Consider the following 72,089-nt stretch of genomic DNA (forward strand, 5'->3'; position numbering starts at 1 on the left):
AAGCAAAGGTGAATTCAAAAGAAAAAAAAGTCATACTACATGCAAAACCCTAGCAGAGTGATCTCCAATCTTTCTCTATTTCAAAAAAAGGTGTTCAAAAATTTTCTAACTCACCTTTTAATTAAATAAACTCTTTTATTTTATTTTCCCACTTTATTATTTAATGCATACACATTAAAATTAATTATTTATTATTTTAATCAATAAAGATAATTAGAGTTCATTATTTGAATGCAACTCTAATTTTAATCAATATTAATTAAATATTCACACTAAGCAATATCTAATATTTTAATATTTTAATTTGATTTTCTAAATTAAGACCTCAAATTAAATATTTTAATTTAGCCAAATATTCCAACAATTCTAACAAATGAAATATCCTCTTATTTTAATATTTTCCCTTTTTAATTAAATAACATTTTAGTAATTCAAATATCAATGATTGATCCAAAAATCATAAATAAGTGTTCTACCAAGCAAATCACAAAATCAAACCACATGAAATGCATAAGGAAAACCAACAAAAGCAAAAGTCAAACAACATATGCACATAAAGACTCATGTGTTTAAAAGGGGTAGAGAGTCATATACAATTCCTCCTTGTAGGATGAGTATTTAGGCTATGGCTAGGATTGCATCTGATCATTAACTTTTCATTCTTACCATTGAGTTATTGTGATACAGTACACTCATCCTAGCAATTAAGGGAAGTTAATGTTTGACACCTGCAACCTACATAAAATATGAGCATGTGCATATGCATATATACATCTAAGCTAAACAAATAATAGAAGTGAGTGGTACATTTTGAAGATCCCAACTAAGAGGTGACTACAACTCCCTCCCTTAACCACATTAGACACATTAGATAGAAAAGTAAAACAAACATGCACACCATACACATGCAAGTATGGGGCAAGTACTATAATAAATCTTGAGTACCAATAATCACATATTCAAACATAACAACTCATCATCATAAATATAAAATAATCATCATTTAAAGACATATCATATGGTATCATCAAGAAAATAATTACATTTACATATTAAGTATTTGCATTCAAATATCACTTAAGGGCTAACACATTCACATGAGATTCAAATAGAGCTTGAAAGAGAATACACAATGATAGTGAAAAGGGATGGGTATTACATATTATAGGACAATATTGAGCATCTACATATATCACATTTTATTTTCAGAGGACATGGAGGGATTTTGGGCTTAACATTATGTCGTTGAAAGAAACATGAAGTTTATAATGACCATCTTAGAGATTATCATCCTTACTAATGTGAATTTTTTAGAGAACTAATTTGAAAAAGAAGGTGTTGCTTAGAATGCAGCCAATGCTAGTGCTATATTAGACCTAAGGGAGGCAACTTGCATCTTTGGTGAGCTAGGTAAAATCACCTTCGTTGTTGGAAACATCTTTGGTATGGTAGAGTAATTGCTTGCACATTTGTTAATATGGGTGAGCTTCCTATATCTTAGGAATAATATCCTAAGCATAGAAGCCTTGTTAATATCGACTCTTAAAATTTTTTAAGGTGCTTTATGCTTTCTATTTTTGATAACTCTCAGCATCTTATGACTTATGGTTTCATATTAAAATTTAACATAATTCATGGTATTAAGAGACTTTTATACTCAATATATGGTCTTATTGTTGTTTAGTGTGGAACCTAATCAGTCCCCAAGTGGGAGATTGTTAGATTATGGTGACTAATCAGCTAGGGCCATTAGGCTACAACTATCTAGTAGTTTCGGGGTAGAGCCCCCAAAAAAAAAAAATTGGGCCCTATTTTATCAAGAGTTTGGGCTGACATGTAATTATTAATTATAACCCTAAAATGGTAAAATTACTTATTTAAAAGAGCTTAAGATTAGGGATTATTTCATACTGGTGATGCAAAAATTGGTTCTTGTGGCGGTATTGAGCTGTAAGGGATTACAAATTGTAATCAAGTAGTAATCACTGAATCATAATGTATTTTTAAGAAAACGGGTACTCATTCTTTACTTTTAAAAACTGGGTACCGATTTTTTATTTTTAAAAATGGGTGCCTGTTTCTTAAAAATTTAAATTTAAATTTTTTTGAGAAAAGGGTACCCATTTTTTTAAAATAAAAAATGGGTACCTGATTTTTAAAAATAACGGGTGCCCATTTTTTAAATTTAGAGTCGGGCACCCGAACTAAAAATGAGTGCCTATTTTTTAAATTCGGGTACCCGTTTCTAAGAAGTTTCATTTTGTGAATTTGACTTCCGCGAAATTGCGACCCAACTTTGTGTATTCACCCAACAAAAGGTGTGAAAGTAGGTACCTTATATCTTTGTACAAGTCATATTGTTCCTTCTACTTTGATTTTTTTAGAGAAAAATGAATGTTCAGGAACAATTGTTGCAATTGAGTAGGGAAAACAAATAGCTACTATAGATTTGGATACAATGTTGTGGCACAACATACTTGGGCACATGAGTGAGAAAGGTACAAAATTACTTCATTCAAAGAAAGTTTTACTAAGTCATAAATGTGTTAATATGAATTTTTGTGAAAGTTGTGTCTATGGAAAGCAAAAGAGTGTGAGTTTTGTGAAGATTGGGAAGGAAAATAAAAGTAAGAAATTAGAGCTTGTGCATACAGATGTATGGGTACTAGCTCAGGTATCTTCCCTTAGTGGCTCTCATTATTATGTTACATTTATTTCTTTAGACATAAATCTAATGTATTTCAAACTTTTAAGAAATGAAAATGCTTGGTTGAAAACAAGACTGAAAAGAAATTAAAATATCTCAGATTTGATAATGGTAGTGAGTATTGCAGTCATGAATTTGAAGATTTTTGTTTTGCTAATGATATTTGTAGATAGAAAACTATTCCAAGGACTCTATAGGAAAATGGAGTGGCTAAATGCATGAACAAGACTCTAATGGAGCATGCAAGAAACACGAGGTTACATGCAGGGTTGCCCTTAAACATGTGGGTAGAGGCTATTAATACTACTATATATTTGATTAATAGTGGTCCCTCTACTCCTTTGGGTTGTGGTATTTTAGAGGAAATATGGACTAGTAGGAAGGTGAGTTATTCTTTTTTCAGAACCTTTGGTTGTGAAGCATTTGCTCAGATAGATTCTGAAAATAGAACCAAGCTAGAAGCTAAGTCAAATAAATGTGTATTTTTTGGATATGACATTAATGAATTTGGTTGTAGGCTTTTGAAAATTATAAAATTATAAGAAGCAACGATGTCATATTAAATGAGAAAGTGTTGTACAAAGATCTACTGTAGCAACATGAAAATAAAGAAAATGATTATGTAGTGTTGGATGATACTCCAAAAGCTATTGTTCCAACAATTCCTCATGATGTGCAACAACCACAACAACAAATACCACACATCCTAGTAAATGTTAGATGGTCAAAAAGGATAAGTAGACCTTCAGAAATATTGTATTCTTCCTCGTATTCTATTTTACTTACTGATTTTGGTGAACCTAAATGATATGATGAAGTTATGCAAGTGGATACAAAGATTCAGTGGGAGTCTACACTAAAAGAAGAAATGGACTCTTTGCTAAAAAATAAGACATGGGATTTATGCAAGTTGCCTATGGGTAAAAAGGATTTACAAAATAAGTGGGTTTGTAGGTTGAAAGAAGAGGATGGAGGTAAGAAAAGATTTAAAGCTAGGTTAGTTGTAAAATGATTTGCATAGAAAAAAGACATCGATTTTGATGAGATATTCTCTCCTATTGTTAAGATGACTTCTATTTGCACTGTTTTAAGTATTGTGGCTACTAAAGATTTTTATTTGGAGTGGTTTAATGTTAAAATAGCCTTCCTTTATGGTGATTTAGATGAAGAGATATATATGGCTCAACCACAAGGATTTGAGGTCAAAGGTAAGGTGAACTTTGTGTGTAGATTGAAGAAAAGTTTATATGGCTTGAAGCAAGCACCTCGGAAATGGTATCTAAAATTTGAAAGTTTTATGCATGAGCATGGATATAGTAGGTGTCATTCAGATCATTATGTTTATTTTAAGAGGTTGGATGATGGTAGCTATATTATTTTATGTTTATATGTTGATGATATGCTTGTGGTTGGGTCTAACATGGATCATATTGAGGGGCTAAAATGCTAGTTAGCACATGCATTTGCTATTAAGGATTTGGGAGAAGAAAAAAAAATCCTTAGTATGAGGATTTGTAGAGATAGGAAGAACAACAAATTGACATTATCTCAAGCTGATTATATTGAGAAGGTGTCACAACGTGTCTCTATGGAGAATGCTAAAGCTGTCAACACACCTTACCTGGTCATTTGAAGTTGACTAAGGAGATGTGTCCCAAGACACAAGAAGAGGAGGATAAGATATCTAAGGTACATTATTCTTTAGCAAAAGGAAGCTTGATGTATGCTATAATATGTACTGGGCTAGATATTGTACATGCAGTGGGAGTTGTTAGTAGATATATGAGCTATCTAGGAATTGAGCATTATAATGCACTTAAATGGATTCTTAGATATTTGAGAGGAACATCTAAAAAGTGTATACACTTTGGGGGCTCTACTACTAATTTATAAGGCTTTGTTGACTCAAATTTGGAAGAGGATATTGATATGAGGCAAAGTACTATAGGTTATGTATTTGCTCTTAGTGGGTAATCCACTATAGAGCTAGCAAAGGAGATGATATGGCTTTAGTTCTTCTTGGAAGAATTGGGACACTCTTAGAAGGATAATTATTTGTTTATAGATAGTCAAAGCACCATTCATCATGCAAAGAATTCAGCTCTACAGTCAAAGACAAAACACATACAGTTATGGTACCATTTCATTTGGTCAATTTTGGATGATGGACAATTAAAGGTAGATAAGATACATACAAATGACAATCTAGTGGATATGTTTTAAAAGGTTGTGACAAGGGAGAAGCTGAATTCCTCTTCAACTTTGGTTTCTCTTCTCAGCTAAACAAAATAAAAGAACAACAACGTCTAGGATGGTTTGATATTCCAATGGGAGTTGCAAGTTTAGTAGTACTATGATCAGTCTCCATGTTAGAGGTTATTATTATGGAGTTTGATCAGTCTCCAAGTGGGAGATTGTTGTGTTGTGGAGCCTAATTAGACTTAGAGGTTTATTTGACATAGTTCTCCTCCAAATTATTTCTATGGGGGTTTGGTGTAGCGCCTGTATAGGTACACTCCCTATTGCAATATAGGGTGGGGTCAAGGGGCAACACCCCCACGTGGGATTTTAGGCACAATGCTCCTAAAGCCAAAAATGATCTTATATTGTAAAAGGCATCGACTACTATTTTTCTATTATTCTAGCCCTAATTTTATAAGTGACAAAAGCTTGTATAAAAGGGCTTAGGGTTAGGGATTTTCATATGGTGTGATGTGAAAATTGGTTCTTTCGGTGGTATTGAGTTATAAGGGATTATGGATTGTAATTAGGTTATAATCACTAGATCATAATAATATTGGACTTGTTGTTGGTGGATGTAGCCCAAGGATTGGGTGAACCACATTAAACCTTGGTGTCTTGTGTTCTCTTTTATGTGATCTACTATTTTCTTGTATTGGTTATATTTTCATGTAACTTTTATTTCTGTATGGGGTTAATCCTAACAAATTTCATGTAGTACCTATTTATGGTAATGTTCTCTTCTCATCTCTTCTTTCTTAGCCTTTATTGCTAAAAAATCATTGAGTATTTTTATATGATCATAAGTTAAATTATTTTTGTCCCAATTAGGAATCAAAATCCTCTCTTCAAGTGTAGCTAGTTTACCTTTCATGCCCTTTGGTGAATGCCTCACCTTCTTCTTCATTCTTTTTTCCCTAGAGTCTAGTGTGTTGGAGCTTGACACAGTTTGATGTTCTTACATACTTGAACCTCTAGAATCAGCCTTTGTATCTCCATTATAGTTTCCTTAGCCTTCTTAGGCTCCCTATCTCTCTTTTCTTCCCTTAGCTCCTATTACATGTACAAATTCATTTTGATTATCCTTTTCATCATCAATTTTGAGTTTTCTAGTGGAACTCAGTTATCTAGCCTCCTTAATCCCCTCAATCTAAAGTCCCAAGGTACTCATTATATCACTCGTAGTGTAATTATCTACTCTATCATTTAGGATATTTTCATTATTCTCTTTCTCTAAATTTTCAATGGAATTTCCCTCACTGACATCATTTTTTTGTTTAGGCACTTGTGTATTTTTCTCTTCATTAGGCGATAAACTCTATTACATGAAATAACCTTCATTTACTTCACCTAGTTCTTAATTTGGACTAATTGTAATAGCATGGATAGTAGAGGTAACATGTAGATTTTATCTATTGTGTGGACTCCCATGCATGAATCTTTGAATAGTCTTTAACTTTCATGGTCATAGGATTAGGGTCAATCAATGTCTCATGAGCTAGCATTGGTATCAACTTGGACTATATATGACCTTCATTTTGTTTCTTTGGCTTAGTTGTAATAGTCTCCTCACTCAACACATTATTTCTTGGGCTCAAGTGTGGTTCATTATCTATTACCACTATTTTTGTCTTCCCTTCACTCTATTTTACCATATTGTGAATTGTGTCAACAAGATTTCCTATATCATTGTAAATATCTTCTTTTTTGTCCAATTGAACTTATTTGTGCTCATAATTTTTGTCTCATATTTATTCTCATCATCAAGAATCAATCCATGTATTTTCTTCCATATTTTTTTACTTTTCTCAACAACATTTTCTACTTTACTCTTCAAAATCATGAAAGCTCTCCTCTTAGGAACAAATCTAACATTGTAGTCTTTCATGGCTTTGGAGATTTATTTCTTACTCAATTCTTGCATCACTTGGGCAAGTGTTCCTTCTCTTATCTTCCTTTCAGTCATTGATGGAAACCTACATTTCTCATCTACTCTTCCATATACCTCGTTAGGTATCATGTTTTTTTTGTTGTTTTCACAATGCATGCCCCATTTCTCCTTAGAAAGTGGGACCCCCTAGCAATTTTCTTTTCTTTTCCATACCTCTAGTCTAGGGTTTGATTCATTTTTAGGGTTCTACCTAGTGTCCAAACCTAGTTGTCAAAAACTAGAGATTTTGAGGAAAAAAGTGAGTTTTAAGTTAAAAGGTGTGCACTAGCACACGTAGTGCACCCTTCAAGGTGCACTGGTGCACTAAGTGCATTAGTATGGGAATGATTCCCTTTGGAAGTGTGCACCTACACACATGCACAAGTGTGTACCTCCAAAGATGTGCTCCATCTTGGGCCTATGAAAGCCTGAGACCCCTCCCCTTCTTTACCTCATTTTCATTTCTTGATCTCTAGCTAGCATGCCTCTACACCCTAGAGGTGCACAAATATTTGTAATCTACACTTGCACACATAAAAAATCTAAGCGAAAAGGTGCTCACCTTGCACACCTATCGAAGTTCCACACCTTTTTTAACAAAATTTAATGAAACTAAAAAAAAAGAAAAAAGAAAAAAAGGAATGCATTTAGCTAAGTGAAATGTGCACGCATGTGCACTTTTCAAAGACAACTTTCTCTTAAGTATTGAAAGGGTGCACATCCTTTTTTTAAACTTAAAGGCATTCTTTACACCATAAGGGTGTGCACATAGCACACCCTATAAGGTGTACTAGGTGCACACATTTAATGATTGAAGTTTTTCCTCGCAGAAAGATGCACCTCCAAGGTGCACAAGGTGCATCAAGTTTTGTCTATCAGAGGCAAATAATGTTTTTCTGTATAAAAATGATGGATCATAGAGTATGATCTGAAACATTGATGCTAAAAAATCTTACACAATCTTACCCAGAAGCTTGAATACATAATATCATGGATTGTGGAAATCTATTGCAATAAATAATGTTTTTCTTTAGCTATTTTGCTGTAGTTTTAGGTTCTGGGTTTGATTTTTTCTTAAATGGGGTTTGTTTAAATTAATTGTTTCCACCTTTTGGACTAATGTATTTTTTTTTTTGTGTAAATAAAGTGGCTTTGTCCTCATCCTTCCTCACTATAATGATTGCTCCAAAATTGGTGGTCTTTAAATCTTAAAGTGTTCCATCAAAATCACACTTTTAGGATGCACATTCAGAGATTCGAGACACTGAGATGAGTCATGTTGACTAGAATGCATTGTTGGGTCTATACAAAAAACCAAATTAGAGACCCCCAATGGTGTCTACACTTACAAGATTGACATTAGTAAATGTAGCTTCACACCCAATTTCAGTACAATCTTTTTAGTTAATCACAGCCCTGGTTGAGAATTATGTTTCAAAAGAGAGGGTGGTCAAAAGCATAACTAGAGAGATCATTCTTGATCTAAGACCCAAGAATATAGAGAAATTATTTCATCTTATAATGGCATATCAATATATAAGACTGGCATACCATCAAGTAGAAAGGTGGTATAGACATCATGAACAAGAAGTCACAATTATTATTCAATCTTCATATCTCATTGATAGAATACCTTTGGGAAGAAAAGATGGAAAAGTAGAGATGACGAGAGGTTACATGAAGGATGATATCAGACATTCCAAAGTGCTCCTAAGAAGAATCATGTGATTACCAACAACTGGACACTTTAAAATATGGATGGTACACTTCATTTAAACCATCAAAATGACAAAGATGCTAATTGACTAGGCCACAATTCTCAATGAGAATTTTGATGAAAAACTAATGGTAGTAAAAAATGATCTAAGGTGTTATATGACATCTTATTTGGTCTATATGTTAGCAGCAAGTACTATAGATTACCCAAGATTGTTTAAGAGGGGTAACTTGCAAGATGCTAATGCATGACCTTATGTGGTATACCCCCAGCTAGTGAAGAAAAAGTTCTTCGATCACAGTAAAGAATAAAAAATAGTGAATGATGTCTTCATTTTTGCAATTATCCAATTCATTGAGGGAGACTATGCAAAAGGATGTCAAAAGAGGCAACAACAAAAATTATAGAAATAGGTGCCTACTACATCCAATTCAAGACCTTCACCTACTTAAGGGTAGTGGGTACAACTGTAAATTCTAAGAAGCTCCCTAGGTATCCATGTGATAGAATCATATTTCTAGATATTTCATGACAACTCTCATCTACATATGATAGAGTAAGGAAGCAACATAAGAAGACTTGCATCTAGCCCATCACCATAGGTCTATTTGGTGTCAATTAGAAGCATGATATTGCAAATTTTGAGGCAGAATGGGATCAACATCTCTTGGAGAATTACAACTCCCCTCATCCATGTTTTGACAATATTGGTAGAGTTTAGTACTTTGTAGGAAAATAGATCAAACATGAAGATGCCATAGAGGATCATTGGATGAATGCAGTACATGACTACAAGATCTGGATAAGGGTTAACTCTTTATTTGGTAGACAATGCCTTGAAAATATAGGTCCTATTGAAGGTTTTTTAGTAAGACACTTTAGATGTTTTGGATCCCCTATATAATTGAGATAAGATATGTGATCAACCAATCATGAATTTTGAAATTGATAGAGAAGAAGATGTAGATATCAATCATAAGGCAAGGCATATCATCCAGTTGACCAAGGAATGGATTAAGTTCCATAAATAGTAGTTTTCCAAGCTACAACCCACCTAGTGGAAGGTAGAGGAGAAAAGGTTATAGTACCAACATTCATAGCTCAATCTCCAATTAGGCTAGAGATAATGTATCAACATGATCGGGAAGTTGAGTACTTTGAGGCACAAAAGGGAAAGAATAAAAGGAAAAGAGTTTCTCCATAGTGAGATCAGCCTGAGGTTGAAGGGACTCAAGCCCAAGAAGCCACCCCAACTCAAGATAATCCACAAGTTCCACCACTAGAATAGGGATAGGTTTAATAATTTGGTATAGCTCTGATACCATGTAAAAACTTTCCTTAGGGAAAAATCACCCAAAATTAAGAAGCTCAAGAACTAGCACATAATAGACCAATAGAGTATGATCAGAATAACAATATGAAATTCAATTAATGTACAAGTATACTAGGAGTGCCTAAATATAAAGGCTTCTAGAATGCTTCTAGAATGTCTAGGAGTTAGAAATATGATAAGGCTCACAACTAAGCATATGTCCACCTAGAGTGGATTATTCTCCGTTGAGCATAGGAGTTAATGTGATGATGAGAGGATAAGCCTACATATGTGTGTCACATAAAATTATGTTGTAGACACCATGTGCTTAATTAGAGTGTGAACAACTATGTTTTCTACATGATGACTTAGTTGATTATGCAAACTCTATTGTTGTCGACACCATATGCTAAAATAGATTTCCTAACTCTTGTGTTGTCAACATGACAAATCATATGAGTATGCATACTCCTAGGTGTCTAACCTAATTAAACTTAAGTAAAGTGTAAATAATAATTATTTACACTAACAATAGGGATCTGAAGATCAAGCAAAGAGGTGTCTCCACAGGTTCAAGAAGAAGAAGCCTCTCCATCAGCTCCCAACAAGAAAAGGGCTAAGACTCCAATTAAAATGACAAGGAGACACAATTTGATAAGAAAGGTTATTCCTTTTCCATTAGTCCTAGAAGTTATTCTTAAATGAGCTAAAGAGGATGAAGAAGATGAAGAGGATAACCTTCCCTTAAGTCAAAGCACTTGTCTAGCTAGGGCTACTGAGGAAGAATGAAGAAGGAGTTCCACTATAATGCCACCATCTATTCCTACACAACTAATTCAAGATACACTTTTAGAGGATGAGTTACAATAGTGGATTGATGAGCAAGAGGACCAAGGGGCTAATGTCTTTAAGATGTTAGATTTTGATTTCATGCATGTAGGCACTAAACTAGTAGGTGACAAGATAAGGGATACATTGACAAATGAACCTCCACAAGATGATTGGATTCAATTGCCATCTTCTCCACAAGGACCTCTAGGTGCCCCACTATCACTAGCTCAAGATGTATCTTTAGTGGATAAAGGTTCAACCACTCCTCTCCCTTTGGTCAATGAAGAATAGGTGCAACTAGTGTGAGAAGAAGAGCCACAAAAAAGACACACTAATGAAGTATCTAAGGAGGGAAAAATATATGAAGAACCCCAAAAAAATTCCCAAGATATACAGGTAAGGAATGTGGACTCAACAGATATAGGGATGCTTGATGTAGATCCCTCACATAAAGAAAGGATTCTGGAGAGGAGTGATAAGGGAAAGGGTCTAGCAGAACAAACCCCCTCTTCATCTAAGTATAAGTCTTAGATAGAAACTACTCCAAGGTGGTTGAGAAAAGAGGTGATGATTAGACATAAAAGGCAACTATATTATACTAAGAAAGAGGGAATAACATAATTAGTTGAAGCTCTCTATAAGCCTAAATTACCTAAGGGTGATGCACATACATTGGCCTTCATTATGAAGGACCAAAACTAGACTTGTTCCCTCACATTGCTTTCCTCCTCTACATATAGATACTGAAGATCTAATGACAAATGATTATTAGATCAAAGAAGTATTGCTTGGAAAGCCAATTGTGGAAATGGCTAAATTAATGGTCACCACAGGAATTAGAGAAGTGTTTAATCAAATAGACAAAGATGAGATTGAATTTGTCAAGTTAAGAAAGAAAAATGAAACCATGAGGGAATTTTTGCATGAGTTAGTCAGTCCTATTGACCTAGATAATCTAGAGGCCACTCTTGAAGTAGCTTTAGAGAGAAAAGATAAAGAAAAGGTAGTTATATAGGTGGATCCATTTTTGAAGGCTTGTTAGTTATGGCGAGAAATTTTTGAGGAAGAGGGTGTGTAGATAATACAAGGGGAACCTCAAATTATTGCACCATATGTAGAATAATGCATAGAAACTAGTTTCCATTTTACACTAGTATTTTGGATTGATGGATGAGGTACATAGCTAGGGAAATGACCTTTGCACATTGCAATCAATAAATGGTTAGAGGTATCATATGCTAATGGATGTATATATAGGGGATGAGTTAGATAAAATAGATGACTGGATTGAGAAGATTGCAGCTAGTAATAAAGTAATGTAGACACTACATGTAGATATTCATAGGCTCAAGGATCAAGTGGAAGAGAAAATTTTGGATGTAGAGAAATATTATAGTGATACATGCCTTGACATTTTTGAAGATGAGTCAAGAAATAAACTCCTGCCAATGTGAAAAGTCATTGAATAGTTTCAAAAGATATTTGAAGAAGATTTGAATAATAAAGACATTAGACAACCATTTAAGACAAAGGAGGCATTGCTAGAGTTGGATGTAAAGCTTGAAGATTTTGCGGAGGCTCATGTAGAAGTGGGCACCTGTTGACAAGTAGTAAAAGATAAGTATGATGCTTTGGATTTGCCAGATGTAGCCCAAGTGACAAATATTATAGAGAAATTCAAGAGAAAACATCCAAACATAGCTCTAGTATGATGGGGAACAAAATCCAAGAACTAGAATTTCAATTTTGACATTTGAGAAAATTTTGTATTTTTTGGAGTTGTCTTCCAAGTTGTGCTTCTCCCAAGGTGTGTATGTTGTGCATGGTGTGTCAAGTGTGCTAGAATTTTTTGAAGAACTTAGAGGTGCACTGATAGTTAACTACCATTTCTAAATTAAGAGCTTTCCATGCACCAAAAATGCATTCTAACAATAGTTCAACTCCTACAAACCTCTAGAGAAGATTGAAATTCTATTTTTTGGCATCTCTAGAGACTCCTACATCATCTAATGGCTTTATTGTTCTTATTTTCCCATTTTTTTTAATTTTAAGACATGTAAAGGCTCATGCACCCATTAAATGATATAAATAATGGTGGAGTCCTACTTAGCACTAGTTAGAGAGTTAATTTGTACATAAATAGATTTATTTTATTAGTTTAGAAGCATATATTTGCATGAAGAGATCTCTCACTCTCAACATAAATTGAAGAGAAGATTTCCTATAAATTGAGCAATTAAATATGTATTCAAGGTCATTATTTTGATGAAATAATACATGTTATTGGTGCTCTCATTCAGAGGGTAGTTATTCTTTCCTTAGTGTATTATATTTTGTGAATGTATGTTCATGTAGTGTAATTGGAGCTAATATTTTTGTTGTATTATTTTGATTGAGTGATCTTTTAATTCTAGTCTTTGTCACATGTTTACCAATTTTTTGACATACTTAGTTGGAGAAGAGATCATCCTATTATTCTTACATAGCTTTTAGTCTCAAATGAGTGCACTTTTTGTAGCCATGCAATATGATGAAAAGTGAAACATCTTACACTTATTGAATTCCCATCAATGGTTACATTAGTGGAATTGAGGAAGCACTGCTCCTATTTTCATTGGTTACCTATTGATATTTTCAAAGGCTTAACTCAAAGACATGTTGTTTCCATGGCTTATGTCCATTAGGGATTTACTTTTCAAGTCATTTTCTTAAACTTCTTGTTACCCTATCTTCATTAGTTGCTTTTACAAACACTTGGTTAATTTAGGAATTCATATAGTTGCATTGTTAGATTGCATTCATTATAAATGAAAAAAATACAAAAATATATCTCTTTTTGTGTGGTTACTTTGTTTGAGATAGCAAGTAGATTCAATAGCTTATCTAAAATTGGTCAGAAATAGCAAAGGACTCCTTGTGAACACTCACATTTATCTTCTATTGAGCAGGTTCTAGTAGGTTGCAAGATCGCCCAAAACCTTGGATTTGATCCCAGATTATCTTTTTAAGGGAGGAGTTTGAAAGGATTCCTATCATTAAGCATCGTGCAAAATGACAACTCAATATTTTCCTAGGTCTAATAGAGTATATTTGAAGTTTCCTATCATACCAATTAATGCTTCTTCTACTTTGTTCTTGTCCTCCTTACTCAATTTGTCAAACATTATAAAGTGAAATCTAGATAATATTGCAACCCCATAATGTTTTCACATTCCTCATCAATTTTCTAGGGTTTCCTATACACACAAACCCTAAACTAACTTGTGTCCTTTGATTATGTTCTTTCTTCATCATCTTCATCCTCTGAGACTACAAGCCTTCTCCTTAGTTTCTTCATAGGTGTTCTCTTCTCAACCTTATCTAGGGTACCCTTTTTCTTTATTGAACTATTTCCTTGTGCATTTTTTGTCAGTTTTACCAATCCTTTCTTTTGTGGTTTGACAACTATAGTAATAGTTGCCCTTTTTCTCTTCCTAGTCACTCTTTGTATATTAGGGGGTAGGTTTTGAGTCTTTCTTCTTCCCTTGGATAGTATGTGGATCAACCACAACTATCTCTTTCTGCTTTTCTTCAGCCTCCTCTTCTTCATGAATTTCTTCTTCTTCATTTCCTTCTTTTTCATTGCTCCTTATTGTTCCTTATCACTTGATCAATGTCCACTTTTTTCCTTTAGTTATTTGTAGAGGCACCTCTTTCTCGGTACCTTCTCCTAGAACTCTTTCTAAATTATTCATCATCCTATTTCTTTTCCTTTTCAGCTTAGTGACTTTAGTCTCCATCATAATCTTCACTTTAGCAATTTCATATGCGTTGAATGGCTTGACATCCTTTTCAGTGGTTTCATCTAGAAATATTGTGATTGCTACAACTACTTCATCAATATTGATTTCATAACCCAATGACTTCATCCATGCAATCCTCAACATGACTTCTTGTAGATAGGTCCTATTTGTATCAACTAGGAAAAAATGTTCTCATAGAACTTATCAACCAATGATTTAGTTATCCTTGACCTAATTTTCATATTTTTTTCTTAACTCTTCAAAATATCCATCCATTACTATTTCAAAATTATCTCCCAATTGACTAATGAATGCATTAATCTGATGTGTAACTATATTCTTTTTGCTCCATGTGATAAAAAATTTGGTAGGAAAATAATTTTGCACATAAAATAATATGAAAACTATCAGTGAACCAAACTTACAAATTGTATTCTTCACTTTTCTTATGCTTCTCAATTTCTCATCCAAATATTACAATTGTTGGTTAGAAAGGTTATAACTATGAGCCTTCTTCAATCTTCTAAGAGACATCAACTGTGACAGAATAGAAGCTATATGGTTAGCTGATTAATAGAGATTGTGAAAAATAAACATCACTACAAATTTTTTCTTAGCATTCTTGATGGAGGAAATCATCATTACATGCTTGTTCCACACCGCCATATTTTTTTTCTTTGATTACATCCTTGCTTTGATAGGGAATGGTCTTCACTTTATCTATCATAGGGTATTTAGTCTCTTAGTGAACAATCTATTTCATGATCTCTAGTGGTCCACCTTCTACCCATTAATTTGTCTCATGTACTTAGATTAAAATTTTCTTAATATATTCTACTTTGAAAACATTGGGAAAGTAGAGGGCACATGTGAGTCTATCCTTGGTAATATTCTTGTGCTTGTCTCTTAGATTCCCATCAATTCACAACATTTGATACACATTCCTCAACTCAAAATCACATAATTTACCAATCTTACATGTGTAATAGGATCTCACATCATGGATAATGATTAGTCTCACTAGGATAGAAGGTAGGACACTAGACACATCTCCTTTTATTACAATCTTTGAGTATGCCTTAAAATTTGGTAGTTTAACAACTCATTTCAAATTAATTGCATGTTATTGTATCATCTTACAATGGGCACACTTTCCTTTTATGATCGTTCAGCTCCCTCCTCTTCACGATTCCTTCTTTGGACAATGGATATGCTAATTCTCACTCTTCTTTTCATTATTTTCCTCTTCTTTCTTCCAAATTTCCACCTTATCTCTTTGACATCTACCCTAGCTCTTTGTGGCACCTAGAACATGTGCTCTTGGAACAAGTTGACTTAGGTCAACCTAGTCTAGGCTAGGTCGATGTAAGTCAACCTAGTCCTCCAAATTTTTCCATCCTGGGGCCCAAAAGTCCTCAAGGGTTAAATTGTTTTATGGCTATTATCCATTCAACCTTTATTGTTTTCCTATTTGAAAACTCATATATGAAGTGACTTGGAGGCTTCCTTTTATAATCAAGTGATATCATGCACATTCAAGATCATTCATTTTTAAGCTTTTCTCTCCAGTGAATATTTTTTTCCTTTTGCATTGAAGGAGTTTAAGAATTCAAACATTTTTAAAGCATTCAAGCAAGGAGATTTTATCTAGCATTGGAGAATCCTTCGTGAGAATTTCCTCTTCAAGGTATAGCATATTGTTGGCCATTAAGGGAGGAGATCTACATTGAAGCATTTATACTATTCATTGATATACTTCCATATCCATGGCACCATGAAAAAGTTATGATAGATTCATTGCAAAGTATGGAGGTATCCTACATTCCTAATTCCATATCTACATTACATACACATTACTTACCTATGGGAAAGGTAAATCCTAAAATTTATCTTGTTCTTTAAAGTCATTTACATGTTGAGGTACCCCATCTTGAGAATTATAATGGTATGGGTGATCTTGTTATTCATGTTAAAGTTTTCCAAACTATATTTAGTGATTTTTCTCATGACTACAGGATTATGGCTAAGTTATTTCTACACACTTTTAGGGATATAGTATTGCAATGGTATTCATCCCTACCTTATTATTCTATTGATTCTTTTCAAATTCTTGCTAATGCTTTCATTCAATAATTTTAGAATAATATTGCTCGACAAGTTTCTTTAACTAATTTAATGCATTATAAGAAGAATGTTAAAGAGAAAGTTAATAAATTTAATGGTAGATTTAAAAAATTTTATGTCTAGATTTCTTATAATGTGCCTAATCATGATATTCAACACATTTTTGTTTCTATTTTACAAAAAGACATTAGGGATAAGATTTTCTTTGCTGACTATATTTCCTTTTCATATCTATGTGCAAGGCTTCACCATTACTAGTTACAAGTGAGTCAACTCAAGAGATCTACCTATTTTTGTATGCCTAAAATGTGGGCACACTTCTATGAGTCATCATATCCAAGATTTCTCAAAAATGAGGTCTTGAATGGTGGCTCATAGCTCTCTATTCATGGAGTGCAAGGGTTTAGAATGGAGGCCCTCAATTTAACCTAGTTTATACCCATGCAAGTTCACCATGAAACAAGAGATTCAAGGATCCAATATGCATGCAAATGGAGATTAAAACTAATATAAATGATAACAATGCAAAAAAATGCAAGCAAGGAAATGTAATAACAATGCAATACTAATCTATGAAAACAAATATGGATCTAACCTAATATGCAAATGCAAGGATGAAAACTCATGATGGAACCTATGGATGCAAGAGAGAATAAGACAAGAAGATAGAAGTTCTCCACAAAAATCTTTAGTATTCAAACTCCTTTAAAAATAACTCTTCAAACCTATAGCATAATAGTAACATAATAATGGATGTCCAAACCTGCAACATAACAATAGCATAATAATGAATGTATAATCATGGATCAATTGTGGATGTCTAAAATGAGGAGAGGGCTCTCCCTTATAAAGGAAAATGTGGTCATAGGAGGCTTCTCACAACCAATATGGGATAATAGAGTTTGATCCATGTGAGACAAAATTCCACCAATGAGAAAAGAGGAGTGTCCAAGAAGAAAGTGGAAAGAGGAAAAAGAGGACTCTCACTTAGAGATATGTGCATTTAAGTGTAGAGAAAATAACACTAGTAAAAAAAAAACAATATTTTACTAAATAAACTACTAAAATTTGTAGATTTCTGACTAATTTTGAACATGTGACAAGTGGTAGTTTATTGTCAGACATCTATCTCCCAACTAAATTTATGACTAAACTATTGTAATCATTGATTAGGTCATTGACTTAGTCATTTATTTTTGTTAATTGGTAGTTTAAATGGTAGTTTATTTGGTAATTTTGGTAGTATATTTGGTAGTTTTTTGGGTAATATATTTGGTAGTTTTTTTGGGTAGTATATATGATACTATATTTGGTAGTTTATTTCATAGTATATATGGTAGTATATTTGGTAATGTATTTGATATTTTATTTGGTAGTTTATTTAATCATTAATTTAGTCATATTAGGGCACAATGGAATTGAACCACCATCCTCCTACTTATAGAGTAGGTGCTCTTCCATTGAGCTAGTACCCTTTAAAGAATAATGCAAAAAAATGACAAATTTGTCTTCACAACATTAGATCTACCATGATCATAGTCATGGTAATGTGATATACTCTTCTCAAAGAACACAAATTTTAGCTATTATGAAAAATAATAATCTAAATCTTTATAAATAACAATTCAACAATTTTAAATTCTTCTGTTCAAACATTTTGAAATTATATTTAATGTCAGTTACACTTCTCTAAATTATTGTAGTGATAGTCTCTTATAAAATATAATTTGGAGCACTTTGGCCACAAACAAGTAATGTTTCTTGTGCAAACTTCTCATAAAAAAGATACAAATGATTATGTAGTTTATGTAAAGAAAATAAACCTTTGCATTAAATAAAAGCATCAAACCCCATTAAAAAATCACATCTATTGAAAACTATGAAACAAAATCATTTGAAATATTCACTTTTTACCATATGGAGTTGCCAAAGGATCAAATATTTCCCCTTCCTTATGCTTAGGTGGGTGCTAAAAGTGTTCATTACACCTAATGTTGACATTTATTGAACCTTAGTCAACAAACAACATAAAAATAGGAATTTGATAAAAATAAGGCACATGAATCTAAATCTAAATTTAGTTTCATCATACCACATCAAATACAAACTCCCCACATAAATCCTAATGGGGAGGACATGTTGGACTACTGCTAGATGCTTCTATATTATCTAGAAATGAGTGTCAGTGCATGAAATAATAGTAAATCATTTAAGTGTTTCAAGATTCCACTTTAAGTGTTTCAAGATTCCAATCACTCAAATAATGCCTATTTAAGTGTCTCAAGACTCAAATCACTCAAATGTTGTACTAAAACTTGATTGAATAAACTAATTTTCTCCATCATCTCAATTTTTTTTTAAAGATGAAGCCTTCAATAAAGCAACCTAAACCAGATAAAAAGAAATGCTTAGATTCAAAAGCTGAAGATAGCAACCATTAGGAGGGAAAGCATGGACCCATGAAGTTGTCCCAATCAAATTATCTAAGTGTTTTTAGTAACAATGAAGTGAAATTTGTTGCCAAGGCAAATGCCACCTCAAAAGAGTTAACTCATCCAAGTTGAAAGGATGAAGATGCCAACTCTAAAAAGAGGTGAATCCCATCTCATAAAAGAGAGATCAAAGATTCTAAATGGAACAAGCTTACCAAAGGATAAAGCTACGTCTAAAAGAGGTGAAGTCAGTCATAGAGTTGGAGATAGAAGTCAATGGGATTAAATGTCTAACCAAAGAGGAGATCCAACCAAAGAGAGTTATTATTTATTTCAAATTCTCAAGCTAGGTAACAAATTGTGTATGTATTTGTGACTCAATCAAAATTAGCATAAGGTTCTTTTCAAAGCCATATTAAGTTTATCTAATTCAAAGTCTAATTCAATATCTTCTATCTACAAGACTATTTTCACTTATTTAGGATATTTTAGAAAGTTTGAAGGTTATGTAATTTTGTTTCCTTTCTAATCTATGGTTTAGGTTTATCTATTGACTCAAAATCACAATAGATTCAACACCAACAAATATGGATGCCAAATAAAAGTTAAAAAATCTCTTATAGTCACAAATATAGCCCAAAAATAATTTTTTCATACACTTCCTAAATGTTTTCCAAATGGGGTTGTAAGAAGAGCCAGCTTAACTATGGAAGAGACTTTGTATGTAAGCATGCTTGAGCTAGGATACTAGCACTTGGATAAATGAGTGACCTCCTAGCTAGAAGTCCTTGTGCATCCCCTCTAAGAATTTCCTATAGGTAATGGGTAATAAGAATTCTATTCATTCTCATGAGACATGGGTTTTGGTGATCCACTCCTTGTGAAACACGAGTCAATGAGTAAAACTACATAGATGAATCTTGATAGAATTATCATAATTTGACATGCTATGAAAAATATCTACTACTTATTAAATGATGACATGAATAAAATTATAGAAAGTACAAAAGAAATTGACTCAACCATTGGTGAAAAATACAAGTAATGGCCCTATAGGAAGTAACAAGAGACTAACCCAGCTCTTGGAGAAAGTACAACATATTTTTCTAATCATTCACCAATGAGAGGACCTTAAATATCACATGTCCCTTACTCTTAAATTATGATGTTTCCCTTGCTGATCTTGGTGTTGGTGTTGATGTTCTCCTTGCCCGTCATTGTACAAGCTTTGATCTTGCTTTGGCTAATGAAGGTTTGAATTTGCCTCTTGATGCTCTTTATTTTCTTTATTTAAGTCATGTTCATGTTGATATTGGCATGATTTTGGATTTTCTTCCTTATATTCATATTAGTGTTGTTGTTACTGCTGCTTATCCTGATATGTATTTTGCTCCTGTTGATTTTGTTCTCGATGTTGCTGATGCTCTTGGTATGGAAAAATTGGTTGTTTTTTTTGACATTCAGGTTAGGTTGGCTCCTAAAACTAATAGTATTCACAAATCGACACTTGACAAGGATGCCCAATTTCATCATCTTTACACCTTCAAATTCATCCATAAACCCCCTTTCCTAAAATAATCTCTAAGTAGGCTAATCCAATCTCTTCTTCTTTAGGCCTTACATTCGTCCTATAGATCCCCTTTGAACAAAAAATCCATTAGAAAAGAGGCTTATATCCATCTTCTTTTACCCTACAAGTCATTCCACAACACTCTATATAGCAAAAATATGGGAGCACAGAAGCTCTATTTCAATGATGCTGGAGAGGAAAATCAGGATGCTGTGTGAGATTTGCAATAGAGAAAGCCCTGTGTACTACGATGTGGACTCTGCAAATATGTGATATGTAGTGCAACCTTTTCATTTTTAAAAATCAAATTTCATGATTTCTTTCATGGTTGTCCTTTTTTTTCCATCTTTTGAATCATTGAATCCATTTTTAAAAATATAGAATAAGCTATTCACTCCCATCAATCCATAAATGGTAAAAGAATTTTATTAGATGTTATCATTACAATGACCCTGGTAGACATCTATGTAAACTTCAGAGTGTAGACGTAGAATGTGAACTGTCAAACGAGATGCTTCGAAGAAATGTGGTCTCATGGAATGCCATAATAGTAGGATTTTTTGTAGTGCCTACCCCTAGGTCACATTTTTGTTATAATTTTTGAACTCTATTAGACTAGTTTTGTGTTGATGATTAATAGTGGCATTGTTTTGAGATTATCAGATATTGTTTTAGATTTAGTTTATTATCTGATGAAATTACTTGGTACTTTATATTTCATGTATGCATGATGGTTATAACATTATTTCTAGTTATTGATGATGATTAGATAGATGGTTTATTCTATATGTGTTCTCTTATGGATACTTACCCATACTTGCATGTGTATGGTGTGTGTGTTTGTTTCCTTTCTGTATGGCATTTCTAATGTGGTTAAGGAAGGGACTTCACCTACTAGTCAGGATCTACATGATGCACCACTTCTCGCCATTGCATGTTTAGCTTAGTATATATTGTGTATGTACATGCATGGTTTTTATGCAGGTTGCAAGTACCCAGTATCGACTTCCCTGAATTGCCAGGATGAGTGTACCCTATCACATTATCTCAATGGTAAGAGAGGGGAGATAAATTTTCAAGTCCAAATTCCAACCCTTTAAGCCATTTTTCCTAATTGAAAATTAGGACAAATATCTAATTTGGGTACCCTTCGAATACATTGGATGACGTAATTCATCATATCAACCCTTGGTTTGATTTTGTATGTATTTTGGCTATGATGGCTTTTTGTATTTTACTTTATGAGTCTTTAGTGTATTTTCTATTAATTAAGCCTAATTAAAAGATTTAATTAATGGTTTAGTTAAAAGGTTTAATTAATGGTTTAATTAAATGGAAAATTAATATGATATTTTAATATTTATTTAATTTAATTAATTTCTCAATTAATTAAATAAAATAATTGAATTTGAAGATAAAATTTATAATTTTAAAACTTGGAATGTGATAATATTTATTTAAGTTAATAAATATTTTAGAAATTAAGTTTTGAAAATGAATTTAAAAGTGGAAAAGATATTAAAATTATTAAAAGATTCTAGATTGCATGATGTGTGCATCTGATTAAAATATAAATATATTAAGATTAAACAAGTGGATTTATTAAAGTGAGTGCATGAGATATAAAATTAATAAATTAATTTAAATAAATAAATAAAGTGAAAATCAAATAAATTAATGTGCATTATTTTAATATTTATTCCCATAGGAGTATGTGAGCTCTTGAGAGTTGTCATGTTGACAACACAAGAGTTTGCACTCTAATTATGCACGTGTTGTCAACAACACAGGAGTTAGCGCACAAATTAAGCACATGGTGTCTACAACCTTGTGACTCATCTAGAAGGTTGGAAAAGACTCATGCTTAGTTGTCATGCTTATCTCCTAGTTCTTTCTAGACACATTCTAGGTGCATCTTAGAGGGCTTTAAATAGAGGCTCTCCTAGTGTGTATGGACAAGAAGCTTACATGCATTTGAGAAGCTCATATGCTTCTACATGCTCATATGCTTCTACAAACACTTCTAGTCACTCGAGGGTTTCAGTTGGTTGATTCTTGGAGGAATGGCGAATGTTGGAGAAGGAAGGGATTTTTCTATGAACTTCTGAGGCATGGTAAATTAGCATCAGTATCCAGGTGCACTCGTCATTTTCGCATATTCCATTTGCACTCTTTCTCTTCCTATCTTCATCGTGTCTATTATATGTGTCTGAATATGCTCCATGAATGAATCTTCAATCTTGAAATTGGAATCTAGATATGTATGTTAATTTTTATTTGGTTGCAAAGAAACATTAGGAAACCATAGTTTTATTTATAAAGGAAATTCATCACAAACTGCCATGTTGCTGCCCCTTACATAGACCCAAACTCAGACATACAAAACTTTTTATCTAGACCAAATTTATTTGATCGCTATAGAAAAATTTGGCGCAACTTGGTCCTCTTCAACATATTTCAAATTTGGCTCGATCCAACAGTTCATTAGGGAGATATGGCCCTCGTGCTGGGACTGTTTTATTCAATGACAATCATTCCACCATTTTCCATAACCAAGAGTTCTTTGTGCTTAAACTTCACAAAAATAATCTATCAGAGCATGGAATGAATTAAAAACTAAATCAACATAGATCTAAGACATTTCTAATCAAAATTTGGAAATTGATTTGGGTTTGGGTTTGAATAAAAGTAGAATCTTATTAATATGCATTAGTTTTATATGATTTATTATCTAATCTAATTAAATCAAATTTAATTAAGATTAGTTAATAGTAGAAGAAGTGTAATTAATTGTTAGTCAATTTAAGTAAATGGAATTTTAAATGAGGGAAAACTAAAAGAAAAGAGATATTAATAAGTGAAATTAAATAATTGAATTATTAATGAGATTGATTTACTTAAAATCAATGAGGATTACTATCCTTGAAGTGTTTAAAGGAAATTGTAAACTAATTATTAGAAAGTTGATAAGTATTATGTTTTGAATAATGTGAATGATTTTATCTAAAAGTCAATGGGAACTAGTTCAACGATTTAAATAAGTTAATAATTATCTTTGACTATTTTAGAAAATTGTTTTAAAATAATGGAGGGATAATTCTATGTTGACTTGGAAATTAAACATAGAATCTTATACAATTGAAGTATACTTGAAACAAAAACTGAAATCTCATATTTGGCTTAACCATGTGATTGCAAAAGTAAACTAAAATATGTGTTTGTATCTTGTTCTTTATGCTATCCATGTTTGGGGTTTGGGTGGTCCTAGAGTGTTGACTAGTTAGGATGTTTACCAAAGGCTTGGGAGTTATGCGAATGTGATGGCATGTTGATGTTATTTGGTCTTGATTCTTTTAAAACCCCAAACATGGTAATGTGATGGCATGCTCTATGAGATGTTTGTATTTACTAATTTTTATTGCTTTCCAATCTTCTTGTGTGAAGCTGAGGTTTATGATTATGAGATACTTGACATAACCATTTTTGGAGTCTTCGATTAGTATTACTTTGAGATACCTTTTGGTTGCTTGTTAAGAACCAATGGATATTGTGATTCATATTGGAGATTATATTTATAAGATTTATTTTGTGGAGCTTTTATGTGTTCTTGGATGGGAGAACCATCTTATTATTAGGTTGCCTATTAAAGAACCGAGTTTGATCTTTATGAGTGTTGTGGTATGGGACACAACTGTGGATTTATGTGCTTAGGAGAGGTTGTCTAGGTACATGACTATGGGAGTGGCTTGCATAGGGATTCGGGGCCCAAAGTGGTCAGTACCAAGGTAACCTAATGCAAGTTATGTAATAAGTGATAATCTAGTAATTAAAATTAATGGGGGGAAACACACTAAAAAGATAAGTTAGAGATATTTGATCCACCCATTCCTTGTGTGCTTGTATAGACTAAGGATGGGAATGGGATGAGTGCCTCGTCTTCTTGAGAGGGATTTTTGGTTTCCACATGTGCCACATTGAGGGTTTGGGGTTCAAAGTAACCAGTCTAGGGTAACTCAATGCTTGAGGGTCCGAGGTCTAATGAGAGACTAGTCCAGCATAACTCAAGCAACCATGTGATGAAACTCCCTAGTATGTAGCATGAGTCTCCTCTATAGATTTTTTGTACCTCTAGTGGTGTACTTATTGTTGTACCTCTGGGATTAGATGTTGGTTTGTGATTGGAACCTTTGAGTTAGTATACTTTTAGGATTCTTGGACTTAGAAAGTGTTTGTGCTATGTGATTTGATATCCTATTTTTGGGACTTGAGATTATCTCCTTAGCGTGGTGGGAGTTGACCATTTAGGTTCCACATGGTCAGGTGCTAGTGCTTTATCACTCTTATCATTTGAGATCCATTTAATCAGCATACCCTTTTAGTTAAGCATGCTCAGGCTGGAGTAGTATTGGGATGGGTGACCTCCCGAGAAGTCTCAGTGCTTCACCCCTATGAGCATCACCTAGATCCAATGAGATGCTTACTAATTATCATTTAATGCCTTTTAGTTTCTCGTAAAGAACTGTTGCGAATATTATGATGGTCTTCTTGGTGCTTTCCAGTGACTTGTGGCAAATTGATGTGAGTATAGTGGATTATCTTTTGATGCTTTCCAGTTGTTTGTTTAAGACTAAGGTGATTTACATGATTCTTGATTTGTGATTGAAACCTTTGAGTTAGTATACTTTTAGGATTCTTGAACTTAGAAAGTGTTTGTGCTATGTGATTTGATATCCTATTTTTGAGATTTGAGATTATCTCCTTAGCACAGTGGGACTAGACCATTTAGGTTCCATGTGGTTGGGTGGTAGTGCTTTATCACTCTTATCATTTGAGATCCATCTAAGACACCATGGCTGATGCATTCCTTGTTGGAATCTATCTTCATTCTATTATTTGATTATGATGTTGGACATGTATCATTATATTGATGATTAGCATGTTATAGATGATGTTGTTTACTTACCTTATGCTTTATTTTGCATGTTAGATTACTTTCTGCATATGATGTAGTATTTTTTTAGGAGTGAAATCCCTACTATGATAGTGTCAATGTTCTCTTTAATGATTTGGAATGTTACCTAGGACCCACGATGGTCTAATGATGCTATTTAAGGTTGGGAGGAACCGTGCACTTAGTTAATTGCATTTTATGATATATGGTTATCTTTTTATGATGGATGTTTATATATTCTATGATGATGTATCATGTATGGTGTTTGGTTTCATTTACTTTTTTGCATCATTGATTAGAATAGGATGATATATTTTATTTCACATATGTATATTCTTTTAAGCCTTTCATACCATGTGACATGTGCAATGGATGATTGAGCATTCAGAAATGTAAATTATGAACAATGGACTTTTCATTATTCTTTCATGTGGATGTGGTAGTTCTTAGTCTTAGTTTTAAATAAATTAAATGTGACTCAATGTCTTGGGATCCTTAAGGAATGTAACCTGTTATGTATGTTTATGTTTATTTTCAGTTGAATGTTTGCTATTGCTTCTGCTATTGCGTGAATTTTGTAAATGGTTTGGCTTTCATGTTTTTTTAAATTTTATTTTAAATGCTACCAAACTTAGTGAAATTTTAGGTTAATTCTTTAGATCCCTTTGTGGGGCATTACATTTTTTGAAAAGGCTTTTCTAATTTCCAAGAAAATACATTGGGCAATTTTGAAGCCTAGTTCCACAACCTTTAGAAGCATCTCTCATGTCTACACCAGATTAGGGGTTTCAGCTAGCTCTCAATAGGTGAAGGCAATTGGGAGGGCCAATTTTGAAAAACTCAATAAATAGTGTAATATAGAATAGAGCTACAACAACCGGATGGAAAATAAATATTTGATCCTTTGAATAATTTATTTGGTTATAGTGCAGTCACCTCCCACTAAAAGAAAATTTCATGCATAATGGATCTTAGCTTTTGGTAGAGCATTTACATAGTTCTCTTTCAACTGCCAAGAGAGAGGGACATTATTCCCATGTTGGGGCAAGTTAAATCACCATTGGTTCTTGTAAATGAAAAAAAAACAATAGGAAAGTCTTCCCAAGTCCTCCATCTAATGGGAATAGTGCTCCCAAAGTGTCATCAAGTGGCTCAAACAATGATGTAGTGAAATTAAACTAACAAATCAGATGGTCAAAATTGTCGCAATGGTTGTCCACCATTTTCTACATCTTTCAACCATTGATTTCTAATCAAATCTCATCCAATTCACATAGGGAAATTACTATGGCATAAAAATATTTAAATGTCAAATCATGTGTATATCATAAAAACTACGAAACACCTCATACCAAGAAATCTCAAAAATCTCAGCCAATGGTAAGGATAATGTTGAATCCAGTTAGAACAATAGAAAATAAAACATAGGAAGGAGAATATCTAGGGGGGAAAAGATGTGATGTCCAGCATAAAAAAAATCATTAAGATTGAACAAGCAACTGCAAGGTTGAAGTAAGAGTAAATGAATATAAAATATATTACATATTAAAATAGTGCCTCAAATATTCTCATCGTATGTCAGTTTATATCTTCAAAGGAAATCAATAGGGGACATCTATTATAGCCAATGTTGCATAAAACACTGAGGTAGTGGACTAAAGGATATAAGGACATAGTTAATGTAATGAGAACCCAATCAATAAATGTCCCCCTTTTAAAAGAAAAATATGATTTATATTTTGAACCTTCAAAGCTTAATAGAAACATTGGACAACTTCATTTTCTTTTACTACAACTTGGCTTCATCACCTTCAATATAATATTGTTTTTTTTTCTAAATGTGGATTGAATATGCTCCACTAAAGGTAACTGCCTCTAGCATAATCAGTGACATATAATCTAAAGATAGAAAATTAGGGACAAACTTGAATATTACCTAATTACAAGTTCATATGCTTTTCCTTTTCACAAACTAACCCTAACAAAAAGTTTTTATCTTATTTCTAGATCTACTTTTAAATTCCCAAGAGAGATGACCATGTTCTATTGAAGAATGATTAAATCTGATATAAAAATAATCATTAGTTGATCTGGTAGTCTTAGGGAAGATGTGCACCCTTCTTTGGCCAAATATATCAAATAAATAAAAAGCAAGTTGTTTGTTGATTAAATCTGATTAAAGGTTACAACAATATGGTGAAATGAAACCTACAAGGATTATAAACAAAGGCTATTTTGAGATCATTTGATCGTTTATTCAATTTTCATATCCTTCCTCTTCCAAGAGAGGATTAGCAACAGAGATAGATTAGGAGAAAAGTAGATTTATGAAGGAGAATCAGCATATTGATGAGTAGATTTATAGGGCTAAATCAATATAATTCCAAGGGAAATTCTTGCAAATTATGTTAGTGTATGTTTTTAATGATTGAGTAGACTTGGTGTAAATTTTTGTAAAGGTATAGTCCAGATTTGAGCACATCTATTGAAAAAGATCATTGCAGATATGAGTGGAGTTTTCAGAGGGTCAAGCTAGATTTTCTTGGAGAGCTTCAAGGGGATCTAGGGAAGGCCATATTGTAATTTGTGAGATCTAAGATTAGAGCCTCTTATTGGAAATTGGAACCTCTTATTGGGATTTAATAATTTATTTTGCATGACTGTTTCTAGTTTTTTTAAAAATTTTTAATCTATAAATAACCTTCACATTTTAAACTTTTTCTCAAATTGACATTACAGTTTATTTTGCATATGTGAAAAAAGTCCCAAACACTTATGTTTGATGTCAAGCATATCTTGGTAAAAAATGTTACACAATATAATGATAGGGACTCAATTGATTTAGAGGAAGATATTAGAATCTACTTAAGCTAGGGAAGTGGTTCTTATATTTTTAAGACAAATGGGGAAGCACAACCTATTGTCTAGTCAGGTGGAATAGTTTTCCGATTGAAGGGTCCTCTTTTGTACAAGGCCTTCTCATATCCCAAGATAATCTAGGATATAACAAAGCTTTCCACAAAATCCACTTAAGATAATAAATATAAAATGCATTTAGTACTTGATAAATTTGTTGAATTCGGACTTCAATCTCTTGTTGTAGCTAGATAGAAAGTACTTGAAAAGAGAAGAAAGAGTGCTAGAGATCTATGAAAATTCATTGATTTTCTATCTCTGTTTGACCCTAGTCACCATAATAGTGCTGAAAAAATACTCTGAGCACCTGACCAAGGTGTCAATGTGAAGATAATTTGAAGGGATCAAGTAGGTATTTCCAAAGAAACTTGGAAAAGGGTCAAAATGAGTGTAAATATGTACCCATAATCTACTTTTCTTGGTCAACCTAAAGATCGAAACTATTACAACTCTCCCTATTGATGAATTGATCAAGAAAGTTGATGGGTTTGCAGGGGTATTTACTAAACATAAATATGATATAGTAAAGTGACTTCAAGAGATGAAGCATATATCAGGCATGACTAGACATTGTGTAATTGATTCTCTAGTATTGAAAAAGGCCAACATTTCAATTGATGTGGCCAATGCAACTAATACCGCTAGAAGTGAATTTGATATTATTCTTACCTAGTCAATTTTTAATGTCATTACTAATGCTATTTGAACAAATTGCACCATCTTTCAAAGAATGAAGAATTGTATGATATATGCAGTCTAGGTCACTACTCATATTGTATGATGTGTGCAACCTTTTCATTTGTAAAAATCAAATGTCATGATTTCTTTTATGGTTGTCCTTTTTTTTCCCTCTTTTGAATCATTGAATCCATTTTTACAAATATAGAATAAGCTATTGACTCCCATCAATCCATAAATGGTAAAAGAATTTTATTAGATGTTATCACTACAACAACCCTGGTAGACATGTATGTAAACTTCAGAGCCTAGACATAGAATGTGATCTGTCAAACGAGATGCTTCGAAGAAATGTGGTCTCATGGAATGCCATAATAGTAGGATTTTTTGTAGTGCCTACCCCTAGGTCGCATTTTTGTTATCATTTTTGAACTCTATTAGACTAGTTTTGTGTTGATGATTAATAGTGGGATTATTTTGAGATTATCAGATATTGTTTCAGATTCAGTTTATTATATGATGAAATTACTTGGTACTTTATATTTCATGTATGCATGATGGTTATAACATTATTTCTAGTTATTGATGATGATTACATAGATGGTTTATTCTGTATGTGTTCTCTTATGGATACTTACCCATACTTGCATATGTATGGTGTGTGTGTTTGTTTCCTTTCTGTATGGCATTTCTAATGTGGTTAAGGAAGGGATTCGTAGTCACCTACTAGTCAGGATCTACACGATGAACCACTTCTTGCCATTGCCTGTTTAGCTTAGTATATATTGTGTATGTACATGCATGGTTTTTATGCATGTTGCAGGTACCCAGTATCGACTTCCCTGAATTGCCAGGATGAGCGTACCCTATCACATTATCTCAATGGTAAGAGAGGGGAGATAAATTCTCAAGTCCAAATTCCAACCCTTTAAGCCATTTTTCCTAATTGAAAATTAGGACAAGTATCTAATTCGGGTACCCTTCGAATACGTTGGATGATGTAATTCATGATATCAACCCTTGGTTTGATTTTGTATGTATTTTGGCTATGATGGGTTTTTGTATTTTACTTTATGAGTCTTTAGTGTATTTTATATTAATTAAGCCTAATTAAAAGATTTAATTAATGATTTAGTTAAAAGGTTTAATTAATGGTTTAATTAAATGGAAAATTAATATGATATTTTAATATTTATTTAATTTAATTAATTTCTCAATTAATTAAATAAAATAATTGAATTTGAAGATAAAATTTATAATTTTAAAACTTGGAATGTGATAATATTTATTTAAGTTAATAAATATTTTAGCAATTAAGTTTCGAAAATGAATTTAAAAGTGGAAAAGATATTAAAATTATTAAAAGATTCTAGATTGCATGATGTGTGCATCTGATTAAAATATAAATATATTAAGATTAAACAAGTGGATTTATTAAAGTGAGTGCATGAGATGTAAAATTAATAAATTAATTTAAATAAATAAATAAAGTGAAAATCAATTAAATTAATGTGCATTATTTTAATATTTATTCCCATAGGAGTATCTGAGCTCTTGCGTGTTGTCATGTTGACAACACAAGAGTTTGCACTCTAATTATGCACGTGTTGTCAACAACACAAGAGTTAGCGCACAAATTAAGCACATGGTGTCTACAACCTTGTGACTCATCTAGAAGGTTGGAAAAGACTCGGGCTTAGTTGTCATGCTTATCTCCTAGTTCTTTCTAGACACATTCTAGATGCATATTAGAGGGCTTTAAATAGAGGCTCTCCTAGTGTGTATGGACAAGAAGCTTACATGCATTTGAGAAGCTCATATGCTTCTACATGCTCATATGCTTCTACAAGCACTTCTAGTCACTTGAGGGTTTCAGTTGGTTGATTCTTGGAGGAATGGCGAATGTTGGAGAAGGAAGGGATTTTTCTATGGACTTCTAAGGCATAGCAAATTAGCATCAGTATCCAGGTGCACTCGTGATTTTCGCATATTCCATTTGCCCTCTTTCTCTTCCTATCTTCATCGTGTCTGTTATATGTGTCTGAATATGCTCCTTGAATGAATCTTCAATCTTGAAATTGGAATCTAGATATGTAAATTTTTATTTGGTTGCAAAGAAATATTAGGAAACCCTAGTTTTATTTATAAAGGAAATTCATCACAAACTGCCCTGTTGCTGCCCCTTACATAGACCCGAACTCAGACATACATAACTTTTTATCTAGACCAAATTTATTCAATTGCTCCAGCAAAATTTGGTGCAACTTGGCCCTCTTCAACATATTTCAAATTTGGCTCGATCCAACAGTTCATTAGGGAGATATGGCCCTCGTACTGGGACTGTTTTATTCAATGACAATCATTCCACCATTTTCCATAACCAAGAGTTCTTTGTGCTTAAACTTCACAAAAATAATCTATTAGAGCATGGAATGAATTAAAAACTAAATAAAAATAGATCTAAGACATTTATAATCAAAATTTGGAAATTGATTTGGGTTTGGGTTTGAATAAAAGTATAATCTTATTAATATGCATTTATATGATTTATTATCTAATCTAATTAAATCAAATTTAATTAAGATTAGTTAATAGTAGAAGAAGTGTAATTAATTATTAGTCAATTTAAGTAAATAAATTTTTTAATGAGGGAAAATTAAAAGAAAAGAGATATTAATGTTGAGATAATGGGTGTTGCACACATTGCATAATATTGTTATTTTATTATTTTATTTTATTATGTAATGTTGTACCTAGATGGACATGCAACATGTAAAGATTCCCATGGAATATTCTTGATGAGTTGTATTGTAACATTGTGAAAATATTTCATGTAATTATTTAATATTGGGGAAAAGAATTAAATGCCCAATATTAAATGTGGGGCCAGTGGGTTAGGTAGCACATGGTTTTAGCACATGGTTTATGTAATACCATTTACTAGTTTTGTGGGACTTGCTACTATATAAGCAGCCACAAGGGTAGTTGTTGTATAGAGAGAGAGAGAGAGACAAGGAGAAGACAAAAGGCAAGAGTCGAGCGAGACAAGGCTTGACAGGTTAGCCAATGGAGCATTCGTGAAGGTTGAAAGCATAGCATGGGATGTGTGGATTCATGCTTGTTCACATAGTTTGCTCGGTTGTGGCTATGGCCATGAAGGCTTCCATGGTTGTATGGCAATGGTATTTTTTTGCTGAATAATACATGATGATGGATGCTTTTGGAGGCTGGATTTTTTCCCTCAATGAGGGTTTCCCAGGGTATATCTTGTGTCACATTTTATGGGTATGTTGTCTATTCTCTTGCATGTGGATTTTAATTCCGTGTTTATTTAAGATCTATTATGGGTTATGTGGAAACGGTTATATTCTTTGTTGCCAAGTTTCCTTACAATTAATAAGTGAAATTAAATAATTGAATTATTAATGAGATTGATTTACTTAAAATTAATGAAGATTACTATCCTTGGAGTGTTTAAAGGAAATTGTAAACTAATTATTAGAAAGTTGATAAGTATTATGTTTTGAATAATGTGAATGATTTTATCTAAAAGTCAATGGGAACTAGTTCAATGATTTAAATAAGTTAATAATTATCTTTGACTATTTTAGAAAATTGTTTTAAAACAATGGAGGGATAATTCTATGTTGACTTGGAAATTAAACATAGAATCTTATACAATTGAAGTATACTTGAAACAAAAACTGAAATCTCATATTTGGCTTAACCATGTGATTGCAAAAGTAAACTAAAATATGTGTTTGTATCTTGCTCTTTATGCTATCCATGTTTTGGGTTTGGGTGGTCCTAGAGTGTTAACTAGTTAGGATGTTTACCAGAGGCTTGGGAGTTATGCGAATGTGATGGCATGTTGATGTTATTTGGTCTCGATTCTTTTAAAAACCCAAACATGGTAATGCGATGGCATGCTCTATGAGATGTTTGTATTTACTAATTTTTATTGCTTTCCAATCTTCTTGTGTGAAGTTGAGGTGTATGATTATGAGATACTTGACATAACCATTTTTGGAGTCTTCGATTAGTATTACTTTGAGATACCTTTTGGTTGCTTGTTAAGAACCAATGGATATTGTGATTCATATTGGAGATCATATTTATGAGATTTATTTTGTGGAGCTTTTATGTGTTCTTGGATGGGAGAACCATCTTATTATTAGGATGCATGTTAAGGAATCGAGTTTGATCTTTATGAGTGTTGTGGTATGGGACACAACTGTGGATTTATGTGCTTAGGAGAGGTTTTCTAGGTACATGACTATGGGAGTGGCTTGCATAGGGGTCTGGGGCCCAAAGTGGTCAGTACCAAGGTAACCTAATGCAAGTTATGTAATAAGTGATAATCTAGTAATTAAAATTTATTTGGAGAAATACACTAAAAAGATAAGTTAGAGATATTTGATCCACCCATGCCTTGAGCACTTGTATAGACTAATGATGGGAATTGGATAAGTGCCTCTTCTTCTTGAGAGGGCTTTTTGGTTTCCACATGTGCCACATTGAGGGTCTGGGGTTCAGAGTAACCAGTCTAGGGTAACTCAATGCTTGAGGGTCCGAGGTCTAATGAGAGACTAGTCCAGCATAACTCAAGCATCCATGTGATGACACTCCCTAGTATGTAGCATGAGTCTCCTCTATAGATTTTGTGTACCTCTAGTGGTGTAATTATTGTTGTGCCTCTGGGATTAGATGTTGGTTTGTGATTGGAACCTTTGAGTTAGTATACTTTTAGGATTCCTGGACTTAGAAAGTGTTTGTGCTATGTGATTTGATATCCTATTTTTGGGACTTGAGATTATATCCTTCGCGTGGTGGGAGTCGACCATTTAGGTTCCACACGGTCGGGTGCTAGTGCTTTATCACTCTTATCATTTGAGATCCATTTAATGAGTGTACCCTTTTAGTTAAGCATACTTAGGCTAGAGTAGTACTGGGATGGGTGACCTCCCAGGAAGTCTCAGTGCTTCACACCTGTGAGCATCACCTAGATCCAATGAGATGCTTAACTATTATCATTTAATGTCTTTTAGTTGCTTGTAAAGAACTATTGCAAATATTATGATGGTCTTCTTGGTGCTTTCCAGTGACTTGTGGAAAATTGATGTGAGTATAGTGGATTATCTTTTGATGTTTTTCAGTTGTTTGTTTAAGACTAAGGTGATTTACATGATTCTTGATTTGTGAATGAAACCTTTGAGTTAGTATACTTTTAGGATTCCAAGACTTAGAAAGTGTTTGTGCTATGTGATTTGATATCCTATTTTTGAGACTTGAGATTATCTCCTCAGTGCAGTGGGAGTGGACCATTTAGGTTCCATGCGGTTGGGTGGTAGTGCTTTATCACTCTTATCATTTGAGATCCATCTAAGACACCATGGCTGATGCACTCCTTGCTGGCATCTATCTTCATTCTATTATTTGATTATGATGTTGGACATGTATCATTATATTGATGATTAGCATGAGATAGATGATGTTGTTTACTTATCTTATGCTTTATTTTGCATGTTAGATTACTTTCTGCATATGATGTAGTATTTTTTTAGGAGTGACAACCCTACTATGATAATGTTAATGATCTCTTTAATGATTTGGAATGTTACGCTAGGACCTACGATGGTCTAATGATGCTATTTAAGGTTGGGAGGAACCGTGCACTTAGTTAATTGTATTTTATGATATATGGTTATCTTTTATGATGGATGTTTATATCTTCTATGATGATGTATCATGTATGGTATTTGGTTTCATTTACTTTGTTGCATCATGGATTAGAATAGGATGATATACTTTATTTCACATGTGTATATTCTTTTAAGCCTTTAATACCATGTGACATGTGCAGTGGATGATTGAGCATTCAGAAATGTAAATTATGAACAATGGACTTTTCATTATTCTTTCATGTGGATATGGTAGTTCTTAGTCTTAGTTTTAACTAAATTAAATGTGACTCAATGTCTTGGGATCCTTAAGGAATGTAACCTGTTATGTATCTTTATGTTTATTTTTAGTTGAATGTTTGCTATTGCTTCCACTATTGCATGAATGTTGTAAATGGTTTAGCTTTCATGTTTTTTTTAATTAAAAAAATGCTACCAAACTTAGTGAAATTTTAAGTTAATTCTTTAGATCCCTTGGCGGGGCATTACATTTGGTATCAGAGCCCGAGTTTCAATAGTGGGAGCACTAGGTATATTTGAATGCCACTAGTTGTTAACTAGTTGAACAAAACGAAAACTTTGAACTATCATGTGTATCTCTTTCAAACTAAAAACTTGAAACTAGGTGAACTAAGACAGAATCTAAACTGTTACTTGCATATTTTTCATACTTCAACACTTAGGTTTCAAACCTAAAATTATACTAAAAACCTAAACATGGGCAACAATTGAAAATTGAAACTTATTCTAGTTGTAAAACATTTATCTTTTATCTATGTTTCAATGTAGTATGCTTTTGTTTATCTTTGCGAGCATTATGTTGCTCTTGTTTAGAATGTATTAAGGGATCTATTTCAGTAGTTGTTAAAAATAAATGTTGGATCAATATGGTTTTAGGTTTATCATTAAACCAGAATCATATTGCTATAAGTGTGTTGTAGTGTAACCAGTGGAATTATATTTCCCTACAAGGAAAAAGGGTTCAACAGGACCCACACAGTGAGTTCTTCAGTATTATCATTCATGTAGGCTTCCAGGAGTAAGCCTAATTCTAGGGGGGGTGGATGTAGTGCCTACCCCTAGGTCACATTTTTGTTATCATTGTTGAACTCTATTAGACTAGTTTTGTGTTGATGATTAATAGTGGCATTTTTTTGAGATTATCAGATATTGTTTCAGATTCAGTTTATTATATGATGAGATTAGTTGGTACTTTATATTTCATGTATGCATATGCATGATGATTATTACATTATTTCTAGTTATTGATGATGATTAGATAGATGGTTTATTCTATATGTGTTCTCTTATGGATACTTACCCCATACTTGCATATGTATGGTGTGTGTGTTTGTTTCCTTTCTGTATTGCATTTCTAATGTGGTTAAGGAAGGGAGTTGTAGTCACTTGCTAGTCAGGATCTACACGATGCACCACTTCTTGCCATTGATTTTTTAGCTTAGTATATAATGTGTATGTACATGCATGGTTTTTATGTAGGTTGCAGGTACTAGGTATTGACTTCCCTAAATTTCCAGGATGAGCGTACCCTATCGCATTTTTGTTGTTATCCTAAAAATGGTTATAATGCTTCATCTAGCTGATTGGCTAACCATGGTACCAAACTGAAAATGAGGACCAATTACTTTGTCTCAATACGCAAAAAAAATATTATATTGGGTTTGTTTTTTTCTATCAAAACTTGCTTAATATCCTCAGAAAAGAGGCTCAAAAACTATTTTCCATTCCTACAAACTTGTAGAAATTATCAACATATCACTGGATTATGTTATACTTTAAAAATATATCCAGATCTCTTCTTAGGAGAGAGAAACAAGTGACGACCTTGATTGACTACACTTTTCAGCCTCTGATCATATTACATTTTGGCAAGATAAAGAAAGCACATCACAATGGAAAGATATTTTAAATCTATAAAGAAATTTCAGAACTGAACAAGATTGAAACAGTAGATTCCTTTTCGAATATCATGAGCAGAATTTACAATTTCCTAAAGCTCAATGCTGGGTTGAACTAATGGTAGCATAACTCAAGGAAAATGGAAGAATACCAACCCCAAAACTCTACTTAGTCTCATTCATCTATGAGAAAATTACATAATATAGTGCTAAGCAGGAAAGAGCATACCTGATATATGTATGCAGATGGTTATTCTGAGCCTCAATAGAAGATACTCGATTCCAAATATCCATCCGCTACCCTATTCTCTTCTCTTGTAGCTTAATATTCTGTATTCCTCAACAAGAAGTCCAAGTAAAAGAGGGAGTGTTGTGTTCCAATCAACTTATTCCCCAACCATAGTTAGACTCTTAAATATCGCTCTTCAAATTAGTGCTATGAAAGAATCCCATCGACTCCATCAACTCCATCCATGGGAAAACATGGCTACAGTCATGAAGAAATGAAAGCTCTAATTAGCTCAACCACCTGATTCAATGCATCGAAGGTTATCACTAAATTGCCAAACATAGGCGCTAATTCGTAGTCCCTCCAACCACCCCCTCGAGTGACTAGGAGTGACATCCCTACTATGATAATGTCAATGATCTCTTTGGTGATTTGGAATGTTATGCATGGAGGGATGGCTAGGACCCATGATGGTCTAATGATGCTATTTAAGGTTGGGAGGAACCATGCACTTAGTTAATTGTATTTTATGATATATGGTTATCTTTTACGATGGATGTTTATATCTTCTATGATGATGTATCATGTATGGTATTTGGTTTCATTTACTTTTTTGCATCATGGATTAGAATAGGATGATATAATTTATTTCACATATGTATATTCTTTCAAGCCTTTCATACCATGTGACATGTGCAGTGGATGATTGAGCATTCGAAAATGTAAATTATGAACAATGGACTTTTCATTATTCTTTCATGTGGATGTGGTAGTTGTTAGTCTTAGTTTTAACTAAATTAAATGTGACTCAACATCTTGGGATCCTTAAGGAATGTAACATGTTATGTATGTTTATGTTTATTTTCAGTTGAATGTTTGCTATTGCTTCTGCTATTGCGTGAATTTTGTAAATGGTTTGGCTTTCATGTTTTTTTTTTTTTTTTTTTTTAAATGCTACCAAACTTAGTGAAATTTTAGATTAATTCTTTAGATCCCTTGGCGGGGCATTACATTTTTTGAAAAGGCTTTTGTAATTTCCCTGAAAATACATTGGGCAATTTTGAAGCCTAGTTCCACAACCTTTAGAAGCATCTCTCATGTCTACACCAGATCAGGGGTTTCAGCTAGCCCTCAATAGATGAAGGCAATTGGGAGGGCCAATTTTGAAAAACTCAATAAATAGTGTAATATATAATAGAGCTGCAACAACTGGATGGAAAATAAATATTTGATCCTTTGAATAATTTATTTGGTTATAGTGCAGTCACCTCCCACTAAAAGAAAATTGCATGCATAATGGATCTTAGCTTTTGGTAGAGCATTTACATAGTTCTCTTTCCACTGCCAAGAGAGAGGGACATTATTCCCATGTTGGGGCAAGTTAAATCACCATTGGTTCTTGTAAATGAAAAAAAGACAATAGGAAAGTCTTCCCAAGTCCTCAATCTAATGGGAATAGTGCTCCCAAAGTGTCATCAAGTGGCTCAAACAATGATGTAGAGAAATTAAACTAACAAATTAGATGGTCAAAATTGTCGCAATGGTTATCCACCATTTTCTACATCTTTCAACCATTGATTTCTAATCAAATCTCATCCAATTCACATAGGGAAATTACTATGTCATAAAAATATTTAAATGTCAAATCACGTGTATATCAGAAAAACTATGAAACACCTCATTCCAAGAAATCTCAAAAATCTCAGCCAATGGTAAGGATAATGTTGAATCCAGTTAGAACAATAGAAAATAAAACATAGGAAGGAGAATATCTAGGGAGGAAAATATGTGTTGTCCAGCATGAAAAAAATCATTCAGATTGAACAAGAAACTGCAAGGCTGAAGTAAGAGTAAATGAATATAAAATATATTACATATTAAAATAGTGCCTCAAATATTCTCATCGTATGTCAGTTTATATCTTCAAAGGAAATCAATAGGGGACATCTATTATAGCCAATGTTGCATAAAACACAAAGATAGTAGACTAAAGGATATAAGGACACAGTTAATGTAATGAGAACCCAATCAATAAATGTCCCCCTTTTAAAAGAAAAATATGATTTATATTTGGAAGCTTCAAAGCTTAATAGAAACATTGGACAACTTCATTTTCTTTTACTACAACTTGGCTTCATCACCTTCAATATAATATTGTTTTTTTTCAAAATCTGGATTGAATATGCTCCACTAAAGGTAACTGCCTCTAGCATAATTAGTGACATATAATCTAAAGATAGAAAATTAGGGACAAACTTGAATATTACCTAGTTACAAGTTCATATGCTTTGCCTTTTCACAAACTGACCCTAACAAAAAGGTTTTATCTTATTTCTAAATCAATTTTTAAATTCCCAAGAGAGATGACCATGTTCTATTGAAGAATGATTAAATCTGATATAAAAATAATCTTTAGTAGATTTGGTAGTCTTAGGGAAGATGTGCACCCGTCTTTGGCCAAATATATCAAATAAATAAAAAGCAAGATGTTTGTTGCAGGGTAGCATGATTGAAGGTTACAACAATATGGTGAAATGAAACCTACAGGGATTATAAACAAAGGCTATTTTGAGATCATTTGATCATTTATTCAATTTTCATATCCTTCCTCTTCCAAGAGAGGATTAGCAACAGAGATAGAGTAGGAGAAAAGTAGATTTATGAAGGAGAATCAGCATACTGATGAGTAGATTTAAAGGGCTAAATCAATATAATTCCAAGGGAAATTCTTGCAAATTATGTTAGTGTATGTTTTAACGATTGAGTAGACTTGGTGTAATTTTTTTGTAAAGGTATAGTCCAGATTTGAGCACATCTATTGAAAAAGATCATTGCAGATATGAGTGGAGTTTTCAGAGGGTCAAGCTAGATTTTGTTGGAGACCTTCAAGGGGATCTAGCGAAGGCCACATTGTAATTTGTGAGATCTAAGATTAGAGCCTCTTATTGGAAATTGGAGCCTCTTACTGGGATTTAATAATTTATTTTGCATGACTCTTTCTAGTTATTTTTTTATTTTTTTATCTATAAATAACCTTCACATTTTAAACTTTTTCTCAGATTGACATTACAATTTATTTTTCATATGTGAAAAAACTCCCAAACACTTATGTTTGATGTCAAGCATATCTTGGTAAAAAATGTTACACAATATAATGATAGGGACTCAATTGATTTAGAGGAAGATATTAGAATCTACTTAAGCTAGGGAAGTGGTTCTTATATGTTTAAGACAAATGGGGAAGCACAACCTGTTGTCTAGTCAGGTGGAATAGTTTTCCTATTGAAGGGTCCTCTTTTGTACAAGGCCTTCTCATATCCCAACATAATATGGGATATAAGAAAGCTTTCCACAAAATCCACTTAAGATAATAAATATACAATGCATTTAGTACTTGATAAATTTGTTGAATGCGGACTTCAATCTCTTGTTGTAGCTAGATAGAAAGTACTTGAAAAGAGAAGAAAGAGTGCTAGAGATCTATGACAATTCATTGGTTTTCTATCTCTATTTGACCCTAGTCACCATAATAGTGCTAAAAAAATTATCTGAGCACTTGACCAAGGTGTCAATGTGAAGATAATTACAGGGGATCAGGTAGGTATTTCCAAAGAAACTTGGAAAAGGGTCAAAATGAGTGTAAATATGTACCCATAATCTACTTTTCTTGGTGGACCTAAAGATCAAAACCATTACAACTCTCCCTATTGATGAATTGATCAAGAAAGTTGATGGGTTTGCAGGGGTATTTACAGAACATAAATATGATATAGTAAAGTGACTTCAAGAGATGAAGCATATATCAGGCATGACTAGAGATTGTGTAATTGATTCTCTAGTATTGAAAAAGGCCAACATTTCAATTGATGTGGCCAATGCAACTAATACCGCTAGAAGTGCATTTGATATTATTCTTACCTAGTCAATTTTTAATGTCATTACTAATGCTATTTGAAAAAATTGCACCATCTTTCAAAGAATGAAGAATTGTATGATATATGCAGTCTAGGTCACTACTCATATTGTGTTAGGATTCATGCTTATTTCTCTCATATGGAAATTTTACCTCTCTCCTTTCAGGGTTCTGATCATTACTATTTTAAATGATGGTACAGTTATGACTAATTATTTTACTTCTCATTGCCACTCATGACCTCTTCCTATTTTGTCCTTCTCATTTATTTTTCTTCAGCATTGCTCTCTTTTCCTTTAGATATTTTTTTCACTCTCTGTAGTATCACAAAATGTTGAAACACTTTAACATGACCCATTTCCCCTTTATTTCCCCTTTACTTATCAATGTTATGAAGATTCCTACCATTCTAGTCCCTCATCTTCATCTTATACACTTATCTTTCCACAAGAATAAACATTCAGAATCTAATTTCCTTTCCACATGGATGCTCATACCATATTTTAATATTCCTATGTTGGCACTAAAAAGTAGGATGCTCCTACATCAGAACCCACCATGCCACTTATTATAAGACTCGATACTTCATGTCAATTAATAGGCAACATTCACATTATCTATGCCTAAATGAGATCATTGTAGATAGATATGATTTATTTGATGCATAATTCTACTTATTCCTCTCTCATAACTACATAATCTCCAATGTTGAATTACAATATTTATGTATCTTTTAAAATCACCCCTCCTCACAATTTACAATCACCATTTATGTCATATGTCTCTTATGAAAAGAGATCTCCCTTGAAAGAATGGTGCCCTTTCAAATTAATAATAACCGTTCCTACAATTGAATGAAGCCCTTCACAATATAATTGCTGCAGTAGTCTTAATGATGATTCACCACTCCATAATTGTTCACTTTATCTTCCATTTTTTCTTTTTATATAGAATTTAATGTTGCTCTTTTAAGCATCCTTATCACTACCTTTTTATACTTACCATTTAACATTTTCTGATGATAATCCATTTCATTTGTTGTATTGTATGCATAGGCATCTTATCTAGGGCAAAGTATGGTCAGCTAATAGCACATTTGATTGGCTAGCTTTAACATATATCATTGTTGCCCTTAGCTTGGTCAACCGAGAAAAATACATTAAATTATTAGTAATATTATTATTAAAATATATTTATTATTACGTGTTAATATTTAAACATTTTAGGAGCTGCAGTTTAGCCTCAAGGATGTGATAGTTCTCCCACTCAATTTTTTCTTATCCTCAAGAAAAAATTAAGCAATCATTAAATCTAGTTCATAACCTATCTTCTAGTGTGCCATTTGGATACTAAATCAACATGCAAATCTAAAGCAAGATAGGATTTTGTCTTTGCTCCTAGCTAGGGTGCACCAATAATTCTCAAAAATGTGAACAAGAGTTTATATTAAGATGAGGTTTAGAAGTATGACAAACAATAAATTCACACCTTGTCACTATCATTTAGTCATTTTCATATACTTGGACAACATCAATAGATCCATAGTGATGAGAATTCATCTACTAATTTATTGTCAATTTTATTATCAATAAAATTCATTTTATTATTAATAATATGTATTTACTATTACCTATTAATATTAAAATGTTTTAGGAGCTGCAAGTCAGCCCTAGTGATGTGACATCAAATGGATCACAAACTTTGTGGTGAACACAAGGTTAGTGCAAATGTTCACTTACAACAACCAAACATTCTCAATGGTGTTTCAATCCTTTTTGGGAAAGTAATTCCTCTATCCAGTTTAGACCCAATTCAATGATCCGACCTTCTCAATGATGTTTCAATCCTTTTATGGAAAGTAATTCCTCAAACCACTTAAGACCTAATTTGTTTCATACTTTGTTCTATTTCAGATTATCCTTAAGAGTAGGAAATCCCAAAAACTCCTGAATGTGATACAAGTGTGAAGAGGTTGGGGTAGAGGAAGTCTAAGATAGGGCATAGGAAGAGGGTAAACAATATTGTGTCCAATGGTTTGTTTTGGTTGGATGTGAGATATATCACATTATTTATATCCCCAAGTTTTTTTGTCACCAAATGTGGAGATTGTAACAAACCTAGCCTTGGGGAGGTCTATGAATGTATTGATAATATGTTTGGCTAAATGAAGTTAATTATTTATAAGAGATATCCCACTCGAGCTTTCAATTATAAGCATTTTCAACCCATTTTTCAACAAAGGTGGGATAATCTGAATAAACCTTTAAAGATGGTCATATATATGGTGAACTCATAATGGTAGGTGTAAAGACCAAGTAGAGTTATTCCCACCAAAGTTGATGAGGCTAGGAAGGGACTCATTTTGACCTTCACGAAAAATGTGTCATCTACATGAAGCATCAAAGATAGGAGTAATGTGGATCAAAATTACCGTAGGCACAATGGCTGTAACTATTGATCACACATACTAAATAGACATGACCACTTTAGCATGGGATATCAAATAGTTATTGGCTACTATATGGGCCTCCAAAATAGCCATGTCTACATGTCATTTTCCTTATATGATGGCTCTTTTTATTGCTAAGAGAAATCGATTGACCTATAGCTTCACACATTTGTTAAAATGGACAGGTTCACCTCTAAGAGAGTGGAGAGTGTTCTTGTTGTACATAAGTACCTTTGTGTCTTATAGACTATGAAACAACTCAATATACAAAGAGCCCATCAACATGGTAAATGTTGAACCAGAGTAGATGATACAATTTAATGAGAACCAAGATGTGGTCCATTGCAAGAGGCAACTGAATCTATAACCTTTAGTGATGATTAGTAGCAATCAATACTTTCATATCTACAATATCGTGAATATGAATGCAAATACACACCGGAGAGGAAGTTTTGGAAATGAATGTTCATCACCAACCTCAATACAAGAAATTGGTACAATGTAGGTGGACTTCATGGAGCCGCTGCCTCAAAAATTATGTAGAATCCACAAATATATGACATCTACCAAATGTGTTGGAAAAACATTCGTGATCTTCATGGAGCTTCCATTTCACACATTGTGCTTCTAAAATTCACAAATATGATGAAATCTACCAAATGTGCTAGAAAAACATTTCTAAACATAAAAAAATGGGCATCAACTTAGCTTTATTAAGTTAAAAACTAAAAATAGTCGTATCTAACAAGCATGTAAATATATAACAATTTATACAATTCAAATAGAGAAAGATTATAACATTCTAAAAGACAATCCGATGTTTACTATTCAAATAAAGAAAGAGAAACAAGGTCAAAACTAATCCATGAGGATTCTCTCCTATCTGAATGTTAAAGGAACTGGGCTTTTTCATGTCCTTGAACAATGTATTGCAAAGAAAAGGTCAACCACAGTGACACTTACTACAATTGGCATGTACCTGCCTCATTGTAGTAATTGTGCCTAGGTATGCCAATCATCTAAAAGAACGAGCCATAAGAACATGTCAAGCAACTAGATTTCATAAGTAGAATTAAGATTTTTTTATGATTAATGTTGAGAATTGTGATGTTTGCTGCTAGAATTTTTTTATCCTTTATTAGAACTCATTGCTATGTTCTTGTTACAAACGTCTTGTTTGTTTAGGGGATTATGAGATGAATGAGAGATTGCAAAAGTTACATGTCTGATGGCATGCCTTTCACTTTGAGTGCATTGATCACTTTCTTGCAAACAACACTACATGCCCACCTTGTAGAGCTTCACTTATCTATGCTAGTAAAGTTGTTCCTTTGTATACAACTGCACATATTATAACACTCCAGCAGATGCATGACTTTGTAACAACTTCATCTTTACATCAAGTGTTTCCTCTTTAGGAAGGAGCTGATATGCTCAGTGTACCAACTTCAACTTCAAAAAAAGTGTTTCCTCTTGAAGAAGGACCTGAATATGCTTCATCTCCACAAGAAGTCTTTCCTCTTCATAAAGGGCTAGATATGCTTGATGTTCCAGTAGAGGAAAATAATAGAATCATTATTGGTAGGTTGTCTAGTGAAACAAGTTTGAGCTCTTCAGACATTCATGGAGGTGAAATTCATGTTTTGGTACCCCAACATTATCATGTATTGTTTACAAAAGATGTTCCAATAAATGTAGATTCTAAAGAAACATGATTCTATAATGGGCTTTGTCATATCATTTTCTCATCCTATTGTTTGTTATTGTGAATGGGAATCACCTACAGTTTTGTGCTCACTAGTAGACTATACAAAAAGCCAACCAAAAACAAGTAGCAATTTTTTAATAAAAATTGATGGGAGAAACAAAAATATATATAATAGAGCATAATATGATGCTTGTGATATGATATAGATCATTTACATCAGAATTACGGAAACATGGGTGATGCATCTATGATTCTTGGTTTTTTTTCAATGTTTTCTTAGTCATTTTCTCTTCAGAAAGAATGATCATTTTACATTTAGTGCCATCAAATATGTTTGGGTGCCTCTTAAAATGAAGAAATAAAGATTAAGCTCTCCTAAGGAAGTTCTTGCCCTAAAGGAATCGTATAGCAGGAGGAGGCTTTGTAGTAGGGATGCCCGTGCTTAGTTATAAACCCCTCAAAAGAATACAATATCTTGAAGAGGGTGAGTTGTTTTAGAGAATACCTCATTGAAAGCTTAGTGATCATAAAAATTCTAGAATCATCGACAAAGCACGTAAACTGTTTGATAATGCCAAAGGGGATATCATCTCATAGAATGCCAAGATTGATTGAAAAAGATACATCCTAGAACTTTTGAGTCAATGAAATACACAATGAATATATTAATAAATTGCAATAATTAGATATGCATTTACACATACATACAATTTTTTTTGCTAAAATGAAGGAACATATGTGTAAGATATGAGTTTGGGTAGAAAATATATGCAAGAAAACTTCTTAACAACAAGATCTTACACAACACATATGAACAATGACAATTTACCTTCTGTAATACCTGCTTGAAGGCTGGTTTCTGATTAAATGTGGCTTTTTTTGCCGATTGGATACACAGGTGAGGAATACCCCTTGTGACCATCGTCGATAATTATTTTTAATAACTCCTCCCTCTTGTTCAATGCTGATTGGACTTCATTTCCTTCACTAAATTACTGAGATCTTCGTGTCTCAATGTCCTCCACTTAGATAAATGAAGATGATGATCCCTATAATCATTATGCTTAACATTTGATATATGCACATGATTTTTCATGTGCATGTCACAATATATTTCTTTGAAGTCAGTCATGGTATTGATCCTAACACATGTGTATTGTGATTCGATGCCAAAATATCTGAACTGTAGATGGTAAGTATGCATTGTTTCTCCGATGTGCCCAATTAATCGCAACACTAATTAGTGATCATCCTCTCTCTCATATCTACCCTATTTGTTAAAAAAGTGTATTTGTATCCTCCTCTTTTCTATTCATTCCTATTTTGTGTTCTCCTTCCTTCCCATATTCAATACTGATGCTAATATTGGTCAATGAAGGGCCGCTTTCCTCCAAGTTGCGACTCCCGGTCCCTAAAACATACTTTTTACATTTCATATAAGTATTATGATCTAAAAATTTCAAAGTCTCATTGATCCATTTAAACTTATATTGGTGCAAAATGATTCCATGAGTTTCCTCTCTTCCGCACGAATTAATAATTTTATTTTAATATGTTATAAATATAATATGTGATAGATATTTATATTATATTTTAATAAGATATATCTTATTGGTATTATATTTATATTTGATAAATAATTATAAATATAATATATATAGTTATATATAAATTTATTTAGTTATTTAAAAAAAAAAATATTAGTCAAACTAGTTTTAGAAAGGAGACGCTACAACAAACCATCTCCCTATTGTGTAATAGAGGATTGTTAATGTATGATTAGAGAAACAATGACAAGTATTGAAGTATGGGATGCTAATGAACATCTTTGAAAATGCTCCCAAATCTGCACATAGATGTTTTTATTACCTTATATACTACTATTATCAGGGATGTAGTTGCATTTGGTCGAATTTCATAGTCTCAATCACTTGGTCAATTCAACATTTTTTTTTGGCTAGCAACAGATAAAACAAATGATTTGTTTATATTTGGGGTCTTCAAAACATAGATACCACCATCTATCAAAACATTTTAAACTACTGAATTCTATCAAATTGGAAATGTGAAGGTTGTATACTGATGTAGTCAATATTCATGTTAACTTAGATTCATTCCAAGTACTTTTTTTGATAAGTGCATTGTGCTTCATGTAAAAAAAAAAAATTTAGAAAATGAAGTAATGTAGGAAAAAAATAGTTCTTTTCTTATTCTAGGGGGAAAAAAAACCTTTATTTCTAGTTCAATATCAGTTGAGAGGACATTCAAGAAAGTTAATTGATAATTATGTAATGATATGACAAAAACCACATCAATGAATAATAAAAGTTATAGAAAACTTCAAAGAATGTAGTAATACCAAAAAATAAATAAATTATTGATCATCAAGTAATTTATTTGGGTGACTAATTATTAGTGACCAATTACTTAGTCATTTATTTTAGTCACTGATCTTTTTCTAAGCTCATGATTTTACTTGATGACCAAATTAGTCATTTATTTAGTCAATTATACTTACAAATTACTATGATATAACTAAAATTTGATCATTTTTAGTTATGTGACTAAAAATTTTAGTCTTGTGACTAAATGTCTTAGTCGCATAGTCATTTATTTGTCAAAATTCTACTAGTGTAAAAAAAGATTTATTTAATTTTTTATTTTATTTAATTTCCTTTTTCAAGTGGGTTTAATTTTTATTTATTCAATTTCCTTTTTCATCACAAAGAGTTATTTAAGTGGGAATTTTATTTAATTAAAAGGGAGCAATTTCTTTTAATTAAATAGGAAATATTTAATTAAATTAAAAGAGGGGGTTTTCTCTTAATTAATTAAATGTGGATAAATTATTTAATTAAAAGAGGGTTTTTCTTTTAATTAAATAATACTTAGGATAAAATGATCAAGCTTAGAAAAATAAACAATCAAATTTGATCAAGATAATTGATTTAATAAAATATTGCAAACCATTGATTCAAGAAATTTGATAAATTGATAAATTGAATAATGGGGGTCCATAGTCTAGACGACCATTTTAGGGTGCATAAATTTTCTCCTCTTTGACTAATGTGTGATTGATTTGGGAACACATGTAGTCAAAGAAAGAAATTGAAGTGTGAGATCAATTTGGGATCACAAAACAACCCAGATGTGTGGTCGATTTAGGAACACATCAGGACAAAGACTACAAATAAATTTTGACTTGAAAAAATTGAAGATAAATTTGATAAAACTAAATCAAGGATTGAAGTTGATAGGTATTGCCCCCTCATGATTGAAATTGAAATGAGATAGAGGAGAAACAAAAAATTGATATATGTGATCAAATTAAACAAAAGATAAAGTTCTTGATGTAAGATAAAATATATAAGAATTAGAGAACCAAGGTAGATCATCAAGCATGAAATATTATGCCCCAAAGTTGAATTAGAAGAAAAGAAGTGGGGTAAAAGCAAATGGAAGATAGAAGTTTGGAAGAGATAAAAAGAAACAGAAAGAAGAAAAGAAAATGCCCCAAAATTAGTCAACTATTTAAGATAGAAATTTTGATTGAGATGATGAAAGAAAATAAGAAAATGAAGATCAAAACATGACCACAATTGATTAAAAGTCCTCAATAAAGATGAAGAGAGAACCCTCTCAAACTCATAATGTAGCCTAAAAATGCAAATTAATATGAAGTCTAATAATGCAAGCTACATGAAAATGCAAAGGTGTGCTTGCAAAAGAGAAACTGTTGCATAGGATTTTGTGTTCATCACTCATTAGAGAATGTAAAAGAACTTATTTTTATCATTGGGTCATTATTAATGGACATCACAAAATCACGCAATCATCACTAGTCACAAGCGCAACTATGAAGATATGAATGTGATTTATATCAGATTGGAGTGTGGAAAGATTCTAACATAAGCATCAAAGACACAAAGGTCAAGATGACTTCAATGTTAGCTTACCCAATTTAATGTAGCAAAACCATGCTCGCATCAAGGCATAGATGCCAGGATGACCGTAAGAACGATTATGCAAAAATAGTCAAGGATGATGCCTGGAATCTCCTAAGTGTTTCAAGAGGACAGCAAGAGACACTCTAGAGTTTCAAGACCACACTCACAAGTAGAAAACAAATAAAAACATGCCCCATGCCCCAAGTCCTCTAGTTATGCACCCTAGAGAGACTTATTAGACAAGGACACTCAACAAAAATCAATAATAGTCAGCACACAAAGAAAATGGTTATGACATAAGTTAAGCATTGAGTGTTTGTGTTAAAAATATTTAAGCGTGTTAACTGATACTGAGTTCTAAGGATAAGGATCAAATGCTTATAAGCAAAGAAGATCACATGATGAAATTGGGTAAGACCAAACCGATAAGTGTTGAAAAAAACTCGATGTTAGGGGTTGTATTGAGAAAAATACAATCAGGGTGGTGTTGAAAAATACTATTTGCGAGGTGTCCCAAAGACTAATGCATCCAAGAGACCAAAACTAGCACAATTAGGTCACCTAGACAAAGACCAATTCCAAACCAAGGCAACAAGGACAAGACATGATGGAGAAAGGCCAAGTGTCGAGGACATACACTAAGAAATAGGGGTGCAAAGGCCTCAAGTAGTGCCTGTTTCTAGGTTTTCATCACTTGGATTTTGTTTTTTGTTTTTGGAATATATAATTTTTTTTGGAGATACATTAAAGTGCCTATTGCTAGGTTTTCACTAAGATGATCATTTTTTAGGATATTTTCCAATTTTTAGAATTTTCACAATATATCATTTTTTTAAATTTTTGAAATATATCATTTTTTTTTGTATTTTTTCAAGATCAATAAATATATACAAAGATATACAATACCCTAAGACAAAAACAAGGACCAAACTCTCAAGCAAGATCACATCATGCAGTCCCAATGTCAAGCAAGGTTGAGGACATGATGGAGCAGCATAGAGCGTATGAAGCAAGTGAAAGTGATCTTCAAGGACTGACCCCTCAAAAGTACCCAAGCTAGGGAAAAATTGTCATGTAAAGCACATTTGGACAAGAAATGAAAGGCCAAAATAGGATAATTCATGAAAGCATAATGTCAAAGTGGGAAAGATGCAATCCAAAAAAGTAGACATGTCAAGAGGCTTCATAGCATCATATTTTACTCTTTTTATTAGATCAATACCAAAGGGACAAATAGGAAAATGATAGTGAAAGGCTAGAATGAATGGAGGAAAATAGATATTAAGGCTAAACATGAAAGGAATGAAAACAAGATCATCATAAGATAGCTCACAAGATAGCCAAATGTTCATGTATAGGTCAACATTGTCAAGATCAAATAGAGAAGATGGAATGGATGAAAGATGTAGAAGAACTATGCATGATGCCTGATTGTCAAGTTTTCATCATGGTACTTATCCAAGGTGCCACAAGGGAATGGTTTTCACCATAGGAAAAATTTATTTCTCTTTACTTTTGCTACCAAGGTGCCTGATTACCAAGTTTTCACCAAGGCACATTTTCAAAATTTTCATTTTTTTCTTTTCAAATTTTTAGAAAGAGCTCAAGTTATTTCAATTTAAATAGTTCTCCTATAGGAAAGATGAGTCATGATAAGCCAAGACCATAGAAAGGTATGCTCAAAGATGCTAATAGGGTGATGGAAAGGAGATGGTAGATAATGTATATGGAGGACAAGTTTTTATGCTTTGGAAAGATAGAAGGAATATAGATAGTAGGTAAGTGTAGGCTTGAAAATATTGTGTAAGGGTAGGTGAGAAAGTAGGCAAGATCAACATCGACACACAACTTGAAGGGTTGTAAAATGATGGAGCAATCATGGAGGAAACAGCTTCAGGTTTAGATGTATGAGGAAGTCAGAGACTTTTGGAAGGAGATGGAGTGGAAATATTTGGAAGCTTCTTAGGAAGCTTTTTGGAAGAAGATGGAGTGGAAGTCTTTGGAAGCTTCTTTGGAAGATTTTTGGAAGAAGATGGAGTAGAAGCCTTTGGAAGCTTGAATGTCAACTTTGAAGTATTTTCAATATTCAAGTCTTTCAAAAGAGACTTGGGAATCCATATAGCTTTAGATTTTTCTTTTCCTTTGGATGCTTTAAAATGCATTTCTTCAATGATGGATTTAGGAACCCATATTTTCTTTGATTTAGCTCTTTGGGTAGTAGACCTTTGTGGTCTCTTGAATAATTGTTCTTTCTTTTCATTCACATGTCAATTAGATGAGACATAGAGATATTCATTTTTCAATGGATTCTTGTGTTTGTTCTTAAATTGATCATCCAAATTGCTTCCAAAAGACTTGGGATTTGTGGATGAATAAGGATTATATGAGTGGTTCATATGGATAGATGAATGAGAATTCATCAAGGATGAGTATCTTTGTTGATCTCAAGGTATGATAGGAGAGCTAGGAAATGAAGGAACATAAGGTCCCAATACAGATGGAAGGTTTGAAGGCTTTAGCTTTGACAGATAAGGACCAAGGATAGAGTTAGAAGATACAAAGGGATAGTGAATAGGGATATTAGCATCTTTAGAGTGAGAAATGTGATCAAGGCCATCAATAGACTCATGAGTATCTTTAATAGGAGAAACACCTTTGATAGGAGCATTTGAAGATTGAGCATAGTTTTGAAGTGAATATGGAGAAATAGAACAAGAAGGGATTCTTTGATCTTGACAAGTTTCTCTGGATGAAATAGGCATAGAACTTTGTTCACAATTTTCAGTAAGTTCAAGGGAAATAGTGGAAGTAGTGTCTTCATTATACTTAGGAGGTGGATAAGACATAGGATATGGATGAGTGACATCTTGATCTTTCTTGACATTTTTAATTTTATCTTTTTGAGAGTCCTCTTGACATGGATCCACTTCTAAGGACAAGGGAGTATATGAGGTTTGCATAATAGGATCTTGAAGGGGTAATGAAGGACTAGCTAAATTGGGCATAGTAGACATAGCATCACATGAAGGTTGAGGATGTTTAGTCTTAGAAGCATGAAAAGGGTTTCCATCAAAGTGCAGATTAGCTTGGGTTTCTTTAAGAGGTAGCCCTTGATGATAACTATAAGGAACTGCATGATAAGAATTAGGACCTTTTTTTGATGGAAGAATGTTGGATAGCTTTGAAGCTTTGGGAGATGCATAAGTATTGGAAGAAATGGAGGTATCAAGGAAACCATCACTAGACATAGGTTCATCAACATGATATTTCTCAAGAGGAGCATCTTCATTACATAGGTCTTTAATAATTTCAACATCAATGATTCTTTCATCAATAAGATCTTGAATTATACGTTTAAATGTAATACAATCTTCAATTTTATGACCTTTGCATGTATGATAGCCATAATAATGATCATCTCTCCACCAATAAGGCTTTACCTCAAGTTCATAAGGTGTAGAAAATTCATATGGTAAAGTAATGATCTTTTTTGCAACCAAGGTCTCAAGCACCATGTCATATGAATATCCCAAAGGAGTAAAAGTTCTCTCAAAAGTATATTTAGGACCATTTTTATCATTCTCATCTTGATCAAAGATAGGTCCATCATGAAATACTGGCATATTATTAAAGGAGTTATTAATTACTTTCTCTCTCAAGAGGTCTTTGGATCTATAAGATGAAGACAATTGATGTATTGGAGTAGGGGAGAGGAACCAGTAGTCGTGATAGCTAACTTCGTCAATATGTAGCCGCTACATGGGATGTCGTAAGACTTTCATTTTTTTTTTTAAATGTAAAATGGACATTGAACTATGCACAACTAAGGTTTGAAGGTGTGACTCATCACACAACTCGTTAAAATAGTGCACCTAGTGAAATGTGTCTAAAAAATGACTTTTTGAACATTTGACCAAAGCTTAATCTAAAAATCTCTACTAATTGAATTTAAAATGATCACTTGTTGTTAATAGAATATTGTATAACTATATGGAATGTAACATTTATGCAACTTAAATGGACCAAATAGTTATTATTAATCATAAATATTTGTTATATATAACTTTTATAAATAACACAAAAAGACACATACTTTAACACAAAAAAATTATTTGTTGTTATAAAAATAACACATTATTATATAAAATACAACATATATCCAACACAAAGGGACCATTAGTTGAACACTAATTTTTTCTCACAATCTCACACATATTAGATAGCTATGATATTTTGTTTGAAACAAAAAGTTATTTATTTCACTCATTAATGAATTCATTTATTTATTTTTTCTATAACATTTATAAGTTTACATGTGTTCAAATATTGGTATATTTTTTATCAATATTTAGAATTTTTTATATTTACAAATAGATCAATTAATTACAATATATAGTAAAAATATGTTGGAAGATTGGACTCTATGTTCACAATAAGGTGATCGACTATTGGACCCCGCTCAACTATTGGATTCTCTCCCCTAAAAGATGTAGACCTTGAAAAAGAGAAACTAGCAGGTAAGTCTAGATACTTTTTAAAGGTAGAGGAGAACTCATAATCATCTAAACTTGATTGAGGTTTGGTAGATAAGTCTAGATAATTTTTAATGGCACAAGAGAACTCATAACTAGCTAGACTTAACTGAGGTTTGGTAGCATAGGATTTAAATCACATAGTGGTTTTGAAAGCATATAAAAGGAATGAATCCTTAAGGCGTTTCCAGGCAGCTAACTATGATGGTGATCTAATTAATCTTATTGCGGGCACAAAGAAAATTATAGCAGATACTGATAAATATGACTTGACTTGAGCTTTTCTCAAGCGTCTGGCCTACGCTGGAGAAGGATGACACGACAAATGCATAAAAAAACAAAACAAACGTCTTGTCGATCATGAAAGAAAATTTGGGTCAGAACAAATGATACATTGTACAAGAACAGACAGAAGCATGTGGGCATAGCCTTCACTCGATGAAAATAGGCACTGACTTGACTTTGAGTCATAACAATGCGGTCAAAAAATTGGAGTTCAAACAAAGACATTTCAAATCACATCCCCAACTTGTACAAATTGCTCCTCAGTTCTGACATGATATGACACATGCATGACGTTTTGATCGAGACCATAACTCGACTTGAGCCTTTTCCCAAGCGTCTCGCCTACGCTGGAGAAGGATGACACGACAAATGCGTAACAAAACGAAGGTCTTGCCGATCATGAAAGGAAATGAATGCATAGTATCTAGCTGTGCACTGACTTGACTTCATGAAAGTTGGGCACTCTTTGTTAATTGTTTTCCTATTTGAAAACTCATATATAAAGTGACTTGGAGGCTTCCTTTTATAATCAAGTGATATCATGCACATTCAAGATCATTCATTTTTTAGCTTTTCTCTCTAGTGAATATTTTTTTCCTTTTGCATTGAAGGAGTTCAAGAATTCAAACATTTTTAAAGCATTCAAGCAAGGAGATTTTATCTAGCATTGGAGAATCCTTCGTGAGAATTTCCTCTTCAAGGTATAGCATATTGTTGGCCATTAAGGGAGGAGATCTACATTGAAGCATTTATACTATTCATTGATATACTTCCATATCCATGGCACCATGAAAAAGTTATGATAGATGCATTGCAAAGTATGGAGGTATCCTACATTCCTAATTCCATATCTACATTACATACACATTACTTACCTATGGGAAAGGTAAATCCTAAAATTTATCTTGTTCTTTAAAGTCATTTACATTTACATTTCTCATTTATAGTTAATTCCTTAACCTGGAGCTTGACCAAGGCAAGCCCTCATCAAACCCCAACCCCTAAAGCTTTGTTTTCTATGTTGATTTGCAGATTGGGAGAAAAAAGAATTGAAAATTTTGAACTTACGGTTCACGAGCTTTCTAGAATAGTTAGTTTTAGAGCAACATAATACATTAACCTAGTTGTAGGATGTCATTCCATGTCGACCTAGTCCTTTATTCTTGGATTCCAAGGAGATTTATGGGTTTTGTTTCTTTTGTTGTTCTATTCTAGGATTCGTAGATGAAATTTTAGAAAAGATTCGTATCTAAAAGTTATTGAGTGAAAAAAACACCTTCCTATACACATTTCAAGGTGAGCTTTTTATATTTCATTTTATTTTATATCTTTACCCTAGATCTACATCTTAATTGGGCTAATTATCTTCAGATAGCATCTAGATTTACATTTCCTAAGTAATTAGTTCAATTTCACATTCACATTATCCTATCAAGGGTCTAAGAGAGTGTATTTATTTGTATTGTACTCCTCTTTACAATCTGGATTTAGTATTAGCACTCTTCTTCCTTTGGGTCCTAGCTAATTTAATTCAGATCATAAGTGGAACCATACTTGGAAGTTTCCCTCTTTCCCTCACATACGCATATTTGAATGGCCTAGTTCCCCATGAAGTGGAGGCCTAAATCTTATTGTACTTCCATTTCACCACTAAACATTTTGGTGAACTCAATGTGACCCCCCTTCTTTTGGTGTTAGATTATTCTAGCCAACATGAACCCACTTCTTTGGGTGTTAGATTATTTTAGCCAATGTGAACCCCTTATCTTTTTGTCATTGGATTATTTTGCATATCCTTTCCTCTTATGTTATGTATTCTTTACTTTGGTTAGATCTCATTAGAGTTTCCTTTTGTGATCTCCCCTTTTATGAACCTAATCACATGTGGCCCTACCTATATAATTCCCACTAGGTGAAGCCATAGACTCATGGGTTCATTTTATTATTCTCACATTTTTTCTCATGATCTTAATCCTATCATGAAGCATAACTCTTCTCACTCATCTCATGATGAGGATGATGCTTAAAGAGTTCTTCCTTCATAAGTTGATAAGATTTCTAGTGAATTCGATAAATTGAAAATTTATTTTGCTCAAGAAAATTAAAATCCCAGTAGCATTGTTGTTGTTGAAGCTTTTAAGAAGCTCAAATTAATAACGATGATAATAAAATTTCTATCTTGCATCATATATCTCACCTTATTAAACTCATGTTAAGTCTTTGATAGAATGGACTTAAGAGTTAGGATACCCTCCTTCTTCCACCATTGTTGAACCTTCTATCATGATTTCTATCACTCTTCCCAACATAGCTACATATGCTCCACCTCTTATGAATAATTCTACAAATGTTTTCACTCCTTTAAATGTTAGTCTTCCTCTTCTTTCACTTCCCATGAGTGTTCCTCCTACTTACATTCCTTCTTCATTACCTTTGTATAATATGTTTCCTTTTACTTATTCAAACACTTTACCTGTTTCTTCTAATTTTCCACCAACATCCTTACATATTCCTTCTTCTTATAACACCTTTCCAAATCAATCTAGGATACATAAGGCTACTAGTGTTGATTATGATCCTACCATTAGTACCTTGGTTCAAACAATATTCTCTTTACCACAACAACTTTCTTATTTAACCCAATCTAAGTACAATATTCCTACATGTGATGTGGCGAACCGCCTTTCCTTAGATATTCTTCGTGTTGTTATTATTGCACATGTTGAGGTACCCCATCTTGAGAATTATAATGGTATGGGTGATCTTGTTATTAATGTTAAAGTTTTCCAAGCTATATTTAGTGATCTTTCTCATGACTATAGGATTATGGCTAAGTTATTTCTACACACTTTTAGGGATATATTATTGCAATGGCATTTATCTCTACCTTATTATTCTATTGATTCTTTTCGAATTCTTGCTAATGCTTTCATTCAAGAATTTTAGAATAATATTGCTCGAAAAGTTTCTTTAACTAATTTCATGCATTATAAGCAGAATGTTAAAGAGAAAGTTACTAAATTTAATGGTAGATTTAAACATTTTTATGTCTAGATTTCTTATAATGTGCCTAATCATGATATTCAACACATTTTTGTTTCTAATTTACAAAAAGACATTAGGCATAATATTTTCTTTGCTGACTATATTTCCTTTTCATATCTATGTGCAAGGCTTCACCATTACTAGTTACAAGTGAGTCAACTCAAGAGATCTACCTATTTTTGTATGCCTAAAATGTGGGCACACTTCTATGAGTCATTATATCCAAGATTTCTCAAAAATGAGGTCTTGAATGGTGGCTCATAGCTCTCTATTCATGGAGTGCAAGGGTTTGCAATGGAGGCCCTCAATTTAACCTAGTTTATACCCATGCAAGTTCACCATGAAACTAGAGATTCAAGGATCCAATATGCATGCAAATGGAGATTAAAACTAATCTAAATGATAACAATGCAAAAAAATGCAAGAAAGGAAATGTAATAACAATGCAATACTAATCTATGAAAACAAATATGGATCTAAGCTAATATGCAAATGCAAGGATGAAAACTCATGATGGAAGCTATGAATGCAAGAGAGAATAAGACAAGAAGAAGAAGTTCTCCACAAAAATCTTTAGTATTCAAACTCCTTCTTCAAAAATCACTCTTCAAACCTATAGCATAACAGTAGCATAATAATGGATGTCCAAACCTGCAACATAACAATAGCATAATAATGGATGTATAATCATGGATCAACTGTGGATGTCTAAAATGAGGAGAGGGCTCTCCCTTATAAAGGAAAATGTGGTCGTAGGAGGCTTCTCACAACCAATATGGGATAATAGAGTTTGATCCATGTGAGACAAAATTCCACCAATGAGAAAAGAGGAGTGTCCAAGAAGAAAGTGGAAAGAGGAAAAAGAGGACTCTCACTTTAGAGATATGTGCATTTAAGTGTAGAGAAAATAACACTAGTAAAAAAATAACAATATTTTACTAAATAAACTACTAAAATTTGTAGATATGTGACTAATTTTGATCATGTGACCAATGGTAGTTTATTGCCAGACATCTATCTCCCAACTAAATTTATGACTAAACTATTTTAATCATTGATTAGGTCATTGATTTAGTCATTGATTTTTGTTACTTGGTAGTTTAAATGGCAGTTTATTTGGTAATTTTGGTAGTATATTTGGTAGTTTTTTGGGTAATATATTTGGTAGTTTTTTGGGTAGTATATATGATACTATATTTGGTAGTTTATTTCATAGTATATATGGTAGTATATTTGGTAATATATTTGATATTTTATTTGGTAGTTTATTTAATCATTAATTTAGTCATATTAAGGCACGATGGAATTGAACCACCATCCTCCTACTTATACAGTAGGCGTTCTTCCATTGAGCTAGTACCCTTTAAAGAATAATGCAAAAAAATGACAAATTTGTCTTCACAACATTAGATCTACCATGATCATAGTCATGGTAATGTGATATACTCTTCTCAAAGAACACAAATTTTAGCTATTATGAAAAATAATAATCTAAATCTTTATCAATAACAATTCAACAATTTTAGATTCTTCTGTTCAAGCATTTTGAAATTATATTTAATGTCAATTACACTTCTCTAAATTATTGTAGTGATAGTCTCTTATAAAATATAATTTGGAGCACTTTGGCCACAGACAAATAATGTTTCTTGTGCTAACTTCTCATAAAAAAGATGCAAATGATTATGCAGTTTATGTAAAGAAAATAAACCTTTGCATTAAATAAAAGCATCAAACCCCATTAAAAAATCACATCTATTGAAAACTATGAAACAAAATCATTTGAAATATTCACTTTTTACCATATGGAGTTGCCAAAGGATCAAATATTTCCCCTTCCTTATGCTTAGGTGGGTGCTAAAAGTGTTCATTACACCTAATGTTGACATTTATTGAACCTTAGTCAACAAACAACATAAAAATAGGAATTTGATAAAAATAAGGCACATGAATCTAAATCTGAATTTAGTTTCATCACACCACATCAGATACAAACTCCCCACATAAATCATAATGGGGAGGACATGTTGGACTACTGCTAGATGCTTCTATATTATCTTGAAATGAGTGTCAGTGCGTGAAATAATAATAAATCATTTAAGTGTTTCAAGATTCCACTTTAAGTGTTTCAAGATTCCAATCACTCAAATAATGCCTATTTAAGTGTCTAAAGATTCAAATCACTCAAATGCTGTACTAAAACTTGATTGAATAAAATAATTTCCTCCATCATCTCAAATTTTTTTTAAAGATGAAGCCTTCAATAAAGCAACCTAAACCAGATAAAAAGAACTGCTTAGATTCAGAAGCTGAAGATAGCAACCATTAGGAGGGAAAGCATGGACCCATGAAGTTGTCCCAATCAAATTATCTAAGTGTTTTCAATAACAATGAAGTGAAACTTGTTGCCAAGGCAAATGCCACCTCAAAAGAGTTAATTCATCCAAGTTGAAAGGATGACGATGCCAACTCTAAAAAGAGGTGAATCTCATCTCATAAAAGAGAGATCAAAGATTCTAAATGGAACAAGCTTACCAAAGGATAAAGCTACGTCTAAAAGAGGTGAAGTCAGTCATAGAGGTGGAGATAGAAGTCAATGGGATTAAATGTCTAACCAAAGAGGAGATCCAACCAAAGACAGTTATTATTTATTTCAAATTCTCAAGCTAGGTAACAAATTGTGTATGTATTTGTGACTCAATCAAAATTAGCATAAGGTGCTTTTCAAAGCCATATTAAGTTTATCTAATTCAAAGTATAATTCAATGTCTTCTATCTACAAGACTATTTTCACTTATTTAGGATATTTTAGAAAGTTTGAAGGTTATGTAATTTTGTTTCCGTTCTAATCTATGGTTTAGGTTTATCTATTGACTGAAAATCACAATAGATTCAACACCAACAAATATGGATGCCAAATAAAAGTTAAAAAATCTCTTATAGTCACAAATATAGCCCAATAATACTTTTTTCATACACTTCCTAAATGTTTTCCAAATGGGGTTGTAAGAAGAGCCAGCTTAACTATGGAAGAAACTTTGTATGTAAGCATGCTTGAGCTAGGGTACTAGCACTTGGATATATGAGTGACCTCCTAGCTAGAAGTCCTTGTGCATCCCCTCTAAGAATTTCCTATAGGTAATGGGTAATAAGAGTTCTATTCATTCTCATGAGACATGGGTTTTGGTGATCCACTACTTGTGAAACATGAGTCAATGAGTAAAACTAAATAGATGACTCTCGATAGAATTATCATAATTTGACATGCTATGAAAAATATCTACTACTTATTAAATGATGACATGAATAAAATTATAGAAAGTGCAAAAGAAATTGACTCAACCATTGGTGAAAAATAGAAGGAATGGCCCTATAGGAAGTAACAAGAGACTAACCCAGCTCTTGGAGAAAGTACAACATATTTTTCTAATCATTCACCAATGAGAGGACCTTAAATATCACATGTCCCTTACTCTTAAATTATGATGTTTCCCTTGCTGATCTTGGTGTTGGTGTTGATGTTCTCCTTGCCCGTCATTGTACAAACTTTGATCTTGCTTTGGCTGATGAAGGTTTGAATTTGCCTCTTGATGCTCTTTATTTTATTTATTTAATTCATGTTCATGTTGATATTGGCATGATTTTGGCTTTTCTTCCTTATATTCATATCAATGTTGTTGTTGCTATTGCTCATCCTGATATGTATTTTGTTCTTGTTGATTTTGTTCTCGATGTTGCTGATGCTCTTGGTATGGAAAAATTGGTTGTTTTTATTGACATTCAGGTTAGTTTAGCTCCTACAGCTAATAGTATTCACAAATCGACACTTGACAAGGATGCCCAATTTCTTCATCTTTACACCTTCAAATTCATCCGTAAACCCCCTTTCCTACAATAATCTCTAAGTAGGCTGATCCAATCTCTTCTTCTTTAGGCCTTACATTCGTCCTATAGATCCCCTTTGAACCAAAAATCCATGAGAAAAGAGGCTTATATCCATCTTCTTTTACCCTACAAGTCATTAGACAACACTCTATATAGCGAAAATATGGGAGCACAGAAGCTCTATTTCAATGATGCTGGAGAGGAAAATCAGGATGCGGTGTGAGATTTGCAATAGAGAAAGCCCTGTGTACTACGATGTGGACTCTGCAAATATGTGATATGTAGTGCAATCTTTTCATTTGTAAAAATCAAATGTCATGATTTATTTTATGGTTGTCCTTTTTTTTCCCTCTTTTGAATCATTGAATCCATTTTTACAAATATAGAATAAGCTATTGACTCCCATCAATCCATAAATGGTAAAAGAATTTTATTAGATGTTATCACTACAACAACCCTGGTAGACATGTATGTAAACTTCAAAGCCTAGACGTAGAATGTGATCTGTCAAACGAGATGCTTCGAAGAAATGTGGTCTCATGGAATGCCATAATAGTAGGATTTTTTGTAGTGCCTACCCCTAGGTCACATTTTTGTTATCATTTTTGAACTCTATTAGACTATTTTTGTGTTGATGATTAATAGTGGCATTATTTTGAGATTATCAGATATTGTTTCAGATTCAGTTTATTATATGATGAAATTACTTGGTACTTTATATTTCATGTATGCATGATGGTTATAACATTATTTCCAGTTATTGATGATGATTAGATAGATGGTTTATTCTGTATGTGTTCTCTTGTGGATACTTACCCATACTTGCATGTGTATGGTGTGTGTGTTTGTTTCCTTTCTGTATGGCATTTCTAATGTGGTTAAGGAAGGGATTCGTAGTCACCTACTAGTCAGGATGTACACGATGAACCACTTCTTGCCATTGCCCGTTTAGCTTAGTATATATTGTGTATGTACATGCATGGTTTTTATGCATGTTGCAGGTACCCAGTATTGACTTCCCTGAATTGCCAGGATGAGCGTACCCTATCACATTATCTCAATGGTAAGAGAGGGGAGATAAATTCTCAAGTCCAAATTCTAACCCTTTAAGCCATTTTTCCTAATTGAAAATTAGGACAAGTATCTAATTCGGGTACCCTTCGAATACATTGGATGACGTAATTCATGATATCAACCCTTGGTTTGATTTTGTATGTATTTTTGCTATGATGGGTTTTTGTATTTTACTTTATGAGTCTTTAGTGTATTTTCTATTAATTAAGCCTAATTAAAAGATTTAATTAATGGTTTAGTTAAAAGGTTTAATTAATGGTTTAATTAAATGGAAAATTAATATGATATTTTAATATTTATTTAATTTAATTAATTTCTCAATTAATTGAATACAATAATTGAATTTGAAGATAAAACTTATAATTTTAAAACTTGGAATGTGATAATATTTATTTAAGTTAATAAATATTTTAGCAATTAAGTTTCGAAAATGAATTTAAAAGTGGAAAAGATATTAAAATTATTAAAAGATTCTAGATTGCATGATGTGTGCATCTGATTAAAATATAAATATATTAAGATTAAACAAGTGGATTTATTAAAGTGAGTGCATGAGATGTAAAATTAATAAATTAATTTAAATAAATAAATAAATAAATAAAGTGAAAATCAATTAAATTAATGTGCATTATTTTAATATTTATTCCCATAGGAGTATGTGAGCTCTTGCGTGTTGTCATGTTGACAACACAAGAGTTTGCACTCTAATTATGCACGTGTTGTCAACAACACAGGAGTTAGCGCACAAATTAAGCACATGGTGTCTACAACCTTGTGACTCATCTAGAAGGTTGGAAAAGACTCGGGCTTAGTTGTCATGCTTATCTCCTAGTTCTTTCTAGACACATTCTAGATGCATCTTAGAGGGCTTTAAATAGAGGCTCTCCTAGTGTGTATGGACAAGAAGCTTACATGCATTTGAGAAGCTCATATGCTTCTACATGCTCATATGCTTCTACAAGCACCTCTAGTCACTTGAGGGTTTCAGTTGGTTGATTCTTGGAGGAATGGTGAATGTTGGAGAAGGAAGGGATTTTTCTATGGACTTCTGAGGGATAGCAAATTAGCATCAGTATCCAGGTGCACTCGTGATTTTCGCATATTCCATTTGCACTCTTTTTCTTCCTATCTTCATCGTGTCTGTTATATGTGTCTGAATATGCTCCATGAATGAATCTTCAATCTTCAAATTGGAATCTAGATATTTAAATTTTTATTTGGTTGCAAAGAAACATTAGGAAACCCTAGTTTTATTTATAAAGGAAATTCATCACAAACTGCCCTGTTGCTGCCCCTTACATAGACCCAAACTCAGACATACATAACTTTTTATCTAGACCAAATTTATTCAATCGCTCCAGCAAAATTTGGTGCAACTTGGCCCTCTTTAATATATTTCAAATTTGGCTCGATCCAACAGTTCATTAGGGAGATATGGCCCTCGTACTGGGACTGTTTTATTCAATGACAATCATTCCACCATTTTCCATAACCAAGAGTTCTTTGTGCTTAAACTTCACAAAAATAATCTATCAGAGCATGGAATGAATTAAAAACTAAATCAACATAGATCTAAGACATTTATAATCAAAATTTGGAAATTGATTTGGGTTTGGGTTTGAATAAAAGTAGAATCTTACTAATATGCATTTATATGATTTATTATCTAATCTAATTAAATCAAATTTAATTAAGATTAGTTAATAGTAGAAGAAGTGTAATTAATTATTAGTCAATTTAAGTAAATAAATTTTTTAATGAGAGAAAATTAAAAGAAAAGAGATATTAATGTTGAGATAATGGGTGTTGCACACATTGCATAATATTGTTATTTTATTATTTTATTTTATTATGTAATGTTGTACCTAGATGGACATGAAACATGTAAAGATTCCCATGGAATATTCTTGATGAGTTGTATTGTAACATTGTGAAAATATTTCATGTAATTATTTAATATTGGGGAAAAGAATTAAATGCCCAATATTAAATGTGGGGCCAGTGGGTTAGGTAGCACATGGTTTTAGCACATGGTTTATGTAATACCATTTACTGGTTTTGTGGGACTTGCTACTATATAAGCAGCCACAAGGGTAGTTGTTGTATATAGAGAGAGAGAGAGAGAGTGACAAGGAGAAGAGAAAAGGCAAGAGTCGAGCGAGACAAGGCTTGACAGGTTAGCCAATGGAGCATTCGTGAAGGTTGAAAGCATGGCATGAGATGTGCGGATTCATGCTTGTTCACATAGTTTGCTCGGTTGTGGCTATGGCCATGAAGGCTTCCATGGTTGTATGACAATGGTATTTTTTTGCTGAATAATACATGATGATGGATGCTTTTGGAGGCTGGATTTTTTCCCTCAATGAGGGTTTCCCAGGGTATATCTTGTGTCACATTTTATGGGTATGTTGTCTATTCTCTTGCATGTGGATTTTAATTCCATGTTTATTTCAGATCTATTATGGGTTATGTGGAAATGGTTATATTCTTTGTTGCCAAGTTTCCTTACAATTAATAAGTGAAATTAAATAATTGAATTATTAATGAGATTGATTTACTTAAAATTAATGAGGATTACTATCCTTGGAGTGTTTAAAGGAAATTGTAAACTAATTATTAGAAAGTTGATAAGTATTATATTTTGAATAATGGGAATGATTTTATCTAAAAGTCAATGGGAACTAGTTCAATGATTTAAATAAGTTAATAATTATCTTTGACTATTTTAGAAAATTGTTTTAAAACAATGGAGGGATAATTCTATGTTGACTTGGAAATTAAACATAGAATCTTATACAATTGAAGTATACTTGAAACAAAAACTGAAACCTCATATTTGGCTTAACCATGTGATTGCAAAAGTAAACTAAAATATGTGTTTGTATCTTGTTCTTTATGCTATCCATGTTTGGGGTTTGGGTGGTCCTAGAGTGTTAACTAGTTAGGATGTTTACCAGAGGCTTGGGAGTTATGCGAATGTGATGGCATGTTGATGTTATTTGGTCTCGATTCTTTTAAAAACCCAAACATGGTAATGTGATGGCATGCTCTATGAGATGTTTGTATTTAATAATTTTTGTTGCTTTCCAATCTTCTTGTGTGAAGCTGAGGTGTATGATTATGAGATACTTGACATAACCATTTTTGGAGTCTTCGATTAGTATTACTTTGAGATACCTTTTGGTTGCTTGTTAAGAACCAATGGATATTGTGATTCATATTGGAGATCATATTTATGAGATTTATTTTGTGGAGCTTTTATGTGTTCTTGGATGGGAGAACCATCTTATTATTAGGTTGCATGTTAAGGAACCGAGTTTGATCTTTATGAGTGGTGTGGTATGGGACACAACTATGGATTTATGTGCTTAGGAGAGGTTTTCTAGGTACATGACTATGGGAGTGGTTTGCATAGGGGTCCGGGGCCCAAAGTGGTCAGTACCAAGGTAACCTAATGCAAGTTATGTAATAAGTGATAATCTAGTAATTAAAATTTATTTGGAGAAATACACTAAAAAGATAATTTAGAGATATTTGATCCACCCATGCCTTGAGCGCTTGTATAGACTAAGGATGGGAATGGGATGAGTGCCTCTTCTTCTTGAGAGGGCTTTTTGGTTTCCACATGTGCCACATTGAGGGTATGGGGTTCAAAGTAACCAGTCTAGGGTAACTCAATGCTTGAGGGTCTGAGGTCTAATGAGAGACTAGTCCAGCATAACTCAAGCATCCATGTGATGACACTCTCTAGTATGTAGCATGAGTCTCCTCTATAGATTTTGTGTACCTCTAGTGGTGTAATTATTGTTGTGCCTCTGGGATTAGATGTTGGTTTGTGATTGGAACCTTTGAGTTAGTATACTTTTAGGATTCCTGGACTTAGAAAGTGTTTGTGCTATGTGATTTGATATCCTATTTTTGGGACTTGAGATTATCTCCTTAGGATGGTGGGAGTCGACCATTTAGGTTCCACGCAGTTGGGTGCTAGTGCTTTATCACTCTTATCATTTGAGATCCATTTAATGAGTGTACCCTTTTAGTTAAGCATACTTAGGCTAGAGTAGTACTGGGATGGGTGACCTCCTAGGAAGTCTCAGTGCTTCACCCCTATGAGCATCACCTAGATCCAATGAGATGCTTACCAATTATCATTTAATGTCTTTTAGTTGCTCGTAAAGAACTATTGTAAATATTATGATGGTCTTCTTGGTGCTTTCCAGTGACTTGTGGAAAATTGATGTGAGTATAGTGGATTATCTTTTGATGCTTTTTAGTTGTTTGTTTAAGACTAAGGTGATTTACATGATTCTTGATTTGTGATTGAAACCTTTGAGTTAGTATACTTTTAGGATTCCAAGACTTAGAAAGTGTTTGTGCTATGTGATTTGATATCCTATTTTTGAGACTTGAGATTATCTCCTCAGTGCAGTGGGAGTGGACCATTTAGGTTCCATGCGGTTGGGTGGTAGTGCTTTATCACTCTTATCATTTGAGATCCATCTAAGACACCATGGCTGATGCATTCCTTGCTGGCATCTATCTTCATTCTATTATTTGATTATGATGTTGGACATGTATCATTATATTGATGATTAGCATGTGATAGATGATGTTGTTTACTTATCTTATGCTTTATTTTGCATGTTAGATTACTTTCTGCATATGATGTAGTATTTTTTTAGGAGTGACAACCCTACTATGATAATGTTAATGATCTCTTTAATGATTTGGAATGTTACGCTAGGACCCACGATGGTCTAATGATGCTATTTAAGGTTGGGAGGAACCGTGCACTTAGTTAATTGTATTTTATGATATATGGTTATCTTTTATGATGGATGTCTATATCTTCTATGATGATGTATCATGTATGGTATTTGGTTTCATTTACTTTGTTGCATCATGGATTAGAATAGGATGATATACTTTATTTCACATGTGTATATTCTTTTAAGCCTTTCATACCATGTGACATGTGCAGTGGATGATTGAGCATTCAGAAATGTAAATTATGAACAATGGACTTTTCATTATTCTTTCATGTGGATGTGGTAGTTCTTAGTCTTAGTTTTAACTCAATTAAATGTGACTCAATGTCTTGGGATCCTTAAGGAATGTAACCTATTATGTATGTTTATGTTTATTTTTAGTTGAATGTTTGCTATTGCTTCCACTATTGCATGAATGTTGTAAATGGTTTAGCTTTCATGTTTTTTTTTATTAAAAAAATGCTACCAAACTTAGTGAAATTTTATGTTAATTCTTTAGATCCCTTGGCGGGGCATTACATTTGGTATCAAAGCCAGAGTTTCAACATTGGGAGCACTAGGTATATTTGAATGCCACTAGTTGTTAACTAGTTGAACAAAACGAAAACTTTGAACTATCATGTGTATCTCTTTCAAACTGAAAACTTGAAACTAGGTGAACTAAAACAGAATCTAAACTGTTACTTGCATATTTTTCATACTTCAACTCTTAGGTTTCAAACCTAAAATTATACTAAAAACCTAAACATGGGCAACAATTGAAAATTGAAACTTATTCTAGTTGTAAAACATTTATCTTTTATCTATGTTTCAAGGTAGTATGCTTTTGTTTATCTTTGCAAGCATTATGTTGCTCTTGTTTAGAATGTATTAAGGGATCTATTTCAGTAGTTGTTAAAAATAAATGTTGGATCAATATGGTTTTAGGTTTATCATTAAACCAGAATCATATTGCTATAAGTGTGTTGTAGTGTCACCAGTGGAATTATATTTCCCTACAAGGAAAAAGGGTTCAGCGGGACCCACACAGTGAGTTCTTCAGTATTATCATTCATGTAGGCTTCCAGGAGTAAGCCTAATTCTAGGGGGGGTGGATGTAGTGCCTGCCCCTAGGTCACATTTTTGTTATCATTGTTGAACTCTATTAGACTAGTTTTGTGTTGATGATTAATAGTGGCATTTTTTTGAGATTATCAGATATTGTTTCAGATTCAGTTTATTATATGATGAGATTACTTGGTACTTTATATTTCATGTATGCATGATGATTATTACATTATTTCCAGTTATTGATGATGATTAGGTAGATGGTTTATTCTATATGTGTTCTCTTATGGATACTTACCCCATACTTGCATATGTATGGTGTGTGTGTTTGTTTCCTTTCTGTATTGCATTTCTAATGTGGTTAAGGAAGGGAGTCGTAGTCACTTGCTAGTCAGGATCTACACGATGCACCACTTCTTGCCATTGATTTTTTAGCTTAGTATATAATGTGTATGTACATGCATGGTTTTTATGTAGGTTGCAGGTACTAGGTATTGACTTCCCTAAATTTCCAGGATGAGCGTACCCTATCGCATTTTTGTTGTTATCCTAAAAATGGTTATAATGCTTCATCTAGCTGATTGGCTAACCATGGTACCAAACTGAAAATGAGGACCAATTACTTTGTCTCAATACGCAAAAAAAATATTATATTGGGTTTGTTTTTTTCTATCAAAACTTGCTTAATATCCTCAGAAAAGAGGCTCAAAAACTATTTTCCATTCCTACAAACTTGTAGAAATTATCAACATATCACTGGATTATGTTATACTTTAAAAATATATCCAAATCTCTTCTTAGGAGAGAGAAACAAGTGACGACCTTGATTGACTACACTTTTCAGCCTCTGATGATATTACATTTTGGCAAGATAAAGAAAGCACATCACAATGGAAAGATATTTTAAATCTATAAAGAAATTTCAGAACTGAACGAGATTGAAAGAGTAGATTCCTTTTCGAATATCATGAGCAGAATTTACAATTACCTAAAGCTCAATGCTGGGTTGAACTAATGGTAGCATAACTCAAGGAAAATGGAAGAATACCAACCCCAAAACTCCACTTAGTCTCATTCATCTATGAGAAAATTACATAATACAGTGCTAAACAAGAAAAAGCATACCTGATATATGTATGCAGATGGTTATTCTGAGCCTCAATAGAAGATACTAGATTCCAAATATCCATCCGCTACCCTATTCTCTTCTCTTGCAGCTTAATATTCTGTATTCCTCAACAAGAATTCCAAGTAAAAGATGGAGTGTTGTGTTCCAATCAACTTATTCCCCAACCATAGTTAGACTCTTAAATATCGCTCTTCAAATTAGTGCTATGAAAGAATCCCATCGACTCCATCAACTCTATCCATGGGAAAACATGGCTAGAGTCATGAAGAAATGAAAGCTCTAATTAGCTCAACCACCTGATTCAATGCATCGAAGGTTATCACTAAATTGCTAAACATAGGTGCTAATTCGTAGTCCCTCCAACCACCCCCTCGAGTGACTAGGAGTGACATCCCTACTATGATAATGTCGATGATCTCTTTGGTGATTTGGAATGTTATGCATGGAGGGATGGCTAGGACCCATGATGGTCTAATGATGCTATTTAAGGTTGGGAGGAACCGTGCATTTAGTTAATTGTATCTTATGATATATGGTTATCTTTTACGATGGATGTTTATATCTTCTATGATGATGTATCATGTATGGTATTTGGTTTCATTTACTTTTTTGCATCATGGATTAGAATAGGATGATATAGTTTATTTCACATATGTATATTCTTTTAAGCCTTTCATACCATGTGACATGTGCAGTGGATGATTGAGCATTCAAAAATGTAAATTATGAACAATGGAATTTTCATTATTCTTTCATGTGGATGTGGTAGTTGTTAGTCTTAGTTTTAACTAAATTAAATGTGACTCAACATCTTGGGATCCTTAAGGAATGTAACATGTTATGTATGTTTATGTTTATTTTCAGTTGAATGTTTGCTATTGCTTCTGCTATTGTGTGAATTTTGTAAATGGTTTGGCTTTCATGTTTTTTTTTTTTTTTTTTAAATGCTACCAAACTTAGTGAAATTTTAGATTAATTCTTTAGATCCCTTGGCGGGGCATTACATTTTTTGAAAAGGCTTTTGTAATTTCCCTGAAAATACATTGGGCAATTTTGAAGCCTAGTTCCACAACCTTTAGAAGCATCTCTCATGTCTACACCAGATCAGGGGTTTCAGCTAGCCCTCAATAGGTGAAGGCAATTGGGAGGGCCAATTATAAATAGTGTAATATATAATAGAGCTGCAACAACTGGATGGAAAATAAATATTTGATCCTTTGAATAATTTATTTGGTTATAGTGCAGTCACCTCCCACTAAAAGAAAATTTCATGCATAATGGATCTTAGCTTTTGGTAGAGCATTTACATAGTTCTCTTTCCACTGCCAAGAGAGAGGGACATTATTCCCATGTTGGGGCAAGTTAAATCACCATTGGTTCTTGTAAATGAAAAAAAGACAATAGGAAAGTCTTCCCAAGTCCTCAATCTAATGGGAATAGTGCTCCCAAAGTGTCATCAAGTGGCTCAAACAATGATGTAGAGAAATTAAACTAACAAATCAGATGGTCAAAATTGTCGCAATGGTTATCCACCATTTTCTACATATTTCAACCATTGATTTCTAATCAAATCTCATCCAATTCACATAGGGAAATTACTATGTCATAAAAATATTTAAATGTCAAGTCACGTGTATATCAGAAAAACTACGAAACACCTCATTCCAAGAAATCTCAAAAGTCTCAGCCAATGGTAAGGATAATGTTGAATCCAGTTAGAACAATAGAAAATAAAACATAGGAAGGAGAATATCTAGAGGGGAAATTATGTGATGTCTAGCATGAAAAAAATCATTCAGATTGAACAAGAAACTGCAAGGCTGAAGTAAGAGTAAATGAATATAAAATATATTACATATTAAAATAGTGCCTCAAATATTCTCATCGTATGTCAGTTTATATCTTCAAAGGAAATCAATAGGGGACATCTATTATAGCCAATGTTGCATAAAACACAGAGATAGTAGACTAAAGGATATAAGGACACAGTTAATGTAATGAGAACCCAATCAATAAATGTCCCCCTTTTAAAAGAAAAATATGATTTATATTTGGAAGCTTCAAAGCTTAATAGAAACATTGGACAACTTCATTTTCTTTTACTACAACTTGGCTTCATCACCTTCAATATAATATTGTTTTTTTTCTAAATCTGGATTGAATATGCTCCACTAAAGGTAACTGCCTCTAGCATAATCAGTGACATATAATCTAAAGATTGAAAATTAGGGAAAAACTTGAATATTACCTAGTTACAAGTTCATATGCTTTGCCTTTTCACAAACTGACCCTAACAAAAAGGTTTTATCTTATTTATAAATCAATTTTTAAATTCCCAAGAGATATGACCATGTTCTATTGAAGAATGATTAAATCTGATATAAAAATAATCTTTAGTTGATCTGGTAGTCTTAGGGAAGATGTGCACCCGTCTTTGGCCAAATATATCAAATAAATAAAAAGCAAGTTGTTTGTTGCAGGGTAGCATTATTGAAGGTTACAACAATATGGTGAAATGAAACCTACAGGGATTATAAAAAAAGGCTATTTTGAGATCATTTGATCATTTATTCAATTTTCATATCCTTCCTCTTCCAAGAGAGGATTAGCAACAGAGATAGAGTAGGAGAAAAGTAGATTTATGAAGGAGAATCAGCATACTGATGAGTAGATTTATAGGGCTAAATCAATATAATTCCAAGGGAAATTCTTGCAAATTATGTAAGTGTATGTTTTAACGATTGAGTAGACTTGGTGTAAATTTTTTGTAAAGGTATAGTCCAGATTTGAGCACATCTATTGAAAAAGATCATTGCAGATATGAGTGGAGTTTTCAGAGGGTCAAGCTAGATTTTGTTGGAGACCTTCAAGGGGATCTAGCGAAGGCCACATTGTAATTTGTGAGATCTAAAATTAGAGCCTCTTATTGGAAATTGGAGCCTCTTACTGGGATTTAATAATTTATTTTGCATGACTCTTTCTAGTTATTTTTTTATTTTTTTATCTATAAATAACCTTCACATTTTAAACTTTTTCTCAGATTGACATTACAATTTATTTTTCATATGTGAAAAAAGTCCCAAACACTTATGTTTGATGTCAAGCATATCTTGGTAAAAAATGTTACACAATATAATGATAGGGACTCAATTGATTTAGAGGAAGATATTAGAATCTACTTAAGCTAGGGAAGTGGTTCTTATATGTTTAAGACAAATGGGGAAGCACAACCTGTAGTCTAGTTAGGTGGAATAGTTTTCCTATTGAAGGGTCCTCTTTTGTACAA

At 32.9% G+C, this 72,089-nt stretch overlaps 1 pseudogene; it reads left to right on the top strand.

The window, feature by feature from the left end:
• The first annotated feature begins 20,393 nt into the window (after nt 1-20,393).
• LOC149527864 (uncharacterized) lies at nt 20,394-45,097 on the top strand (annotated as a pseudogene).
• Nucleotides 45,098-72,089: the final 26,992 nt, after the last annotated feature.

The sequence above is a fragment of the Cupressus sempervirens genome, unplaced genomic scaffold (genome assembly GCF_028749045.1).
Source record: "Cupressus sempervirens isolate cs-2001-9-10 unplaced genomic scaffold, ASM2874904v1 CseChr00s100001_01, whole genome shotgun sequence".
NCBI lineage: Eukaryota > Viridiplantae > Streptophyta > Pinopsida > Cupressales > Cupressaceae > Cupressus > Cupressus sempervirens.